The 70,559-nt window shown below is 47.9% G+C and overlaps 3 protein-coding genes across 5 annotated transcripts in view; 1 reads left to right on the top strand and 2 right to left on the bottom strand.

The window, feature by feature from the left end:
* Window positions 1-16,007: 16,007 nt before the first annotated feature.
* Window positions 16,008-32,682, bottom strand: LOC308122905 (uncharacterized protein). 2 transcript variants are annotated; one of them, XM_080485069.1, is made up of 5 exons: window positions 32,359-32,682; window positions 29,988-30,074; window positions 29,735-29,907; window positions 17,134-17,217; window positions 16,008-16,986 (listed from the first exon to the last, which is right to left on the bottom strand). In XM_080485069.1, exons 1-4 carry the CDS (start codon window positions 32,417-32,419, stop codon window positions 17,152-17,154), a joined length of 387 nt encoding a protein of 128 aa, XP_080341195.1. In that variant the 5' UTR covers window positions 32,420-32,682; the 3' UTR covers window positions 16,008-16,986; window positions 17,134-17,151. The 2 variants fall into 2 exon arrangements, with proteins under 2 accessions (XP_080341195.1, XP_080341196.1); XM_080485070.1 differs by lacking the exon at window positions 17,134-17,217 and having other exon boundaries at window positions 16,014-16,986; window positions 32,359-32,662.
* A 20,998-nt stretch (window positions 32,683-53,680) lies between these two features.
* On the bottom strand, window positions 53,681-61,443 carry pogza (pogo transposable element derived with ZNF domain a). Its single transcript, XM_080485056.1, has 23 exons — window positions 61,322-61,443; window positions 60,679-60,784; window positions 60,447-60,553; window positions 60,300-60,363; window positions 59,937-60,116; window positions 59,684-59,851; window positions 59,517-59,593; window positions 59,298-59,426; window positions 58,933-59,189; window positions 58,601-58,740; window positions 58,425-58,525; window positions 58,197-58,343; window positions 57,925-58,059; window positions 57,803-57,850; window positions 57,614-57,714; window positions 57,241-57,381; window positions 57,088-57,156; window positions 56,228-56,399; window positions 55,544-56,155; window positions 55,110-55,412; window positions 54,833-55,033; window positions 54,621-54,751; window positions 53,681-54,404 (listed from the first exon to the last, which is right to left on the bottom strand). The coding sequence occupies exons 1-23, from the start codon at window positions 61,424-61,426 to the stop codon at window positions 54,185-54,187; spliced, it is 3,714 nt and encodes a 1,237-aa protein (XP_080341182.1). The 5' UTR covers window positions 61,427-61,443; the 3' UTR covers window positions 53,681-54,184.
* A 3,067-nt stretch (window positions 61,444-64,510) lies between these two features.
* Window positions 64,511-70,559, top strand: part of vps45 (vacuolar protein sorting 45 homolog) — an 8,166-nt gene continuing 2,117 nt past the window's right edge. The window contains exons 1-9 of one of the 2 annotated variants that reach the window (XM_080485060.1): window positions 64,511-64,749; window positions 65,133-65,267; window positions 65,510-65,570; window positions 66,154-66,233; window positions 66,312-66,380; window positions 67,005-67,142; window positions 67,511-67,621; window positions 67,706-67,840; window positions 67,914-68,027. In XM_080485060.1, the coding sequence (XP_080341186.1) occupies window positions 64,657-64,749; window positions 65,133-65,267; window positions 65,510-65,570; window positions 66,154-66,233; window positions 66,312-66,380; window positions 67,005-67,142; window positions 67,511-67,621; window positions 67,706-67,840; window positions 67,914-68,027 (936 nt within the window). In that variant the 5' untranslated portion in view covers window positions 64,511-64,656. Of the gene's footprint in view, window positions 64,750-64,857; window positions 64,880-65,132; window positions 65,268-65,509; window positions 65,571-66,153; window positions 66,234-66,311; window positions 66,381-67,004; window positions 67,143-67,510; window positions 67,622-67,705; window positions 67,841-67,913; window positions 68,028-70,559 lie in introns of those variants that run through there. The other variant, XM_080485061.1, reaches the window with a different exon arrangement.

Raw genomic sequence — 70,559 nt, 5'->3', positions numbered from 1 at the left:
CCACTTTCCACGTGTCTCAGGTCAAACCGGTGAAGGAGAGTGACCTGTCCCCTCCGGCCCGCCCCCCTCCACCACCCAGGATGCTGGATGGTGGCCTTGTCTACACCGTGCGGCGATTGTTGAACGTTCGTCGCCGGGGGCGTGGTCTCCAGTACCTGGTGGACTGGGAGGGTTATGGTCCGGAGGAACGTTCCTGGGTGCCCCGAAGTCGCATTATGGATCGGGAACTCATCCGGGAGTTCCACCGCCTGAACCCGGGGCAACTCAATTGTACGCCAGGAGGCGCACGTAAGGGGGGGGGTACTGTCATGATCGGCTCTCCTGCAGCCCCTTAGGGGGAGGGGTTATTGGCTGCAGGTGTGTGCTTTTTTTCCCTGCAGTGTGTTTCAGGTGGGCGTGCCTGGAGGTGGTGTTTGGGATGGAAGAGCTGGCTGGGTTAATTACCAGGATTCAGTACAGCTGCGGGTAGCAGGTGGAGGCGTTTTGGAGGAGTGGCTCTGCTTTTTAAACGGGCTCCTCACTCCACTCGACGCGGGACCGTAAAAGCAACAAGAGTTAGTAGTTGTGGTGTTTGTCTGTTAACTCTACCTCTTGCTACCTGCTCATACACGCTCTCACTCCTCCTCATCATCAGAGTGACATCGTCAACACTCCACGCTCGGGCCCAGCCAGCACCAGCTCTTCCCACACCGCCTCGGCCGCCGCCCACTGGACCACAGGTTCAACCTGCTCTGCCCCAATCTGCTCTGTACTCGGCTCTGGTGCTGACATCCGGGAGTCCCCGTCCGGACAAGGACACGTCCCCTCGCTCCGTCAGCCTGACTCCGTCCACGCTAGCCTGACCCGTGTGCCACTCTCCCCAAAGACTTTATCTCTTCTGGAGGAGAACTCTAAAATTATTATTTCTTATGTTAAATAAAATCCTTGATTCCCTTCATCTCTGTTCTGGTGACTTTCTGCGCTTGAGCCTCTGTCTCCCCGCCGTAACAGCTTCTCATAAAAGACAAAGTAAAAATGACAATAAAAGAGTAAAAACAGTAATACAAACTGAGATTAACCACAATAAAAGCAGCCACGGAGTCTCAAACGTGGTTAGAAGCCAAGGAATAAGAATGGGACTGCAGATGAGTTTTAAAAGTGGACAGTGGGGGGGACAGTCTGACGGGCAGTGGAGCTCATCCCACAACAGGGGGGCTCTGTCCCCTCTGAGCTTTGGTTTGGACCTCGGTACCTCCAGAAGCAGCTGATCAGCTGACCGGAGGCACCGAGCAGGGGTGTAGGGGTGGAGCAGCTCAGAGAGGGAGGGCGGGGCCAGACCATTCAGAGATTTAAAAACAAATAAAAGAATCTTAAAATAAATTCTAAACTGAGCAGGCAGCCAGTGGAGAGACGCCAGAACCGGGTTCTGTCCTCCGTCTTACCTGCTCCAGGTAGAAGGTGTCCTGCAGCGTTCTGGATTAACTGGAGACGAGCTGGCTGAGTCCTTACAGTAATCCAGCCGGGATGTCATCAAAACATGGATTACTGTTTCAAAGTACTGCTGTGCCAGAGTTTATGTTTGTGTTTATTAAGCAATATACATATTAGTATTTACTAATTTAATATTTAATTTTCCCCTGGCTACCTCAGTAGGTAGAGCAGGAGACTCACAATCTCAGGGGTAGAGGGTTCGTGTCCCACGCCGGGCGTCACCTTCCTGTAGGCTCTCCACCTTCCTGTGGGCTCTCCACCTTCCTGTGGGCTCTCCACCTTCCTGTAGGCTCTCCACCTTCCTGTAGGCTCTCCACCTTCCTGTGGGCTCTCCACCTTCCTGTGGGCTCTCCACCTTCCTGTGGGCTCTCCACCTTCCTGTGGGCTCTCCACCTTCCTGTGAGCTCTCCACCTTCCTGTGGGCTCTCCACCTTCCTGTGGGCTCTCCACCTTCCTGTGGGCTCTCCACCTTCCTGTGGGCTCTCCACCTTCCTGTGGGCTCTCCACCTTCCTGTGAGCTCTCCACCTTCCTGTGGGCTCTCCACCTTGCTGTGGGCTCTCCACCTTGCTGTGGGCTCTCCACCTTCCTGTGGGCTCTCCACCTTGCTGTGGGCTCTCCACCTTCCTGTGGGCTCTCCACCTTGCTGTGGGCTCTCCACCTGCAGGAAGGTTCTTAATCGGTGCATTGTGATCTGGGTGATGGTGCTCAGACTGACACCACCGCCAGGAGGGAGAAAATGAATGAAAATGAATGAATATTAAATTTTTTATATTCTAATCTGTGAGAGCAGCACTATAAAGAGTTTCCCTCTGGGATTAATAAAGTGGTTCTATTCTATTGTAAATTTTGAAGGGAGAGCTCCCTCTTGTGGCGGCTAGAGGAAATGAAACACAGTTGATCAAATGTAAATCCAAAGTAAATAAAACATGAAAATCACGATTGAAATCACTTTAAATGTATTTGTGTGTGTGTGTGTGTGTGTGTGTGTGTGTGTGTGTGTGTGTGTGTGTGTGTGTGTGTGTGTGTGTGTGTGTGTGTGTGTGTGTGTGTGTGTGTGTGTGTGTGTGTGTGTCGTATTTCTGGTAGACAGTGGGTCCTACCCATGACAGTGGATTTGTTAGTGTTTCTGGTAGACAGTGGGTCCTACCCATGACAGTGGATTTGTTAGTGTTTCTGGTAGACAGTGGGTCCTACCCATGACAGTGGTCAGCGTTAACGCTCCCACACGGGAGGACGATAAATTCTTCTCAACCTTTTTTTCTTCTCTTCCTAAAGTTGACAATCACTATTTAATTATTGGCGGCGATTTCAATTTGACCCAAGATCCTCATCTAACCCTCAGGAACTATCTACGTCAGCTGAAGCTCTCTACGTCAGCTAAAGCTCTCTACGTCAGCTGAAGCTCTCTACGTCAGCTAAAGCTCTCTACGTCAGCTGAAGCTCTCTACGTCAGCTAAAGCTCCATACGTCAGCTGAAGCTCTCTACGTCAGCTGAAGCTCTCTACGTCAGCTAAAGCTCTCTACGTCAGCTGAAGCTCTCTACGTCAGCTGAAGCTCTCTACGTCAGCTGAAGCTCTCTACGTCAGCTAAAGCTCTCTACGTCAGCTGAAGCTCTCTACGTCAGCTAAAGCTCCATACGTCAGCTAAAGCTCTCTACGTCAGCTGAAGCTCTCTACGTCAGCTAAAGCTCCATACGTCAGCTGAAGCTCTCTACGTCAGCTGAAGCTCTCTACGTCAGCTAAAGCTCTCTACGTCAGCTGAAGCTCTCTACGTCAGCTAAAGCTCTCTACGTCAGCTGAAGCTCTCTACGTCAGCTGAAGCTCTCTACGTCAGCTAAAGCTCCATACGTCAGCTAAAGCTCTCTACGTCAGCTGAAGCTCTCTACGTCAGCTAAAGCTCCATACGTCAGCTGAAGCTCTCTACGTCAGCTGAAGCTCTCTACGTCAGCTGAAGCTCTCTACGTCAGCTGAAGCTCTCTACGTCAGCTAAAGCTCTCTACGTCAGCTGAAGCTCTCTACGTCACGTTCACCACTCAAACTCTCACATAGACTTTCTTTTCCTGTCAGATATAAATTCATGTGAATATCATAGTATTGTCATCTCAGAACAACCAGGGGGTTCCCTCAGACCCTGTGGGGATTCAGAAGTATCGGTATCGGATCGGTACCGCTGATACCTGAAGTCTACGGTGGAATGGAACATCCCTACTTCTCACTGGGAGCGTGTGCAGTTCACTGCCGCTGGGATTCCCCAGCCACCCGAGGTCTGGAGCGCCCCAGCAGGGTTCCACCTTAAACTAGGAATGAGGCAAAAGGTAATAGTATGGAAGAGAAAAGCCTGATTCTAGAGAGGAGGACCGCCTCAGCCTTCAATCCACATTATATTGGGTCAGTTAAAGAGACAGTCAGGACTTCAGCAATACATGAAGTGAAATAGAACAAGGACTTGATCTGAGTGCTTCACATAATAAGGTCTGAAAGAAATTCCACAAGTAAGGACACTTACAATCTGGATCCATGAATTAAAAAACACTCCGATGTTTTGGCTGCTCCCATTACTCATTGAATGACTCTCCCTGCAGAGTTCCCCCTCAAACAGGAAACAGGCCGCAGTTCCCCCAGTGTTTAGATCTGGAGACCCCCTGACATCGCTAACGGCAGGCCTAGGTATTCTACCTATAGTTTCTAAAACTGCAGGCTCTAGGTATTCTGCCTATAGTTTCTAAAACTGCAGGCTCTAGGTATTCTACCTATAGTTTCTAAAACTGCAGGCTCTAGGTATTCTGCCTATAGTTTCTAAAACGGCAGGCTCTAGGTATTCTACCTATAGTTTCTAAAACTGCAGGCTCTAGGTATTCTACCTATAGTTTCTAAAACTGCAGGCTCTAGGTATTCTGCCTATAGTTTCTAAAACTGCAGGCTCTAGGTATTCTACCTATAGTTTCTAAAACTGCAGGCTCTAGGTATTCTGCCTATAGTTTCTAAAACTGCAGGCTCTAGGTATTCTACCTATAGTTTCTAAAACTGCAGGCTCTAGGTATTCTACCTATAGTTTCTAAAACTGCAGACTCTAGGTATTCTACCTATAGTTTCTAAAACTGCAGGCTCTAGGTATTCTACCTATAGTTTCTAAAACTGCAGACTCTAGGTATTCTACCTATAGTTTCTAAAACTGCAGACTCTAGGTATTCTACCTATAGTTTCTAAAACTGCAGGCTCTAGGTATTCTGCCTATAGTTTCTAAAACTGCAGGCTCTAGGTATTCTACCTATAGTTTCTAAAACTGCAGACTCTAGGTATTCTGCCTATAGTTTCTAAAACTGCAGGCTCTAGGTATTCTGCCTATAGTTTCTAAAACTGCAGGCTCTAGGTATTCTACCTATAGTTTCTAAAACTGCAGGCTCTAGGTATTCTACCTATAGTTTCTAAAACTGCAGGCTCTAGGTATTCTACCTATAGTTTCTAAAACTGCAGGCTCTAGGTATTCTGCCTATAGTTTCTAAAACTGCAGAGAAAGTTGTATTCTGCCTATAGTTTCTAAAACTGCAGGCTCTAGGTATTCTACCTATAGTTTCTAAAACTGCAGGCTCTAGGTATTCTGCCTATAGTTTCTAAAACTGCAGGCTCTAGGTATTCTGCCTATAGTTTCTAAAACTGCAGGCTCTAGGTATTCTACCTATAGTTTCTAAAACTGCAGAGAAAGTTGTATCTGAACAAATGACTGGTGATTTAAATGCTCTTAGAGATTGGTGCCTTGCTCCCCGACAGTTTGGCTTCAGGGAAGCCGACGGCACTGAAACTGCCAACTTCCATCTAACTGAGCAGATTAGATCCATGCTGGATTAAGGAGGAGTGGTCGGTGCAGTCTTTCCAGATTGAAGGCCTTTCATTAACTAAACCTTAACATTTTCAGCTCTGGGGTAAAACAGGAGCTTGGCTGAGTCCTCCATGTCCAGCAGGACACCGTCAGACAGACGTCTGCTCCAGCTGTGTGGGATGCCCAATGGGCGTGCCCCAGGGGTCTGCGTTAGGCCCCTTACTCTTCAGCCTCGATACAAACCATCTAACACAACATGCTGATGATCCCATTCTCTATACTGATGCTAAGAACAGTCAGCTGGTAAACTAACAGGAGCTTTAGTGTCAATCAGTCTCGTCTGAGCTGGAACAGAAATAAACCTAGAGCCACGTTCTCCTCCTAAACCAGCTCTATGTCTCTAATGTCCTCCCACTTGTCCCACTGTCTGACCTGTAGGGGACAAGCTGAAGAAACTGCCTCAGACCCCCTGAGTCAGTGTAGAAACAAGCCTTAAATGTCTCTGATAAAACCCTTCATCTTCATCATCAGCACACTTAAAGGTCTCTGATAAAACCCTTCATCTTCATCATCAGCACACTTAAAGGTCTCTGATAAAACCCTTCATCTTCATCATCAGCACACTTAAAGGTCTCTGATAAAACCCTTCATCTTCATCATCACCACACTTAAAGGTCTCTGATAAAACCCTTCATCTTCATCATCAGCACACTTAAAGGTCTCTGATAAAACCCTTCATCAGGTCTGCTCCTCTTCATCATCAGCACACTTAAAGGTCTCTGATAAAACCCTTCCATGTACCTCCAGTGTAACATGGTGGCTAAAGACCACTTTCTAAGGTTCTATAATCTTAGAGTCTTCTCAAACGTATGCCTGGTTTTAAAGGTTCCCAATGGCTCCTGGCTGTTTACAAAACTTTGTCTCCCGGCGCTCTATGAACTCCATCAGATCAACCAGAGTCGCTTCTTTGCAGGACTGCCCTCTACCATTCCGCTGTTCCACTTTTGGACATTCAGCTTTAGCAGCTTGTTCCACGACACAGTGGAACCAGCTGCCCGACGCTATGAGGACATGTTCCACCATCAAGGGCTTTAAAAGTGAGATGAAGGAACATCTGGAAAGCAGCCAGTACTGCACTCACTGATCGATGCTGCTGGTCTTTGGTCCAGCACCGGCCTGATCTTACTAGTTTTAATCTTTTGTCTGGTTGATGTGGGGGTGGGCAGGGACAAGTCGGGGTCATTTTATTTTTTAGTGATATCTCATGTCTTGGTATGCGTCCTGTGTTAAACATTGTCCTGTGAATGTCTTTATGTATGGACCGTCTTTTACTTGCCACGGGACTGCAGATGTGAATTAGCCTCCCGCTAACTCTGCTACGATGCATCGAATGACAACATTTAGGTTTAAATTGTTCACGGTCCCTTTTAGAGGAATAAATTAAATATATTAAATGAAATAACAAGCCGTGCTCGGAGCCCAGTGACATCACTCTATCCCAGGCAGAGTGCCCCAGATGCCTCTGGTGACCGTGTGGCTCACCCATTGCCCACTCTGAGTCACTGGGCTGTCTGGTGCCCTCTGCTTGTCAAGTGGGTAATTGCAATCTCTCATCGTGTCGCCATCCGGTGGACGCGTCCAGCCATTGCAGTCTCTGCACACTGTTGCATACCCCAGTGGCCACATTGGGTAATTGCACGGGACCGCTGACGTCTACCTCCCTCTGGTGGACATTTGTTGTCATTACACTCATTCACACACACTCGCTCCACACACACACACACACACACAAACACACACACACACACACACACACAAACACAAACACACACACACACACACACAAACACACACACACACACACACACACCACTGCTCCCTTCACACAGACACACACACAGACACACACACACACACACACACACACACACACCACTGCTCCCTTCACACACACACACACACACACACACACACACACACACACACACACACACACACACAGACACACACACACACACACACACACACACTTTTGTTTTGTATTGTGTTGTTTCATGAGTTCTCCTTGATGTTTATTGATCAGATGTGATTGGTAGATTGATGATTTAGGAATAGACGTGAGTTAATAAAGACTTAATAGTTGAATTGAAGGATTCTTGGTGTTTTTCGGTGACGATTGCTGGTTGGAACCGTCGGTGCTCGGATTCCCAGCCTTCCTTCCCTGGTCAAGTTAAAGTCTGGTTATCGTTTCAACCAGGAAGAAGAACTTAACTCATTTAATAAGACTGATGTTTAGTTTAAGATCCTAACTTCACCTCGTGCCCGACTCTGGTTAAGTAACGGTAATATTAGTTGGTTAGTAGTCTGAACACTTCAGGATTGTTGGCTAATGAATGCAGGTTTATTGTTGGGATAACCAGGATTTCTTTTAAATCATTTTTGGTGGTTAATTACTCAGTTAATTTAATCACAACTTGAATTGCCTCTAAAGCTATTGGTCAGTGACTTCATTGCAGATAGATAATTCCTATTCTTTATCAATTAATTAATTCATCAATTTATTTAATTAATAATCAAGATTATTTTAATCATTTTCCAGTGGTTTTCTTTCATCTCAGCATCTAATTATCCAGAATTATTAATTAATAAATCACAAGTTAATCCTAACTGCGTTTAATTCATTTTCAATGGTTTAGTGCATTCAAGTAACTCATTGTATTAATTAGTAAACCACGACCGTACTTAATTAATTCCAACTCCTACTTGATTACTTGTGATTGTTACTAAACAAATAACCAAGTTTGTTTACTTAATAATCTATTGTGAATGACTTGTAGATCACCCTCGGTGATTCACTCTACTGAAGTAGTTTAAGCTCCCTTCACTTATTCATTTATTAATCCCAGGTTTGTTTCATTGATACTTTCCGTAATTTAGCATCACTGGTAATCAAGTACTGTTGATGGTTGATTGGTCAATAACCAGTTGTGACTCCGAGCAGTTTGAGTTCTTCTCTGGTTGCTTCAGCGAGTCGCCTCCTGTGGTCCACAGACGCTTCGGTAGTTCACACCACTGACCTGTGGTTCTTAACCAAGAGTGACCAGTCACTCCTACTGACCAGTCACTCCTGTTGACCAGTCACTCCTACTGACCAGTCACTCCTATTGACCAGTCAATCCTGTTGACCAGTCACTCCAACAGACCAGTCACACCTACAGACCAGTCACTCCAACAGACCAGTCACTCCTATTGACCAGTCACTCCTACTGACCAGTCACTCCTGTTGACCAGTTACTCCTGTTGACCAGTCACTCCAACAGACCAGTCACTCCTATTGACCAGTCACTCCTTCTGACCAGTCACTCCTATTGACCAGTCACTCCAACAGACCAGTCACTCCTATTGACCAGTCACTCCTACAGACCAGTCACTCCTTCTGACCAGTCACTCCAACAGACCAGTCACTCATACAGACCAGTCACTCCTGTTGACCAGTCACTCCTACAGACTAGTCACTCCTTCTGACCAGTCACTCCAACAGACCAGTCACTCCTACTGACCAGTCACTCCTGTTGACCAGTCACTCCTACTGACCAGTCACTCATACAGACCAGTCACTCCTATTCACCAGTCACTCCTGTTGACCAGTCACCCCAACAGACCAGTCACTCCTATTCACCAGTCACTCCAACAGACCAGTCACTCCTACTGACCAGTCACTCATACAGACCAGTCACTCCTATTCACCAGTCACTCCTACAGACCAGTCACTCCTATTGACCAGTCACTCCTACTGACCAGTCACTCCTACTGACCAGTCACTCCTGTTGACCAGTTACTCCTGTTGACCAGTCACTCCAACAGACCAGTCACTACTACTGACCAGTCACTCCTTCTGACCAGTCACTCCAACAGACCAGTCACTCCTATTGACCAGTCACTCCTTCTGACCAGTCACTCCTATTGACCAGTCACTCCAACAGACCAGTCACTCCAACAGACCAGTCACTCCTATTGACCAGTCACTCCTACAGACCAGTCACTCCTTCTGACCAGTCACTCCAACAGACCAGTCACTCATACAGACCAGTCACTCCTGTTGACCAGTCACTCCTACAGACCAGTCACTCCTTCTGACCAGTCACTCCTACAGACCAGTCACTCCTTCTGACCAGTCACTCCAACAGACCAGTCACTCCTACTGACCAGTCACTCCTGTTGACCAGTCACTCCTTCGTACCAGTCACTCCTACTGACCAGTCACTCCTACTGACCAGTCACTCCTGTTGACCAGTCACTCCTACTGACCAGTCACTCATACAGACCAGTCACTCCTATTCACCAGTCACTCCTGTTGACCAGTCACTCCTACAGACCAGTCACTCCTACTGACCAGTCACTCATACAGACCAGTCACTCCTATTCACCAGTCACTCCTACAGACCAGTCACTCCTATTGACCAGTCACTCCTACAGACCAGTCACTCCTTCTGACCAGTCACTCCTTCTGACCAGTCACTCCTATTCACCAGTCACTCCTACAGACCAGTCACTCCTTCTGACCAGTCAGACCAGTCAATCCTGTTGACCAGTCACTCCTTCTGACCAGTCACTCCTATTCACTAGTCACTGCTACTGACCAGTCACTCCTATTGACCAGTCACTCCTATTCACCAGTCACTCCTACTGACCAGTCACTCCTTCTGACCAGTCACTCCTACAGACCAGTCACTCCTATTCACCAGTCACTCCAACGGACCAGTCACTCCTACAGACCAGTCACACCTACTGACCAGTCACTCCTTCTGACCAGTCACTCCTATTGACCAGTCACACCTACAGACCAGTCACTCCTATTCACCAGTCACTCCTACAGACCAGTCACTCCTTCTGACCAGTCAGACCAGTCAATCCTGTTGACCAGTCACTCCTTCTGACCAGTCACTCCTATTCACTAGTCACTGCTACTGACCAGTCACTCCTATTGACCAGTCACTCCTATTCACCAGTCACTCCTACTGACCAGTCACTCCTTCTGACCAGTCACTCCTACAGACCAGTCACTCCTATTCACCAGTCACTCAAACGGACCAGTCACTCCTACAGACCAGTCACACCTACTGACCAGTCACTGCTACTGACCAGTCACTCCTATTGACCAGTCACTCCTATTCACCAGTCACTCCTATTCACCAGTCACTCCTGTTGACCAGTCCCTCCTACAGACCAGTCCACCTACTGACCAGTCACTCCTACTGACCAGTCACTCCTATTGACCAATCACACCTACAGACCAGTCACTCCTATTCACCAGTCACTCCTGTTGACCAGTCACTGCTACTGACCAGTCACTCCTATTCACCAGTCACTCCTGTTGACCAGTCACTCCTACAGACCAGTCACACCTACTGACCAGTCACTCCTACAGACCAGTCACTCCTTCTGACCAGTCACTCCTACAGACCAGTCACTCCTTCTGACCAGTCACTCCAACAGACCAGTCACTCCTACTGACCAGTCACTCCTGTTGACCAGTCACTCCTTCGTACCAGTCACTCCTACTGACCAGTCACTCCTACTGACCAGTCACTCCTGTTGACCTGTCACTCCTAACGACCAGTCACTCCAACTGACCAGTCACTCCTACTGACCAGTCACTCATACAGACCAGTCACTCCTATTCACCAGTCACTCCTGTTGACCAGTCACCCCAACAGACCAGTCACTCCTATTCACCAGTCACTCCAACAGACCAGTCACTCCTATTGACCAGTCACTCCTACAGACCAGTCACTCCTTCTGATCAGTCACTCCTACAGACCAGTCACTCCTATTCACCAGTCACTCCAACAGACCAGTCACTCCTATTGACCAGTCACTCCTACAGACCAGTCACTCCTTCTGATCAGTCACTCCTACTGACCAGTCACTCCTGTTGACCTGTCACTCCTAACGACCAGTCACTCCAACTGACCAGTCACTCCTACTGACCAGTCACTCATACAGACCAGTCACTCCTATTCACCAGTCACTCCTGTTGACCAGTCACCCCAACAGACCAGTCACTCCTATTCACCAGTCACTCCAACAGACCAGTCACTCCTATTCACCAGTCACTCCAACAGACCAGTCACTCCTTCTGATCAGTCACTCCTACAGACCAGTCACTCCTTCTGACCAGTCACTCCAACAGACCAGTCACTCCTACTGACCAGTCACTCATACAGACCAGTCACTCCTATTCACCAGTCACTCCTACAGACCAATCACTGCTGCTGACCAGTCACTCCTATTCACCAGTCACTCCTACAGACCAGTCACTCCTATTGACCAGTCACTCCTACAGACCAGTCACTCCTTCTGACCAGTCAGACCAGTCAATCCTGTTGACCAGTCAATCCTGTTGACCAGTCACTCCTATTCACCAGTCACTCCTACAGACCAGTCACTCCTTCTGACCAGTCAGACCAGTCAATCCTGTTGACCAGTCACTCCTTCTGACCAGTCACTCCTATTCACTAGTCACTGCTACTGACCAGTCACTCCTATTGACCAGTCACTCCTATTCACCAGTCACTCCTACTGACCAGTCACTCCTTCTGACCAGTCACTCCTACAGACCAGTCACTCCTATTCACCGGTCACTCCAACGGACCAGTCACTCCTACAGACCAGTCACACCTACTGACCAGTCACTCCTACTGACCAGTCACTCCTATTGACCAGTCACACCTACAGACCAGTCACTCCTTCTGACCAGTCAGACCAGTCAATCCTGTTGACCAGTCACTCCTTCTGACCAGTCACTCCTATTCACTAGTCACTGCTACTGACCAGTCACTCCTATTGACCAGTCACTCCTATTCACCAGTCACTCCTACTGACCAGTCACTCTTTCTGACCAGTCACTCCTACAGACCAGTCACTGCTACTGACCAGTCACTCCTATTGACCAGTCACTCCTATTCACCAGTCACTCCTGTTGACCAGTCCACCTACAGACCAGTCCACCTACCGACCAGTCACTCCTACTGACCAGTCACTCCTATTCACCAGTCACTCCTGTTGACCAGTCACTGCTACTGACCAGTCACTCCTATTCACCAGTCACTCCTGTTGACCAGTCACTCCTACAGACCAGTCACTCCTATTCACCAGTCACTCCTACAGACCAGTCACACCTACTGACCAGTCACTCCTACTGACCAGTCACTCCTATTCACCAGTCACTCCTATTCACCAGTCACTCCTACAGACCAGTCACACCTACTGACCAGTCACTCCTACTGACCATTCACTCCTATTCACCAGTCACTCCTATTCACCCGTCACTCCTGTTGACCAGTCACTCCTATTCACCAGTCACTCCTATTCACCCGTCACTCCTGTTGACCAGTCACTGCTACTGACCAGTCACTCCTACTGACCAGTCACTCCTACTGACCATTCACTCCTATTCACCAGTCACTCCTATTCACCGTCACTCCTGTTGACCAGTCACTCCTATTCACCAGTCACTCCTATTCACCCGTCACTCCTGTTGACCAGTCACTCCTATTCACCAGTCACTCCTATTCACCAGTCACTCCTACAGACCAGTCACACCTACTGACCAGTCACTCCTACCGACCAGTCACTCCTATTCACCAGTCACTCCTACAGACCAGTCACTCCTACTGACCAGTCACTCCTATTCACCAGTCACTCCTATTCACCAGTCACTCCTACAGACCAGTCACACCTACTGACCAGTCACTCCTACCGACCAGTCACTCCTATTCACCAGTCACTCCTACAGACCAGTCACTCCTACTGACCATTCACTCCTATTCACCAGTCACTCCTATTCACCCGTCACTCCTGTTGACCAGTCACTCCTATTCACCAGTCACTCCTATTCACCCGTCACTCCTGTTGACCAGTCACTCCTATTCACCAGTCACTCCTATTCACCAGTCACTCCTACAGACCAGTCACACCTACTGACCAGTCACTCCTACCGACCAGTCACTCCTATTCACCAGTCACTCCCACAGACCAGTCACTCCTACTGACCAGTCACTCCTATTCACCAGTCACTCCTATTCACCCGTCACTCCTGTTGACCAGTCACTGCTACTGACCAGTCACTCCTACTGACCAGTCACTGCGACTGACCAGTCACTCCTACTGACCAGTCACTCCTACTGACCAGTCACTCCTATTCACTAGTCACTCCTGTTGACCAGTCACTGCTACTGACCAGTGGTATCAGTGGTGGACCACCATAGTGATCTGACCCGTGGAGGTTCCTCCGGTCAGGTGACCCTTTATATCTCACTGCTGTCGGTCGACTACTGACTGTTTGTAGCCCCGCATAACTTACACTTGGTACATAGCCTTAGTAATCTATTACTCCAGTAATCCATTACTTTGGTGGTCTACCACTAGTGATCAGTAATTGTCAACAAGTAAATAACAATTTATCTCCGTTTGATCATTTGTTTATGTGCAAATGAGCTCCGGTGGTTCAGAAGCGTGCGGGAGCCGATCACTAGAGTGATTTACACCTTCTGATCAAACGCTGAGCCCCACCCTCTCTGAGCCCTGCTTGGTACCCCTCCAGCCCAGGACCTGGAGTGGACTGTCCTGGCCTTGGTGGCCCTCCAGCCCAGGACCTGGAGTGGACTGTCCTGGCCTTGGTGGCCCTCCAGCCCAGGACCTGGAGTGGACTGTCCTGGCCTTGGTGGCCCTGCTGGCCAGGACCTGGAGTGGACTGTCCTGGCCTTGGTGGCCCTCCAGCCCAGGGCCTGGAGTGGACTGTCCTGGCCTTGGTGGCCCTGCTGGCCAGGACCTGGAGTGGACTGTCCTGGCCTTGGTGGCCCTGCTGGCCAGGACCTGGAGTGGACTGTCCTGGCCTTGGTGGCCCTCCAGCCCAGGACCTGGAGTGGACTGTCCTGGCCTTGGTGGCCCTGCTGGCCAGGACCTGGAGTGGACTGTCCTGGCCTTGGTGGCCCTGCTGGCCAGGACCTGGAGTGGACTGTCCTGGCCTTGGTGGCCCTCCAGCCCAGGGCCTGGAGTGGACTGTCCTGGCCTTGGTGGCCCTGCTGGCCAGGCGACTCATTCTGTCTAACTGGAAACACCCTCACCCCCCAAACCCCCCCAGAGGGGGGTGGAAGAGCTTTTATTGTCAGTTAGACTGGAGAAACTAAGATTTTCTCTTAATGGATCACTAAAGTCATGTGAAAACACTTGGAGACTTCTACACTAGATTACTTTACTCTCTGACATCTCTGTATGTTTCTCATGACTGAGTGCCCCGCCCTTTTTGTTGTTGTTGTTTTTTGTGTATTATTTAAATGTACTTTGAATCATTGATATGTCGTTGGTATTATCATTGTGCACTGGTAACTGCTCTCCTGTGGGTGGCACACGAGGGAGGGAGGGAGGGAGGGAGGAAGAGGGAGGAAGGGAGGGAGGGAGGAAGGGGGAGGAAGGGAGGAAGGGAGGGAGGGAGGAAGAGGGAGGAAGGGAGGGAGGGAGGAAGGGGGAGGAAGGGAGGAAGGGAGGGAGGGAGGAAGAGGGAGGAAGGGAGGGAGGGAGGGAGGGAGGAAGGGAGGAAGAGGGAGGAATGGAGGGAGGGAGGGAGGGAGGGAGGAAGAGGGAGGAAGGAAGGGAGGGAGGGAGGGAGAGAGGGAGAGAGGGAGGGAGGGAGGGAGGGAGGAATGGAGGGAGGGAGGGAGGGAGTGAGGAAGGGAGGGAGGGAGGGAGGGAGAGAGGGAGAGAGGGAGAGAGGGAGGGAGGGAGGGAGAGAGGGAGGGAGGGAGAGAGGGAGGGAGGGAGGGAGGGAGGAAGAGGGAGGAAGGAAAGGAGGGAGGGAGGGAGAGAGGGAGAGAGGGAGGGAGGGAGGGAGGGAGGGAGGGAGGGAGTGAGGAAGGGAGGGAGGGAGGGAGGGAGAGAGGGAGAGAGGGAGGGAGGGAGGAAGGGGGAGGAAGGGAGGAAGGGAGGGAGGGAGGAAGGGAGGGAGGGAGGGAGGGAGGAAGGGAGGAAGAGGGAGGAATGGAGGGAGGGAGGGAGGGAGGGAGGGAGGAAGAGGGAGGAAGGAAAGGAGGGAGGGAGGGAGAGAGGGAGAGAGGGAGGGAGGGAGGGAGGGAGGGAGGAATGGAGGGAGGGAGGGAGGGAGGGAGGGAGTGAGGAAGGGAGGGAGAGAGGGAGGGAGGGAGGGAGAGAGGGAGAGAGGGAGAGAGGGAGAGAGGGAGGGAGGGAGGGAGGGAGAGAGGGAGAGAGGGAGAGAGGGAGGGAGGGAGGGAGAGAGGGAGAGAGGGAGAGAGGGAGGGAGGGAGGAAGAGGGAGGAAGGAAAGGAGGGAGGGAGGGAGAGAGGGAGAGAGGGAGGGAGGGAGGGAGGGAGGAATGGAGGGAGGGAGGGAGGGAGGGAGGGAGGGAGTGAGGAAGGGAGGGAGGGAGGGAGGGAGAGAGGGAGAGAGGGAGGGAGGGAGAGAGGGAGAGAGGGAGGGAGGGAGAGAGGGAGAGAGGGAGAGAGGGAGAGAGGGAGAGAGGGAGGGAGGGAGAGAGGAAGGAATGGAGGGAGGGAGGGAGGGAGGGAGGGAGGGAGAGAGGGAGAGAGGGAGGGAGGGAGAGAGGAAGGAATGGAGGGAGGGAGGGAGGGAGGGAGGGAGAGAGAGAGGAAGGAATGGAGGGAGGGAGGGATGGATTCTTGGTAGAGAAAACAGAAAAAGGAAGTGGGGTTTTCAGTATTTTCTTTATTGTTTGTAACCTGTGAAACGGCTTCCAATAAAAAAGAGTTATAAAAAGAAAACAAAGGTCCATGGTGGTTCTGCTCAGACTTCTCACCCTCCGTCCATGAAACCATCTGACACGTGTTTCAAAAAGATTCACAAGAGACAAGGAGGTAAACACATTGTGCCAGAGCTTAAATAAAGACCCAACCAGGAAGAACGATGTGAGGATCCTCTTGTTGGTGAAACGTCTTTGTCCAGCAGAAAACCCAGAAACCAGCTGCTTCAAGATAAAACACAAAACGTTTTGTGTGTCCGTTCACACGACAACGCTGCTCGGAGACACTGAAAACAACATTTTGGAAACACCCTGTCTCCGTGGAAATGGAGGAAATCTCTGCTCCTAGTCCTAGTCCTAGTCCTGGTCGGGGGAGTTGTGCACATGCTCAGACTATCAGAACAGGGTTTCCTCTGTCGTGTCACGACTCCCAGTTCATATTCTCCTGGGACTCCGGGGTTTTATTTTGACAGTCTCCGTAATAACAATCCAACTTGGTCTGTCCACTTGAATATGGGTGTTCTCCCGTTGTTAATGTTTAGAGCCCATTGTTCTCTGCTGCATGTGTGTGTGTGTGGCTTCATTACAAAAACTAACAACAGCGCCAACTAGTGGCCCAACATGAAAACTACATCATTTTCAATGCTTTTGCTGTTGCCGTAGAAACTGACATAGTTTTCAAATCATTGCCATGTCTCTGTGAACGACTCTGTGTACTTTGTGTGTTTAATGATCATGATAATAAATATGTGAAGTTGTACATAATCAGTGTGAGAGTGGATGAGAGAGAAACTTAGAGTTCCCACAGTCAGTTAAGGCCACGGGGAAGCAGGGTGGTCCACCTGGTCCACCTGGTCCACCTGGTCCACCTGGTCCACCTGGGTCTCCACCCACCTCTGGTCAGGTGATCAAACGTCCACAGCAGCTGGAAAACAAATGTCCATAGTGATCAGAGCTTATCCACCGGGTGTGTGTGTGTGTGTGTGTGTGTGTGTGTGTGTGTGTGTGTGTGTGTGTGTGTGTGTGTGTGTGTGTGTGTGTGTGTGTGTGTGTGTGTGTGTGTGTGTGTTACCTGCAGTGTGTGTGAGACTCAGAGTGTGTTTTGTAGCTGTGCTGCATTCAAGATCATCAGAGTCCAGAACAGAAGCCAGATTTCCTGCAGACAGTGAACACACCGATAACAGTTTGTTGATTCTTTGTTGATTTTTTTAAAGTTGATAGATCAGACTAACTGATTTAGTCAATTAAACCTGAGTTAAATCACAAAGAATAACCAACACCCAACACTCAACGAGGTAAAAGAGAAAGCTTCTGTTTGTTATGATCGGGGCTCAAAATCATTAGAAATATGAGCTCGGAAATTTGAAAAGAAAATGACTGAAAATACAGGAACAAAAATCAAAGACCCCAAAACCAAAAGATGAAGAATAAACTACGTGACATTCACAAGGCATTTGAAATATTCTATAAATCATTATATTCTAAAGTCTCAGGTGGAACCGTGGATAAAAATGACAGCTTACTAAATTCTTTGGATCTGACTGAAGAACAGAATCTCAGAAACGGAACTGAACATTAGTGGACTGAAATCTAACAAATCAGCAGCTTCAGATGGATTCATGGCTGAAAGGGAGCAGGAGTGACAGTCTGGGTTGATCCAGGCATTACCCCCCTCCCTGGTGAGGTTTTAATTCATTTTCTATTTAAATTTTTTTATTTCTTTTTTATTTTAATTTTTATATTTATTTTCCCTTCCCCTTGTCCTGTTCAGCAGCTTGACCAAACAATATGATGTGATCTAGAACCTTCTGGAGTCAGAACAGTTTTGTTCTTGAACAGGAAGAGACCTGGAGTCTCCTCCTGCTGCTGCTTTATTAGGAGTTGGTATGGGGGGGGGGGGGGGGGGGGGGGACGCTCAAAGAGAGAGAAGAGAAGAGAAGAGAAGAGAAGAGAAGAGAAGAGAAGAGAGGGGGGGTAACATACAATACCCTTATTAGTGCTACATATATTATTTGCAGTTGTCACACTGATCCAAATACTTTACAACTGTTATTAGATTAACCAGCCTGAGCAGCTCTATCTAGACAGTAACATGATTTTCTAGATTAAACCAGCCTGAGCAGCTCTATCTAGACAGTAACATGATTTTCTAGATTAAACCAGCCTGAGCAGCTCTATCTAGACAGTAACATGATTTTCTAGATTAACCAGCCTGAGCAGCTCTATCTAGACAGTAACATGATTTCTTAGATTAACCAGCCTGAGCTGCTCTATCTAGACAGTAAGATGATTTCTTAGATTAACCAGCCTGAGCAGCTCTATCTAGACAGTAACATGATTTCTTAGATTAACCAGCCTGAGCTGCTCTATCTAGACAGTAACATGATTTTCTAGATTAAACCAGCCTGAGCAGCTCTATCTAGACAGTAACATGATTTTCTAGATTAAACCAGCCTGAGCAGCTCTATCTAGACAGTGACATGATTTTTCTAGATTAACCAGCCTGAGCAGCTCTATCTAGACAGTAAGATGATTTCTTAGATTAACCAGCCTGAGCAGCTCTATCTAGACAGTAACATGATTTCTTAGATTAACCAGCCTGAGCAGCTCTATCTAGACAGTAAGATGATTTCTTAGATTAACCAGCCTGAGCTGCTCTATCTAGACAGTAACATGATTTTCTAGATTAAACCAGCCTGAGCAGCTCTATCTAGACAGTAACATGATTTTCTAGATTAAACCAGCCTGAGCAGCTCTATCTAGACAGTGACATGATTTTCTAGATTAACCAGCCTGAGCAGCTCTATCTAGACAGTAAGATGATTTCTTAGATTAACCAGCCTGAGCAGCTCTATCTAGACAGTGACATGATTTCTTAGATTAACCAGCCTGAGCAGCTCTATCTAGACAGTAACATGATTTCTTAGATTAACCAGCCTGAGCAGCTCTATCTAGACAGTAACATGATTTCTTAGATTAACCAGCCTGAGCAGCTCTATCTAGACAGCAACATGATTTCTTAGATTAACCAGCCAGAGCAGCTCTATCTAGACAGTAAGATGATTTTCTAGATTAACCAGCCTGAGCAGCTCTATCTAGACAGTAAGATGATTTTCTAGATTAACCAGCCTGCGCAGCTCTATCTAGACAGTAAGATGATTTTCTAGATTAACCAGCCTGAGCAGCTCTATCTAGACAGTAAGATGATTTTCTAGATTAACCAGCCTGAGCAGCTCTATCTAGACAGTAAGATGATTTTCTAGATTAACCAGCCTGAGCAGCTCTATCTAGACAGTAAGATGAAGCAGGAACATGAATGAACAAAGAAGCAACAACAAAAGAAGAACATGATTTTGAGAGTTTGAACAAATGATGACAGAGAACAAGCAACTTCAGTAACACTTGTCATGAGGAGTGGAAGTGTGTGTGTGTGGGGGGGGGGGGGATTGATCCCCCCCCGAGCCCGCAGAGCCGCCAACCACCCAAGCCACAACGCCCCAACCACTGACGGCCCCCAGAGCCCCCGGATGGAGCCACCACCCCTCCACAGGGCTACATGGTGTATTTAATTATTGGGGACCAGGTGGACTCAAATTGTGTCAAATGGTTTTTCCTACCAGCAGAAATTCTCTCCACTGTGATGTGGTCTAGAATTAAGTTTTTAAATAACTTTATACTCAGATTACTTTTGGATTTCCAGTTCATGAGCCTTTTTAGTGACGCTGATGGAAACCAGGAGCATCAGGACTCATTTCTTCTCTTTTAACTTCTGTGAGATCTCCTGACAAGCAAAGTGCAGGTGAGACTGGAATAGGGGGGCCCAGGTAGAACCATAAACCTTCACTGATCTTCAGACAGAATGTTTGGACTGGTGTACACAGCCATAGTGTGTGTAGGTAGTATCAGGGAGATCACAGTGTGTAGATAGTATCAGGAGATCAGTGTGTAGATAGTATCAGGGAGATCACAGTGTGTAGATAGTATCAGGAGATCAGTGTGTAGATAGTATCAGGAGATCACAGTGTGTAGATAGTATCAGGGGATCACAGTGTGTAGATAGTATCAGGAGATCACAGTGTGTAGATAGTATCAGGAGATCAGTGTGTAGATAGTATCAGGGAGATCACAGTGTGTAGATAGTATCAGGGAGATCAGTGTGTAGATAGTATCAGGGAGATCAGTATGTAGATAGTATCAGGAGATCAGTGTGTAGATAGTATCAGGGAGATCAGTGTGTAGATAGTATCAGGAGATCAGTGTGTAGATAGTATCAGGAGATCAGTGTGTAGGTAGTATCAGGAGATCAGTGTGTAGATAGTATCAGGAGATCAGTGTGTAGATAGTATCAGGAGATCACAGTGTGTAGGTAGTATCAGGAGATCAGTGTGTAGATAGTATCAGGAGATCACAGTGTGTAGATAGTATCAGGAGATCAGTGTGTAGGTAGTATCAGGAGATCACAGTGTGTAGATAGTATCAGGGAGATCAGTGTGTAGATAGTATCAGGGAGATCAGTATGTAGATAGTATCAGGAGATCAGTGTGTAGATAGTATCAGGGAGATCAGTGTGTAGATAGTATCAGGAGATCACAGTGTGTAGGTAGTATCAGGAGATCAGTATGTAGATAGTATCAGGAGATCAGTGTGTAGATAGTATCAGGGAGATCAGTGTGTAGATAGTATCAGGAGATCAGTGTGTAGATAGTATCAGGGAGATCAGTGTGTAGATAGTATCAGGAGATCAGTGTGTAGATAGTATCAGGAGATCAGTGTGTACATAGTATCAGGAGATCAGTGTGTAGATAGTATCAGGAGATCAGTGTGTAGATAGTATCAGGGAGATCAGTGTGTAGATAGTATCAGGGAGATCAGTGTGTAGATAGTATCAGGGAGATCAGTGTGTAGATAGTATCAGGAGATCAGTGTGTACATAGTATCAGGAGATCAGTGTGTAGATAGTATCAGGAGATCAGTGTGTAGATAGTATCAGGGAGATCAGTGTGTAGATAGTATCAGGAGATCAGTGTGTAGATAGTATCAGGAGATCAGTGTGTAGATAGTATCAGGGAGTCTATTGATTAGTGACCATAGTCACTCATGTACTGCTGGACTAGATCTATTGATTAGTGACCATAGTCACTCATGTACTGCTGGACTAGATCTATTGATTAGTGACCATAGTCACTCATGTACTGCTGGACTATATCAGTGGATTCCCAGTGTCGGTGTTTACTGCCTTACTACCTCTGTGTTCTTGTGGACTGAGGACCTTGTTGAGGACTCCTCCCACTATCAGTGTTTGGTCAGAGTGTGTTGAGAGGGTGAAGAAGTTGTGATAGAAGGAGGATCATCAACATTTGGGCCGTAGATGTTTGTGATCCACATCTCTATGTTCTGAAGAGAGATGATGATAATTATAAATCTTCCCTCTGGATCTGTGATTGTGTCTTTACAAGACAATTATATTTTATTGATGATTAATGTAGCTCCGCCTCTCTGCTGGGAGTTCTACCAAGCTGAGTGTGTGTGAGGGAACTGTGGTGAAATCAGTCTGTGATGTCCTGTGGTAGGTGTGTGTGTCTCTGGTAATAGGACAATGTCTCTTGTAATAAGACAATGTCTCTTGTAATAAGACAATGTCTCTTGTAATAAGACAATGTATCTGGTAATAAGACAATGTCTCTGGTAATAAGACAATGTCTCTTGTAATAAGACAGTGTCTCTTGTAATAAGACAATGTCTCTGGTAATAAGACAATGTCTCTTGTAACAAGACAATGTCTCTTGTAATAAGACAGTGTCTCTTGTAATAAGACAATGTCTCTGGTAATAAGACAGTGTCTCTGGTAATAAGACAATGTCTCTTGTAATAGGACAATGTCTCTTGTAATAAGACAATGTCTCTTGTAATAAGACAGTGTCTCTTGTAATAAGACAATGTCTCTGGTAATAACACAATGTCTCTTGTAATAAGACAGTGTCTCTTGTAATAAGACAATGCCTCTGGTAATAAGACAGTGCCTCTGGTAATAAGACAGTGTCTCTGGTAATAAGACAATGTCTCTTGTAATAAGACAATGTCTCTTGTAATAAGACAATGTCTCTTGTAATAAGACAATGTCTCTGGTAATAAGACAATGTCTCTGGTAATAAGACAGTGTCTCTTGTAATAAGACAGTGTCTCTGGTAATAAGACAGTGTCTCTGGTAATAAGACAATGTCTCTTGTAATAAGACAATGTCTCTTGTAATAAGACAATGTCTCTGGTAATAAGACAGTGTCTCTTGTAACAAGACAATGTCTCTTATAATAAGACAATGTCTCTGGTAATAAGACAATGTCTCTTGTAATAAGACAGTGTCTCTTGTAATAAGACAGTGTCTCTTGTAACAAGACAGTGTCTCTTGTAATAAGACAATGTCTCTTGTAACAAGACAATGACTCTTGTAATAAGACAATATCTCTTGTCTCAAGCATTGCTCCGACTCTGGAGATGGAGGATGGACTCCTTCATCTTCTTGTCCTCCTCCGTCAGCCCGGTCAGTCCTTTGCTCAGTGTCCTCACCTCGTCCCGAAGTCCCTGGTTCTCAGTTCCACGTCCTGCTGCTGGCTGAACTCCAGCGAGTCCCGGAGAGCCTGGAACTGGAGGTGGAGCAGCTGGACCAGAGCTACCGGGCCTCGAAGCTGGACAGCTTGGTGTTGATGCTGTCCAGGATGTCCTCAAACTGTTTGGAGGACGAGGAACTCATGGGTGGAGACGGCTCAGGACGGCTTCTTTTTGAAGATGTAGCCCGTGGCGTCTTCGGCATGACGAGACGGTCGTAGCACTCGTCCAAGTCGGCTTGAAGATCTTCGATGGTTTCTTCTTCCAGCGTCGTGGGCGAGCTTCATTTCCCTTTTGTCTTTGTTTTGTTTTGTTTTTTCTTGCCGTCGGACGGAAAAGTTTGTCTTACAAGCTGGGAGCCGCCATGTTGGATTACTCACTCACATGATCCTCGGCTGTCAGCTTCGACATCGGACACGTCCAAAACTCCCAAATATTATTTTTTTAAAAAGACCATTAAAAGATTATAGGAAGAGCTGTACCTTCATCAGCTTATATACTTATGGGATCCAATACAGACTTTGAGCCAGTAGGTCACATGACCTGGAAGCCATTGAGCAAAATTACTGTATTTTTCACAACAATTGTAATATTTTTCATAACAATATTACAACAATAACAATATTACAACAATAACAATATTACAATTGAGTTTTAGGGCCATTGAAGAAAAGAACAAATTCGGAGGCTAAAAAAATAAAATAAAAACCTTCGTCTGCTTCAGAGAAAGACGAAAATCAAAGTCGAGATTTGTTTTTTCACGGAGAGACGTCTGTCCGTCCCTCATCGTCTGTCCATCCCTCATCGTCTGTCCGTCCCTCATCGTCTGTCCATCCCTCATCATCTGTCCGTCCCTCATCGTCTGTCCATCCCTCATCATCTGTCTGTCCGTCCCTCATCGTCTGTCCGTCGATGTGAATTCACATTAAAGGGGACATATCATGCTAAATCCACTTTTTTAGCCCTTAAATGCATGTTGTTGTATATTTAGAGTGTTTAGAAGTACAGAAAAGTTCAAAGTAGTCTCTTCAGGTGCTCCGTTGATATCTTTATATTCTGTTTTGGTCATATTTTGCGATCGGTTTCGATTTTTCTATTCTCTATTACGTTTTTTGAACAATGACGTCACAGTATTCGCAGCGGAACTGCCAAATTAGGACATCGACACTTCGAGCAATCCGCCATTTTTGTTTCTCGCTGCGATTTTGTAGTCCAACCGAAGTTACGAGAGGATAAGTGGAAATGTTCGGTTGTTGGCTGTAGTAACCCACAAGCTTCGTTACACCGTCTCCCAGCATCAGAACCTTTTCCAAGTGCCTGGTTGAGTTTTATTTTTCACAGAAATGTACCCACATCTGTGGGTAAGGTCATTTTTGTGTGCGCGAATCACTTTAAGGACGACTACTTCAGCAACCTCCGCCAGTATAAAGAAGGATTTGCCGAAAGACTTGGTCTGATTGAGCGGTCAGTTCCTTCTATCTATGGAGACGACGAACAGAGCACTTCGGTAAGCTGTATATAACGCTAAAAAGTGTGATGATAAGACGTCCCTGTCATTGTTTTGTTAGCATTAGCAGTTGCACCGTCTTCATATGTTAGCGCTGTGTGCTCGTTTTAGATTAGAATGTAACTTCTGTGTTAAATAGTCGTTGTAATACAGGCAGTATTGTAGTAGTGGGCATGGATGGAGAAGTTAGTGTAAATATAGTAACACACCATTGCGTTACATCCATATGAAGACGTTGTTCTGCAGGTGCATCATGGTCATTTTCATCTGGCTCCGCCGGGTCCGACTCTGGCTCCAACATGTATGGCTGGATGGACAAATCTTCCCTTGTTGACATTTTGTAAATAATGTGTGAATATAAAGTTTCTGCGCCGCTAGATAATTGTATCTGTTCTATCAAACTACAAAGATGGCCGAACAGGGTGGAGTTGAACCGAGTGTCACCTCTGCAACCTGGAGAGGAGGCGGGGTATGAAGAGACCGCCCCAAAACGAGTTGCTCTCAGAAGCACATCAGAAAAGGGGTAGAAAAGGGGGCTGTGGAGCTCTAATAATGAGGAATTCAGACCCAAGCATTGCAGTTCCGCTTTATATAGACCACAACTGTATGATTTATATGTAAAAAGGAAGGATTTAAAAGCATGATATGTCTCCTTTAAATCACCTAATTGTGACTATATCGGGTTGCTGACTGCTGATGGACGTGATTTTACACTGGATTTCCTTGATTAATAAGAAGATTTAAATAAGCAGCCGGGATCCGTGTCTTTGTCCTTCGTACTGGACGAACTTCCAGGACAGAACCAGGCAGCAGCTGCTCTGTCTCTTCTGGTCCTGATACTGATGATAACTGACCGTGTTTATGAGAGACATTCTGTCCTGAAGCGTCTTTTCGTCCCTCCATTAAAGTGCCTGCGGGGCAGGAAGCAGTCTCACGCTGGCAGGGGGACTGACAGACAATCTCAACCTTGATTTTTGACTTTTTCTGATGCGCGTGAAGGTTTTTTTTTTCCAGCCTCTGAATTAGTTTTTTCTTCAGCGGCCCTAAAACCCTTCTGTAGAATTTCTACCAAACAAGCGATTCTAATTCTGGGTTCCTAAGGGTAGAACAACTTTAAGCAAGTAGATTAAGGATGGAAAATTGATCCGTTTTGATAAACTTAAACGTAAGTATTCTTTGGAAAAGCAGGATACCTACAAATACGTCACTATATAAACACAAAAATGAAATCAGACGTCAACACGGACTTGTTACAATTCTTTAGAAATTCATACGATGGGAAATCTAATAAGAAACTTATTTCGAGTTCCTCCAAATGTCTGACGAATCATCAGCCTCACCCAACGGAGTGTGAAGGTATGCTGGGAGAAGGAGGGAGCGTTAGTACCAGCAGAGGAGTGGTGTTCTGGAAACATCAATGGAAATGCACAAACTTCATCACTCCGCTGGATGGAAGACCGCCGCTCTGCTGGAGGGATGTGGAGAGCACTGTGCAAACCATTCTCCCACTATGGGGGGATGTCCACCTGCTGGACAGCTCTGGGTGGAGCTTCATGGAGACCTCCAGGACATTTCTAAGGGTGTGTCTTCTTTTGGAATAAAAAGTGTATATTTTGGATGCTTTCCACATGGATGGAGAAAGAAAGATAAATATTTATTGAGCATTTTGATTGTGGCAAGTAAGAAATGTCTAACTAAAAAACAGCTGGGGCTCCCAGCTTCCTGGGGACATGGGGCTCCCAGCTTCCTGGGACATGGGGCTCCCAGCTTCCTGGGGACATGGGGCTCCCAGCTTCCTGGGACATGGGGCTCCCAGCTTCCTGGGGACATGGGGCTCCCAGCTTCCTGGGACATGGGGCTCCCAGCTTCCTGGGACATGGGGCTCCCAGCTTCCTGGGACATGGGGCTCCCAGCTTCCTGGGGACATGGGGCTTCCTGGGGACATGGGGCTCCCAGCTTCCTGGGACATGGGGCTCCCAACTTCCTGGGGACATGGGGCTCCCAGCTTCCTGGGACATGGGGCTCCCAGCTTCCTGGGACATGGGGCTCCCAGCTTCCTGGGGACATGGGGCTCCCAGCTTCCTGGGGACATGAGGCTCCCAGCTTCCTGGGACATGGGGCTCCCAGCTTCCTGGGGACATGGGGCTTCCTGGGGACATGGGGCTCCCAGCTTCCTGGGACATGGGGCTCCCAGCTTCCTGGGGACATGGGGCTCCCAGCTTCCTGGGGACATGGGGCTCCCAGCTTCCTGGGACATGGGGCTCCCAGCTTCCTGGGACATGGGGCTCCCAGCTTCCTGGGGACATGAGGCTCCCAGCTTCCTGGGACATGGGGCTCCCGGCTTCCTGGGGACATGGGGCTTCCTGGGGACATGGGGCTCCCAGCTTCCTGGGACATGGGGCTCCCAGCTTCCTGGGGACATGGGACTTCCTGGGGACATGGGACTTCCTGGGGACATGGGGCTCCCAGCTTCCTGGGACATGGGGCTCCCAGCTTCCTGGGGACATGGGGCTCCCAGCTTCCTGGGACATGGGGCTCCCAGCTTCCTGGGGACATGAGGCTCCCAGCTTCCTGGGACATGGGGCTCCCAGCTTCCTGGGGACATGGGGCTCCCAGCTTCTTGGGGACATAGGGCTCTGAGCTTCCTGGGGACATGGGGCTTCCTGGGGACATGGGGCTCCCAGCTTCCTGGGACATGGGGCTCCCAGCTTCCTGGGGACATGGGGCTCCCAGCTTCTTGGGGACATAGGGCTCTGAGCTTCCTGGGGACATGGGGCTTCCTGGGGACATGGGGCTCCCAGCTTCCTGGGGACATGGGGCTCCCAGCTTCCTGGGGACATGGGGTTCCCAGCTTCTTGGGGACATGGGGCTCCCAGCTTCCTGGGGACATGGGGCTCCCAGCTTCCTGGGGACATTGGGCTTCCTGGGGACATTGGGCTCCCAGCTTCCTGGGACATGGGGCTCCCAGCTTCCTGGGGACATGGGGCTCCCAGCTTCCTGGGACATGGGGCTCCCAGCTTCCTGGGGACATGGGGCTTCCTGGGGACATGGGGCTCCCAGCTTCCTGGGACATGGGGCTCCCAACTTCCTGGGGACATGGGGCTCCCAGCTTCCTGGGACATGGGGCTCCCAGCTTCCTGGGACATGGGGCTCCCAGCTTCCTGGGGACATGGGGCTCCCAGCTTCCTGGGGACATGGGCTCCCAGCTTCCTGGGACATGGGGCTCCCAGCTTCCTGGGGACATGGGGCTTCCTGGGGACATGGGGCTCCCAGCTTCCTGGGACATGGGGCTCCCAGCTTCCTGGGGACATGGGGCTCCCAGCTTCCTGGGGACATGGGGCTCCCAGCTTCCTGGGGACATGAGGCTCCCAGCTTCCTGGGACATGGGGCTCCCAGCTTCCTGGGGACATGGGGCTCCCAGCTTCTTGGGGACATAGGGCTCTGAGCTTCCTGGGGACATGGGGCTTCCTGGGGACATGGGGCTCCCAGCTTCCTGGGGACATGGGGTTCCCAGCTTCTTGGGGACATGGGGCTCCCAGCTTCCTGGGGACATGGGGCTCCCAGCTTCCTGGGGACATTGGGCTTCCTGGGGACATGGGGCTCCCAGCTTCTTGGGGACATGGGGCTTCCTGGGGACATGGGGCTCCCAGCTTCCTGGGGACATGGGGCTCCCAGCTTCCTGGGGACATGGGGCTCCCAGCTTCCTGGGGACATGGGGTTCCCAGCTTCCTGGGGACATGGGGCTCCCAGCTTCCTGGGGACATGGGGCTCCCAGCTTCCTGGGGACATGGCTCTCCTATATTAAACCTAAGAAGCCCAGTTTGATTTTGAGTTGGAACACTTGGAGCCGATGTACGAGTCCCTCCCTGGAGTTTACCTTTTGGTTTTGTGGTATCTTGTTCATTATATTTTGTTTTTGTTTTTTGCGCGTGGGAGAACGAATCAGTATACTGTGTTCATGTTGACACAAGTGAATTGTATCCTTTATTTTTATTTTATTTTATTTTTTTAACTGTTAAACTGACAAGTAAAGAATAAAAAAATAAAAAACCACCAAACACTCAGTGGACCCGTGGAGCTGCCAGAGTGCCAAACTGTGTGTCTGCAGAGAAAAAGAAGTTTAACCATGAAGAACGTAAAGATCTCAGTTCTTCTGCTCAGACGTGTGATTGTTGGTGGTTTGTGGGTTTCTTCTCTCAGGGTTGAATTCCTGAAAGTTTTAGTTCCTCAAAGTGGAGCAGTAAGTCAGACACCACCACCACAGAAGAAGAAGAAGAGTCCGGGTCACGTGACCAGCAGCTGGTCTCATTTAAAAACCACAGACAGCTCAATTAAATTCCTGGAAAGGACACGACTCTTAAACTGTTTCACAACCGCAAACACCCACAGAACCACAACTAGGCCTAAAAAACACTGTGGCACTAGTCTGACTCACTAGTACCGGTCTGACTCACTAGTACCGGTCTGACTCACTAGTACCGGTCTGTCTCACTAGTACCGGTCTGACTCACTGGTACCGGTCTGACTCACTAGTACCGGTCTGTCTCACTAGTACCGGTCTGACTCACTGGTACCGGTCTGACTCACTGGTACCGGTCTGACTCACTGGTACCAGACTGACTCACTGGTACCAGTCTGACTCACTAGTACCGGTCTGACTCATTGGTATCAGACTGACTCACCGCGGTACTGATCTCACTCACTAGTACCGGTCTGACTCACTAGTACCAGACTGACTCACTGGTACCAGACTGACTCACTGGTACCAGACTGACTCACTGGTACCGGTCTGACTCAATGGTACCTGTCTGACTCACTGGTACCAGACTGACTCACTGGTACCGGTCTGACTCACTGGTACCTGTCTAACTCACTGGTACCGGTCTGACTCAATGGTACCTGTCTGACTCACTGGTACCGGTCTGACTCACTGGTACCGGTCTGACTCAATGGTACCTGTCTGACTCACTGGTACCGGTCTGACTCACTGGTACCGGTCTGACTCAATGGTACCTGTCTGACTCACTGGTACCGGTCTGACTCAATGGTAACGGTCTGACTCACTGGTACCGGTCTGACTCAATGGTAACGGTCTGACTCACTGGTACCGGTCTGACTCACTGGTACCAGTCTGACTCACTGGTACCGGTCTGACTCACTGGTACCGGTCTGACTCACTGGTACCGGTCTGACTTCATTCAAAAGATCAATCGGTCAATCAGTACATCAACTGATTCAACTAAGGTTTAACTCATGTTTAACTCAGGGTTGACTCAGGGTTGACTGAGGTTTAACTCGGGTTTAACTCAGGAGTATCTCAGGTTTAAATGGATTGACTGAGGTTTAACTCAGGTTTAACTCAGGTTTAACTCAGGGTTGACTGAGGTTTAACTCGGGTTTAACTCAGGAGTATCTCAGGTTTAAATGGATTGACTGAGGTTTAACTCTAGTCTCACTGGTGGTAAACTAAGTAGCAGACTAGTTTAATTTTGAGTTAAGTTAGAAAATAACGAGATGAAGTTGAGTTTAACTGAAACCTAGTTTGAGTCTGACTTGTTCTTACCTGACACACAGGATGTGATGCTGCATTATGAACGTCAGTCCCTCCCCTTCCTGTATTTCCTGTGTTGGTTGACATGGTAACCAACACTCTCTCCTCCTCCTCCTCCTCCTCCTCCTCCTCCTCTTCGTCCTCCTGCTCGATGAAACGGTCAAAGTCGTCGCTGCTCGTGTTACCTGAAAACAGGAAGTCTTTGTCTCTTCCACAGGAAACTAAAGCTCACAGGTATTTTCAAAATAAAGCGAAGCCGACTCACTGTAGAAGCTGTAGTCGAAGGTCGCGTTGTAGTCGGAGTCATAGTCGGGAGCAGGCGTGACGCCGTTGTAATACTGAGCGTCGCAGACTGACAACACAGAGAAACATCAGAGAAACGCTCCAGATTGATTCACCCTCTATAAAAACAAGAACAACATTCGGCACTCAAGAATCCTGCCCAACAAAATGATGTCATTTCCTTGACCAGCTCCCTCTGGCTGAAGAAATGTTCGGCTGAGCCAACTGTTTGGGCCGTAGTATCTTGTCCAAGTTCTGCAGTGTGGTCTGCATACTCTTGTGTGATTGGTCAGATTTTTCTAGTTTACTTCTGCATTCCGCCACAAGACCACGACAGGGCTGAGCGTGGCGTCTATTTACGCACCGCTATCTGCCGTGCACACACATTCCAGCTCGCTAATGACTGTATCAGTCATATTTTGATGAGGTTTAGCATGGTTAGCTTTGGCCTCGCTGCTGTGTGAGCCCCGAAGAGCGTTAGCACGTAGCATATCTCGGAGTTACGTGATGCCCCTGAACGCATCACTCAGCTCCAGCAGTTAAAACCAGACCAACATGGTGGCTTGGACACAAACTTTCTCTTTTATTACTAAAACAGTTCAGAAAAATGTATTTCTGAAAATATTGGAAGCGAGAAATAAGCTGTGCAGTTGAGAAGTTAAAACGCCGCTTCACAGATGTGTCTGCTGTGAGGGGGCGTGGCCTAAGAGTTCGCCTAAGAGTATGAACTGTCCTGCCGAACAAGAATTTTTTTTGTTCTTCTTTTTATGGGAGTATGTAGGGGCCTTGACGGGCTTTATGCTAAGCTAATGCTAACCTTCACCCTCCAGCCAACATGGTAACAGAGAGGCGAACAGCTTGGTTCTTGAGGAGGTACTTTTGGTTCTTGAGGAGGTAGTATTAATTCTTGAGGAGGTACTTTTGGTTCTTGTGTATGTGTTGGGGTGTGGGGTGGGAACTGAGGGGGCGATGTTAATTGTTACCAAACAGGAAGAGTGTCATCACAAACGGCCTGTCAATCACAGCAGAGGAAATGAAAAACAGCTGACACACACACACACACACACACACACACACACACACACACACACACACACAGTGTCAATCACAGTGTGTGGGCGGGACTTGGATGCAGGAATAAAGAAGAGAGGAAATAAAGGAAAAATAGGAACAAGTGTGAGGAGAGAACAAAGAATGAAAGGAGACTTTACACAAACCAGCTGTCTGACCACACAAAGGGAAACACACGAAGAATCTCACACACACACACACACACACACACACACACACACACACACACACACACACACACACTGTATTGCCAAAAGTATTTGCTCGCCGGCCTTCACACCACATGACCTTGAGTGACCTCCTGTTAAAGCAGAGAGTTTAATCTGATGTGGCTCCACCGTCTGAAGCTTGAAGAGCTTCAGGAGTGTTTATTGGTAATGTGGGAGAAGAAGACCTGGCTCACGGTCTCTGTTCTGTCAGGTGGAGGTCAGGGCTCTGCAGGGCAGTCAGACAGGACCATTCAGTTCTTTATGGACCTGCTTGTGTTCTGGGGCCGCCATGTTGGAACAGGAAGTGACCGTCTCCAAATGAAATAGTCCAAAATGTCTCCGGCTGCTGAAGCTTTGAGAGTTTCTTTCACTGGAAGTAAAGAGGCCGAGTGACTCCACAAGAACAATTCCCCCAGTTTGTCTCCACTGTTCTAAAAAGTCCATTGTCGGTGAGCACTACACTACCATGGCTTTGCATTGTGGCTGGTGGTGTGAAGTATGAATGCAGCTGATCGGCCACGGAAACCCTCCATGAGGCTCTACACACTGTTCTGGAGCTAATCTGAAGATCTCATGAAGTTTGTTAATCTGAAGACGATTGACTCTGCAGAAAGTTGAGTTGCTGTTGTTCTCAATCGCTTCCACTTTGTACTTATTGATCAGGTGTTCGATCACGGCACCATGCTGGACCTCACTGAGCTCCTGAGAGACTCGGTATTTCACCGATGTTTGTAGAAACAGTCTATGGTCGGAACTCATGAATTCAATGATTTGTAGAGCTGAGCAAATACTTTAGTTGATGAACAACTGACAAACAAGTTTACACACACAGACATACACAAATGCACACACCACATGGTTACAGCTTCCACAGCAGAAACACATCATTTCTCTCAAAAACTTCCCTTGATTCTTCAGGCTTTACACAGGATTTTCAAAGCGTGGGAAGACATGAAGTGATTCTGCATGTGTTCATCTACACTGAGAGGAAGCCCTCCAGCTGGGGGTGGGGGGGTGGGGGCTGAACACAGTGGGTTCCAGTCACAGAGGAGAAACAGCTGGTTTCAGACTCACCGAGTGTCAGCGGCAGAAGCAGCAGCAACGAGCCTCCGAGCAGCAACCTGAACCTGGACATGATCCACGGGGGGGAGAGGGGGAGGCAAAGAGAGGGGGAGAGAGGGGGGGAGAGAGAGAGACAGAGGGAGAGACAGAGGGAGAGACAGAGAGAGAGACAGAGGGAGAGACAGAGAGAGAGACAGAGAGAGAGACAGAGGGAGAGACAGAGAGAGACAGAGACAGAGAGAGAGAGAGACAGAGAGAAAGACAGAGAGAGGGACAGGGTGGCTGGCAGAAGGACAGAGAGATGAGCAGAGGTGTGATGTTCTGAAAGACTGAGCTCTGAATGAGGGGAAACTGAGAGAAAAGGGGAGGAGAGGAGGGGGCCTAGTTTTCCTGCCAACTCCGTCCTCTGTTTTCCAAACATGTAAGAAGACAGTGTGTGTGTGTGTGTGTGTGTGTGTGTGTGTGTGTGTGTGTGTGTGTGTGTGTGTGTGTGTGTGTGTGTGTGTGTGTGTGTGTGTGTGTGTAACATGAGTTTAGAGCAGTTTGGAATAAAGGAGCAGTGCTGTTGCTCTGCCCACTTTTATTCATTTATTACCCACACACGCCTACGATACCCAGGAGCCTCTGCTGCTGCTGTAACTGATTACTTTCAAGTAATGAGTAACTCTCATTTGAGTCTCAGGCCTCGTTTAAACGACGTTTCAGGTGAAAACAAATCGTTTTCTGTCAGATTCTAATGGTCAGAGTAGCGACATGACAGTGAGACCCAAATTGAGCTCTCATGATGCCACCATGAAAGCTCACTCTCTCACTGCTATCAGATTACCTCAAAGCTGGGTCAGGGGTCATTTGTAAAAACTCTTAGAATAAAACCGCTACAGCAGAAGTTTTATGTACATTTCACTGTATTTTGCACCAGAAGGTTTCATTAAAATTGACTTTAGGTTGAGATCGGAGCCATTTTCTGCAGTAGTTGTTTGGTTTTCTGACATTTTCATCTCTTTCACTTTGGACCACAACAAAGAAAACTTTAAAAATGAAAATTTATAGGTGATTATTGCACTTTTTCACTGGTCCGGAATGCTCAAGATGAATTTGAGATGATGTGGCCCCTGAACTACAATGTGTTTGACCCCCCTGCTTTAGATGCTGGCGCCATGTGAGAATGAAGAGCCAGTCGAGGCTCTCTGGAGTTTCTCACTCCAGTTGAACAAAGCAGGAGTCTGTGTGTGACACACACATTTTAACATGTTGACTTTTCTTGTTCACATCGAGTGAAGGTGTGAACGTCTGCAGTTTGTTGATGGAAGTCTGTTGACGCAGCGGCTCAGCCGTCGCCTCCTCGCTCCCCTCAGCACCTCCAGGTGTGTTTGTTTGCCGCCGTCCGGTCACTCGGGACCACAACACGTCGTCCTCCTCAGGAAAACGCCACAGCTGCAGCCCCAACACACCGCCAGCCCTTTAAGACTTCAAGACTTTAAGCCGCAGCCGTGACCTCATCAGTGATGTCAGCACGCCTAAATATGGAAGCAGCTTTTAAGCTTCAGGTCGTACCATGCTGTGACCAGCAGGGGGCGCCACCGGGTCCACATCAAGACCCGTGTTCATGGTTTCACGTAAATATGAAGCCATTGCACTCTCAGGCACTGGTTACAAGTGGATCCTAATGATTACCGTGGTAATTACCGAGCATTGTAGCCAGCTCCCAAAGCTAACCAAACCACTGTTTTCATTGTTACCGTGGTTACCACTTCACTAATGGAGCCGGTCAGCGACGGTTAAAACATTCACTCGGAGATTAGTTGAGAGTCAAAACGTTGGTTTGATGAGACAACAGCAGATGTTACTAAGTGAACTCAACTAGTTCTGAGGCAGCAGAGGCTGGTAACAACTGGTTAATAATCATTTAGACTAGCTACCAGTAAACACTGATTTGGGGTTGGCACAGATTGATCATGAAGACTAGTTAGTGGTTAACAGTGTGGTAGTTCTGGTGCATCAACAACTCGTCCATGTGGCTCTGGACATCTTGTCCACGACTCATTTATTCAGCATTATTGATTTGAAGGATTGGATTTCAAGGTATATTTGACACATTTGGAAGGATTATTAAGTATATTTGATTCAAGAAATCCAGCACCCTTGAGGCTATATCGACTCTCTCTGTTCGAATAACTTCTGGATATGAGGTGGAAGACTATAATTATGCGCCTCATACATTACAGCTAGTGTATTAAGGTCGATAATATCGTGTATTTTTAGCATCTTTGATATGGAAAATAGAGGATTTATTGAAGCAAAACAATCAGCTTGATTTATGAGTCGTACTTCTTCTGAAGTAAAAAATACATAAATAATAGAATCGATGTTTGTTTTATAATTATTTCTCCATGTTTCCACACCATAACTCAGATATGGAAGAATGAGGGAGTTATATAAGGAGTTGTGTGAATTTTGATCTAATGCTGATCGGATTTTACCCATTATACCAATATGTTGGGCTAATTTTGACTATAGGCTATAAACTGAGTTTTTCCTAAAAAATTATTTACAGTCATGGACGAAAGTATTGGCACCCCTGGAATTTTCCCAGAAATACACAATTTCTCCCAGAAATTGTTGCAATTACAAATGTTTTTAGTAAACATGTGTTTACTAAAACGACATGCATCATAAAGACACAAACAGCAGAAGAAAAAGACAAAATTGACACAATTTTACACAAAACTCAAAGAATTGTTAGAACCATTTTAATACTGTGGGTAAATCATCGTATTTCAAGCATGTGATGCTCATTTTAACTCACCAAGTAACAGGGTGTGGAAATATAGAACTCCCACCTGAAGCCAGATAGAATGTGTAAAGTTGGACTCCAGCTGGGTGTGGTCGGTCTGTGGGCCACACCCAGCACGGAGAAGAGAAAGAAGAGCCCAGAGCTCTTCTTTCTCTTCTCCGTGCTGGGTGTGGTCGGTCTGTGGGTCACACCCAGCATGGAGAAGAGAAAGAAGAGCCCAGAGCTCTTCTTTCTCTTCTCCGTGCTGGGTGTGGTCGGTCTGTGGGTCACACCCAGCATGGAGAAGAGAAAGAAGAGCCCAGAGCTCTTCTTTCTCTTCTCCGTGCTGGGTGTGGTCGGTCTGTGGGCCACACCCAGCATGGAGAAGAGAAAGAAGAGCCCAGAGCTCTTCTTTCTCTTCTCCGTGCTGGGTGTGGTCGGTCTGTGGGCCACACCCAGCACGGAGAAGAGAAAGAAGAGCCCAGAGCTCTTCTTTCTCTTCTCCGTGCTGGGTGTGGTCGGTCTGTGGGCCACACCCAGCACGGAGAAGAGAAAGAAGAGCCCAGAGCTCTTCTTTCTCTTCTCCGTGCTGGGTGTGGTCGGTCTGTGGGCCACACCCAGCACGGAGAAGAGAAAGAAGAGCCCAGAGCTCTTCTTTCTCTTCTCCGTGCTGGGTGTGGTCGGTCTGTGGGCCACACCCAGCACGGAGAAGAGAAAGAAGAGCCCAGAGCTCTTCTTTCTCTTCTCCATGCTGGGTGTGGTCGGTCTGTGGGCCACACCCAGCATGGAGAAGAGAAAGAAGAGCCCAGAGCTCTTCTTTCTCTTCTCCATGCTGGGTGTGGTCGGTCTGTGGGCCACACCCAGCACGGAGAAGAGAAAGAAGAGCCCAGACGTGTCTGAGGACTTAGGAAACAAAGATGTGGAAAAATATGAACAATCTCAAGGTTGCAAGACCGTCTCCAGAGATCTTCAAGTTCCTTTGTCCACTGTGCGTAATATTATCAAGAAGTTTCTAACCTATGGAACTGATGTCCCTGGACGGGGACGGAGGAGAAACAATTGAAGAAAGAATGCAACGCGGGATAGTTGGAACGCTGGATAAACATCCTCAGTCAACTCCCACACAGCTTCAGGCTGTCCTGCAGACGTGTGAGCTGGGACCGCACGTCGTCTGAACGAGAAGAAGACCCAGGAAAACCCCACCGCCGGCAAAGAGACAGAAAAAAGCCAGTTTGGAGTTTGTAAAAAAGTATCTGAGAAAGGCTCGATCCTTCTGGGATAACAGTTAGTGTCCAGATGAGACAAAGCACGTCTGTTTACAGCAAACAAAGAACAGAACACCGTCCCCACAGTCAAACACAGGCTGGAGATGTTTTAAGGTTGTATTGCTGCCTCTGGCACTGGGTGTCTTCACAGCGAGCAAGGAATCATGACATCTGAAGACGATCAAAATATCTTGGGCCTCAATGTAGGGCTGAGTGTCAGACAGTCGGCTCTGCTCCAGAGGTCAGGGTGTTCCAGCAGGACAGCCCTGACCTCTGGAGCAGACCTCAAGTAGCAGCAAGAAGGTTGGAGACGAAGCACTGGAGAGTTCTGAAGTGGCCGGCAGTGAGTCCGGATCTAAATCCCATCGAACACCCATGGAGAGAGCTCAGCATTGCTGTTGCAAGAAGGCAAACCTGAAAGACTTGGAGCAAAAGACGAGTGGTCCAAAGTCCCACTCGGGACGTGTGAGAAGCTTAACGGTTAAAGGAAGCGATTGATTTGTTCTTTCTTTCAAAGGGTGTGCCACCAAATATGGAGTTGAGGGTGCCAACAGTTCTGTCCGGCCCATTTTATGAGTTCTGTGTAATATTATGTCAATTTTTGCCTTTTTTCTTCTGTTTTTTTGTGTTTTTCCAACGCAAAAATAAAGAGGTGTATACCAAAACATCTGGAATTACAACAATTTTGGGAAGAAATGATGTATTTTCTGGAACAATTCCAGGGGTGCCAATCATTTCATCCATGACTGTACATACACTTGTTCTCTTTGTTTACCATTAAGAGCATGGTAAACAAAGAGAAACAAAGCCATATGATACTATTCTAAATGTATATGGAAATATACTAGATAGGGATGTCCCCATCACATCGGTAGATCTCGGATCGGGGTCAATATTAGTGATTTGTAAGTGATCAGGAATCGGCAGATCCAGCCGATCACCCCACCCATCTAAAAAAACTAACAAAAAAAACTGTTCACTTGGGAGCACCAGAGCTTCACCACAGTCCTGAGAGGTGGAGCACCAGAGCTTCACCACAGTCCCGAGAGGTGGAGCACCAGAGCTTCACCACAGTCCTGAGAGGTGGAGCACCAGAGCTTCACCACAGTCCTGAGAGGTGGAGCACCATAGCTTCACCACAGTCCCGAGAGGTGGAGCACCATAGCTTCACCACAGTCCTGAGAGGTGGAGCACCAGAGCTTCACCACAGTCCTGAGAGGTGGAGCACCAGAGCTTCACCACAGTCCCGAGAGGTGGAGCACCAGAGCTTCACCACAGTCCCGAGAGGTGGAGCACCATAGCTTCACCACAGTCCTGAGAGGTGGAGCACCATAGCTTCACCACAGTCCCGAGAGGTGGAGCACCATAGCTTCACCACAGTCCTGAGAGGTGGAGCACCAGAGCTTCACCACAGTCCTGAGAGGTGGAGCACCATAGCTTCACCACAGTCCCGAGAGGTGGAGCACCAGAGCTTCACCACAGTCCCGAGAGGTGGAGCACCAGAGCTTCACCACAGTCCCGAGAGGTGGAGCACCATAGCTTCACCACAGTCCTGAGAGGTGGAGCACCATAGCTTCACCACAGTCCCGAGAGGTGGAGCACCAGAGCTTCACCACAGTCCCGAGAGGTGGAGCACCATAGCTTCACCACAGTCCCGAGAGGTGGAGCACCAGAGCTTCACCACAGTCCCGAGAGGTGGAGCACCATAGCTTCACCACAGTCCCGAGAGGTGGAGCACCAGAGCTTCACCACAGTCCCGAGAGGTGGAGCACCAGAGCTTCACCACAGTCCCGAGAGGTGGAGCACCATAGCTTCACCACAGTCCCGAGAGGTGGAGCACCATAGCTTCACCACAGTCCCGAGAGGTGGAGCACCAGAGCTTCACCACAGTCCCGAGAGGTGGAGCACCAGAGCTTCACCACAGTCCCGAGAGGTGGAGCACCAGAGCTTCACCACAGTCCCGAGAGGTGGAGCACCAGAGCTTCACCATAGTCCTGAGAGGTGGAGCACCAGAGCTTCGTTTAACACAACTAATCTGATAAGACATCTAAAAAGTAAACATGCGGTGGAGTACGCCCAGCATAGACCATCATCTGTGGTCAATAGATGACGTAATGGCCCCCCTCCTCCCCCCACCGCTCCGCTACGTCACCTAATAACCAGAACAATCAGGGACTAGAAGCTCGGGTGGAGCTGCAGAAGCTAGAAGCAGGCGGAGCGGGGCCATAGACCTATAAAACTAGAGTTATATATAGTGGTTTATGTGTTTATGTGTAGAAGTCTACTTCTATATTTCTATGTGGTCTGTCTTCTTCTGCGTTCTTGTTGTGTTTGGTGAGTCACAGCGCCCCTAAAGGCCTGGCATGTGTACTACATGCCCTGAAGCCTCGTGTTGAGCCGTGTTCATAGTGAGGGGTGACGGAGGTTTTGGAGAAGGACATGGAGGACAAAGATTGTATTGTGAAAACGTTTTTGAGAGTACTATGTTCAGAATACTTTAGTCAAACAGGTTTTACCACTTTGAAGTAGAATGAAGTATTTATACTTCACATTGAACTGTAAATGTTTGTGACATTCAGGTCAAACCTCTCATACTGCTTTAAGGTAAACTGGAATTTAATACACAAAGAAGTTACATTGGAGCCTGAGAGTATTTATGTTTAAGATTTATTTATTTATTTTTATTATTGTATTTGCACTTTTTTAAGACTTATTTTCACCCCAACCAGCCAAAGACACTTTGAAGTGGAATTGGTTTTACTGAATACTGTTTTACTGTTTATGTTGTAGTTTTTTATACTTTATATGTTAGTCAAACTGATTCACTGGGTTTCATTTTTATTTTTTTTAATTTGCCACAAAATGCAGGTGAAGTAGTTTAAGTTAAGGTAAATAAGAGAAACAAGACTGCAGAGTGTACTAACTGGGTTTTTGTTCTTCTGACTGAATAAAGTTTAAATAAGTTCTTAAGAGAGGAATTCTGATTCAATAAGTGAGTTTTACAATAATTTCTAGGTAAACAAAGCTTCTGCCAATAGTGCTTTTAGCTCCAGACGTCTTAGTCGCTCCAAAAATGAGTATATTTGCAATAGTAATGTGAGTATCGGATCGGGGAAGTATCGGTATCGGCCGATACTCAATTCTGAAAGATCGGATCGGTATCGGGGGCCAGAAAGTGTGATCGGGACGTCCCTACTACTAGATATAAGAAAATAGATAAGATACCAATTAGAAATAACAATAAGTAAAAGTACATTGTAGAGGGTTCATTTTCTCAAAAGAATTCTGAAATTTCATCCGTGGACGAGTTGTCCTACAATCATGTTGACCAGGTCAATCGAGCTCATTAGTCCCTAGTCAAGTTGTACTAGTAGTAACCTACCATGTGTTAAAGTGTTTCACCAGAAATTCACGCATTTTGATGACGTAGGAGGTGGAGCCACTCTGGGGGCTGCGGTTGCCAGATCGGCTGTTTTCCTCCTCCATGTTAAGGCCCGTTTACAGTGAGCCTTACTGGGTTTTCACTGGAAGACTCAGGAATCTGGCAACTCTCTAAAACAATGGTGAACTGTGAGAGCCGCTCACTAACACCGGAGTGAGAGCCGCTCACTAACATCGGAGTGAGAGCCGCTCACTAACACCGGAGTGAGAGCCGCTCACTAACACCGGAGTGAGAGCCGCTCACTAACACCGGAGTGAGAGCCGCTCACTAACATCGGAGTGAGAGCCGCTCACTAACACCGGAATGAGAGCCGCTCACTAACACCGGAGTGAGAGCCGCTCACTAACACCGGAGTGAGAGCCGCTCACTAACACCAGAGTGAGCGCCGCTCACTAACACCAGAGTGAGAGCCGCTCACTAACACCAGAGTGAGCGCTGCTCACAGTGACGTCTTTAGTAAAGGAAACATTCTCCAGCCTGGAAAACTGATCGAGCTCATTTTTAATTATCATGGAATTAATTGATTTATTGATTATCACGACAGGACTAACTGTCCGTTTATGTTCCCTCTATCCTGACTAGTCCCCCCGCAGCATGATGCTGCCTCCACCATGCTTCCGTGTGGCAATGGGACTGGTCTGGTGATGAGAATTGTATTTCTGTAGGTCTGTCACTGCTGCCAGGTAACTAGTTCTAATTCCTGGGAGAGAGAGAGGTTGTTTTGATTCTTTATTTTGGATATTTACAATCTCTTTTTTCATAATACAATTCCAATTTTATAAAGAAATAAAAGTTTATTTAACTTTAAAAGGTTATACTTGCATTAGTATACCATTATTAATATATTAGTGGAAAAATGGTATAAAAACGGCAATATTATCATTTATCGCAATAATTTCTCTGACAATTTCTCATCCAGTAAAATTTGTGATCGTGACAGGCCTCCGTACAGAGACTGATGAAAACTGCTCCAGAGCACTGGACCTCAGAATGGAGACACACACAGCTGAGACGTGACAGGAGGCTTCAGCAGACGAGTGAAGATCCCCGAGTGGCCCGACCACAGTCCAGGGTTCGATCCAGTGAACATTTGGAAGATCTGAGAACGTCTGAGCAGCAAGGAACAGACCAAACTGTCCAAAGAATGGAGGGAGAAGCTTCGAGCTTCATCTTCATCCTCACTCATTCGCTCGCTTGATCGCACAAGATCCTCTTTAGTTTTTTTTGCACGTCCCTTCAGGGCAGCTGTCTGAGAGGTAAACCCAGTGAGTGTGTGTATTTTGTCACTGGGATCGTAACTTTAATACATGGAGCATGAAGTAAAACTATCCACGACACTGTGTTGAACTCCTTCCTTCATTCTGAGGCCAAGTTTACAAAAATGAGTATTTCCCTCGTCTACGTTTACAAAACAAATCTTCATTTACACAGACCTGCAGATATACCTGGTTTGGAGCTACTATGAACAGCCAAACCTGTAGGGGGCAGTGTAACGAGGATAATTTGAATCCTGGACAATACACATTGTGACAAATTATGACATAAATGTCCATCTCCCTCTCTTAAGATGCAGACGGTTTTTCTAAATCTTCACTGTGGTCGGAGTTTTCAGAAACCATTGTTTGTGGAGACCCGTATGTTTATGTGTAAATACAAGAAATGCAGAGAAATATGTTCTTTAATTACCCGGGTACATGTTAACGTCAGAGGTTTTAGTCCACAGGGACATGAGAAGATCTCACAGCTGCTGCAGACTGAATGTGAATCTACTCTTCTTCTCAGAGGAACTCTGCCAGACAGTGGAGGTCACTGGACTCCAGAGAACTCACCAGTTTGATCTCGGCAATCTTGGAAGTTTCCATGAAGAGATGGTCCACTGAGGCCATGAACAGATGACATCCTCAGGTAGACTGTGGAGCTTCAACCACAATCAAAGAAAACCTCCTCCAGACCTTCACAGCTGCTGAAGCGTTGATACCAGGCAGGACAGATCCAAGCTTTCATGGTGTCACCAAATTCTGAACGTGGCAGCAGGAAGCTCTTGTTCTAACTGTTAGCTCCTACGCTAACCGTTAGCTCTGATGGTAGCTGTTAGCTCCGATGGTAACTGTTAGCTCCTATGCTACCTGTTAGCTCCGATGGTAACTGTTAGCTCCTACGCTAACCGTTAGCTCCGATGCTAACGGTTAGCTCCGATGGTAACTGTTTGCTGCTATGGTAGCTGTTAGCTCCGATGGTAGCTGTTAGCTCCGATGGTAACTGTTTGCTGCTATGGTAGCTGTTAGCTCTGATGGTAGTTGTTAGCTCCGATGGTAACTGTTAGTTCCGATGGTAGCTGTTAGCTCTGATGGTAGCTGTTAGCTCTGATGGTAGCTGTTAGCTCCGATGGTAACTGTTAGCTCCTATGCTACCTGTTAGCTCCGATGGTAACTGTTAGCTCCTACGCTAACCGTTAGCTCCGATGCTAACGGTTAGCTCCGATGGTAACTGTTTGCTGCTATGGTAGCTGTTAGCTCCGATGGTAGCTGTTAGCTCCGATGGTAACTGTTTGCTGCTATGGTAGCTGTTAGCTCTGATGGTAGTTGTTAGCTCCGATGGTAACTGTTAGTTCCGATGGTAGCTGTTAGCTCTGATGGTAGCTGTTAGCTCTGATGGTAGCTGTTAGTTCTGATGGTAGCTGTTAGTTCCGATGGTAGCTGTTAGCTCCGATGGTAACTGTTTGCTCCGATGGTAACTGTTAGTTCCGATGGTAGCTGTTTGCTCCGATGGTAACTGTTAGTTCCGATGGTAACTGTTAGTTCCGATGGTAGCTGTTAGCTCTGATGGTAGCTGTTAGCTCTGATGGTAGCTGTTAGTTCTGATGGTAACTGTTTGCTCCGATGGTAACTGTTAGTTCCGATGGTAGCTGTTAGCTCCGATGGTAGCTGTTAGTTCTGATGGTAGCTGTTAGTTCCGATGGTAGCTGTTAGTTCCGATGGTAGCTGTTAGCTCCGATGGTAGCTGTTAGCTCCGATGGTAACTGTTAGCTCCGATGGTAGCTGTTAGTTCCGATGGTAGCTGTTAGTTCCGATGGTAGCTGTTAGCTCCGATGGTAGCTGTTAGCTCCGATGGTAGTTGTTAGTTCCGATGGTAGCTGTTAGCTCCGATGGTAGCTGTTAGCTCCGATGGTAGCTGTTAGTTCCGATGGTAGCTGTTAGCTCTGATGGTAGCTGTTAGCTCTGATGGTAGCTGTTAGCTCCGATGGTAACTGTTAGTTCCGATGGTAGCTGTTTGCTGCTATGGTAGCTGTTAGCTCTGATGGTAGCTGTTAGCTCTGATGGTAGCTGTTAGCTCCGATGGTAACTGTTAGTTCTGATGGTAGCTGTTAGCTCTGATGGTAGCTGTTTGCTGCTATGGTAGCTGTTAGCTCTGATGGTAGCTGTTAGCTCTGATGGTAGCTGTTAGCTCCGATGGTAACTGTTAGTTCCGATGGTAGCTGTTAGCTCTGATGGTAGCTGTTTGCTGCTATGGTAGCTGTTAGCTCTGATGGTAGTTGTTAGCTCCGATGGTAACTGTCTGCTGCTATGGTAGCTTTTAGCTCCGATGGTAACTGTTAGTTTTGATGGTAGCTGTTAGCTCCGATGGTAGCTGTTAGCTCTGATGGTAGCTGTTTGCTGCTATGGTAGCTGTTAGCTCTGATGGTAGCTGTTAGCTCTGATGGTAGCTGTTAGCTCCGATGGTAACTGTTAGTTCCGATGGTAGCTGTTTGCTGCTATGGTAGCTGTTAGCTCTGATGGTAGCTGTTAGCTCTGATGGTAGCTGTTAGCTCCGATGGTAACTGTTAGTTCTGATGGTAGCTGTTAGCTCTGATGGTAGCTGTTTGCTGCTATGGTAGCTGTTAGCTCTGATGGTAGCTGTTAGCTCTGATGGTAGCTGTTAGCTCCGATGGTAACTGTTAGTTCCGATGGTAGCTGTTAGCTCCGATGGTAGCTGTTAGCTCTGATGGTAGCTGTTTGCTGCTATGGTAGCTGTTAGCTCTGATGGTAGCTGTTTGCTGCTATGGTAGCTGTTAGCTCTGATGGTAGCTGTTAGTTCTGATGGTAGCTGTTTGCTGCTATGGTAGCTGTTAGCTCTGATGGTAGCTGTTTGCTGCTATGGTAGCTGTTAGCTCTGATGGTAGCTGTTTGCTGCTATGGTAGCTGTTAGCTCTGATGGTAGCTGTTAGTTCTGATGGTAGCTGTTAGCTCTGATGGTAGCTGTTAGCTCTGATGGTAGCTGTTTGCTGCTATGGTAGCTGTTAGCTCCGATGGTAACTGTTAGTTCTGGTTGAGCCGTCTGGTATTTAACATTAGTTAGCACTGAGACGATCAGAGTGTAACCTGGTCAGGGAGCATTCAAGCTAACATTTGTCTCTGGTGGGTCTGTTACGAACATAGTGTCAGTTAGCACTGAAGCTAACCGAGTAGCCCATGTTAGCGGTTAGATCCCAGCAGGCACTGATTCCCAGGATCGATCACAATCAGAAACTATATTTAAGCGAGGTCATCAGAGGTCAGGTGGTCCTCGCAGCTTTCCCATGATGCAAATCCCAGCTGGTGGATCCGGTCCTCGGGGCGTGCTCCAGGGCATGCTGGGAAAATGCTGCTGTTCTCATGGTTTCTAAATTTAATAGTGACAGCGGGACGCCGCTCACCGCAGCTGCAGGGGGTAAGGGTGCTAGCCTCACAAGAAATCAACATCTATTTGGAAGGATAGCTTCAAAACTTATAAGAAAGCTCTGAGTAGAAGTAGAACTAATTACTACTCATCCTTAATAGAGGAAAACAAAAACAACCCTCGCTTTCTTTTCAGTACTGTAGCCAAACTGACCAAGAACCAAAATAGTGTTGAGCCCACCATTCCTATCAATATATGTAGTGAGGACTTCATGAAGTTCTTTCAAAATAAAATGACAAGGCTTAGGGATAACATCCATCAAACCCTACCGTCCGTTAGCCCCATAACAGAGGAACTGGTTAAACCTAACAGTCATCTGGAATGCTTTCAGCAAATACAACTAGTCCAACTAAACTCCCTTATTTCTTCTGCTAAACCAACTACTAGCCTGTTGGACCCAATTCCTACTAGAATTCTGAAAGAGGCACTGCCACTAATCAATAATTCTATACTGGCAATTATTAACCAGTCTCTATCAATAGGCTATGTGCCCCAATCCTTTAAACTAGCAGTTATTAAACCTCTCATTAAGAAGCCAAACTTAGACACAAGCCTTCTCTCAAACTACAGGCCCATCTCCAACCTTCCTTTCCTGTCAAAGGTTCTGGAGCAAGTAGTGGCTAAACAACTCCAGGATTATCTGCAGGAGAATAATCTGTTAGAGGACCTTCAGTCCAGCTTCAGAATGAACCACAGTACAGAGACTGCTCTGCTAAAAGTTACTAATGACCTTCTAATGGCCTCAGATAGAGCTCTTCTATCTGCTTTACTTCTTCTGGACCTTAGTGCCGCATTTGATACTGTCCATCATAATATACTCTTAAGGAGATTAGAAGATGCCGTCGGCATTAAAAACTTAGCCTTAAACTGGTTTAAATCATATTTATCTGACCGCTTTCAATTTGTTCATGTAAATAACAAATCTTCAATACATGAACGGGTCCGGTGTGGAGTACCACAAGGCTCCGTCCTCGGACCCATATTGTTTAATCTCTAGATGTTACCACTCGGAAATATAATTAGGAAACACAACATTAACTTTCATTGTTATGCAGATGATCCTCAGCTCTATTTATCAGTTAAAGCCAATCAGGCCGACCAACTTGTTAAACTAGAGTCCTGCCTCAGGGACGTTAAGTCCTGGATGTCTATCAACTTCTTAATGCTCAACACATCCAAGACTGAGGTTCTAATCCTAGGTCCTAAAAAGCTCAGGGATTACTTTTCAGATAGTCTGATTACCTTAGATAATATTACCTTAACCTCTAACAGTGATATTAGGAACCTGGGTGTTATTTCTGATCAGGATCTGTCCTTTATGTCCCATGTTAAACATGTCTCCAGGACAGCCTTCTTCCATCTAAGGAATATTGCAAAAATGAGAAACTTCTTGTCCTTCAAAGATGCAGAACAAATGCTTCCTGCCTTTGTGACTTGAAGATGAGATGATTGTAACTCCCTAATGTCAGGATGTCCAAACTCCTCTGTTAGGATCTTCCAGCTAGAGCAGAACGCTGCTGCAGGTTTACTAACCAGAACTGGAAGAAGAGAGCACATCTCCCCAGTCTTAGCATCCTTACACTGGCTTCACATCAAATCTAGAATAGAATTCAACATCCTTCTGATCACATCTAAAACTCTTCATCACCAGGCTCCGTCCGATATGGAGAAACTTCTAGAAGGGTCTCACCCTCCACGAGCCCTTGGCTCTGAGGATGCAGGACTGTTGGTAATCCCTAAAGTCCTTCAAAGTAAAAGAGGAGGCAGGAGTTTCAGCCATATGGCTCCTTTACTCTGGAATCAACTAGCAGCCTCGGTCCGAAGGGCCCACACCATTAGTTTATTTAAGAGGAGACTAAAAAGCTTCCTCTTTGATAGAGCTTCTCATTAGGAATAAAATAGGAGCACTAAGTTGAGCTGCTCTAGGCCTGGACTGCTGAGGGGATTTCCTCTCTCCCGTTAAAGGGAGGAACTCTACATTTGGAGCTTCTGTTTCTTGTCTTTCTTTCTTTCTCTCTGTGTAACAACATTACTGGAGCCACCAGATCCTGACAGGAGGGGAGCAGGATCCAGGGGATCAGACCCAAGACTCCCAGAGTGGAGTTACCACGGTCCTACTACCCGACCCCCCCACAGCACCGGGACCCCCCCACAGCACCGGGACCCCCCCACAGCACCGGGACCCCCCCACAGCACCGAGACCCCCCCACAGCACCGGGACCCCACCGCAGCACCGGGACCCCCCCACAGCACCGGGACCCCCCCACAGCACCAGGACCCCCCCACAACGGCACGGCCCTTAAACTCCAGACTGAGATTGGTTCATCATCAGACCAACGCTCATCATAGACTTTTCTTAGTATTTGTACTTCTCTGGCCTGTCTGCCACTCTCTCTCTCTCTCTCTCTCTCTCTCTCTCTCTCCCTCTTCTTTTCCTCTCTCTCTCCCTCTTCTATTCCTCTCTCTCTCCCTCTTCTATTCCTCTCTCTCTCCCTCTTCTTTTCCTCTCTCTCTCCCTCTTCTATTCCTCTCTCTCTCTCTTCTATTCCTCTCTCTCTCCCTCTTCTTTTCCTCTCTCTCTCTCTCTTCTATTCCTCTCTCTCTCCCTCTTCTATTCCTCTCTCTCTCCCTCTTCTATTCCTCTCTCTCTCCCTCTTCTATTCCTCTCTCTCTCTCTTCTATTCCTCTCTCTCTCCCTCTTCTTTTCCTCTCTCTCTCTCTCTTCTATTCCTCTCTCTCTCCCTCTTCTATTCCTCTCTCTCTCCCTCTTCTATTCCTCTCTCTCTCCCTCTTCTATTCCTCTCTCTCCCTGTCCTATCCCATGTACTTCTCCCCCCAACCGGTCAAGGTGGATGCCCCCCCCCCCCCCCCCCCCTTCCAGAGTCTAGGCTCCGCCCCCTTTCTTCCTGAAGAGGGACTTCTTATGAACTGTTCTTCCTGAGAGGGAGTTCTTCCTGGTTTCCTCTGTTGCTTGTTCCATCTGCTGCTCTGGAAGGTTTAGTTGGGTTCTGTTGTTCTCTATCATTGTAAGAGGTTCTGGAAGGTTTAGTTGGGTTCTGTTGTTCTCTATCATTGTAAGAGGTTCTGGAAGGTTTAGTTGGGTTCTGTTGTTCTCTATCATTGTAAGAGGTTCTGGAAGGTTTAGTTGGGTTCTGTTGTTCTCTATCATTGTAAGAGGTTCTGGAAGGTTTAGTTGGGTTCTGTTGTTCTCTATCATTGTAAGAGGTTCTGGAAGGTTTAGTTGGGTTCTGTTGTTCTCTATCATTGTAAGAGGTTCTGGAAGGTTTAGTTGGGTTCTGTTGTTCTCTATCATTGTAGGTTCTGGAAGGTTTAGTTGGGTTCTGTTGTTCTCTATCATTGTAAGAGGTTCTGGAAGGTTTAGTTGGGTTCTGTTGTTCTCTATCATTGTAAGAGGTTCTGGAAGGTTTAGTTGGGTTCTGTTGTTCTCTATCATTGTAAGAGGTTCTGAGAGGTTTGTTGATGTGATTTAGAGCTTTACAAATAAAACTGAATTGAAATGAAATGAAATTGTTATTCCCGCTTGACTTATGTTTGCTCTCCGTCCGTGGTTTTATGGCAGCTGCCACATTGGCCAGATGCGTCAACGACACACGCCATCACTAGTCGACATAGTCACATTGGTGCGTCACACCAACTGTAAAAACATTTATTTGTCTGATATATTGGTTGTCTGAATCTTTTATTTTGTAATATTGGCATCAGCCACAAAAATCCATAGTGGCTGGACCCTAGCCTGAAGAGTGACCAGATTTTGAAAATTGAAAACCTCCAGATGAGTTCTGGGTTTATCATCAATAAATAATAATTAGAGCTTAAAATGTTCAAACAATTATAGGAGGAAATAAAATGTTGGTTTTCTACAAACTAAGGATAGGAAAAAACAAGAAGAAACATTTTCCACTAAATATTTAATTCAATTCAGTTTTATTTGTAAAGCTCTAAATCACATCAACAAACATCTCAGAACCTCTTACAATGATAGAGAACAACAGAACCCAACTAAACCTTCCAGAACCTCTTACAATGATAGAGAACAACAGAACCCAACTAAACCTTCCAGAACCTCTTACAATGATAGAGAACAACAGAACCCAACTAAACCTCTCAGAACCTCTTACAATGATAGAGAACAACAGAACCCAACTAAACCTCTCAGAACCTCTTACAATGATAGAGAACAACAGAACCCAACTAAACCTTCCAGAACCTCTTACAATGATAGAGAACAACAGAACCCAACTAAACCTTCCAGAACCTCTTACAATGATAGAGAACAACAGAACCCAACTAAACCTTCCAGAACCTCTTACAATGATAGAGAACAACAGAACCCAACTAAACCTTCCAGAACCTCTTACAATGACAGAGAACAACAGAACCCAACTAAACCTTCCAGAACCTCTTACAATGATAGAGAACAACAGAACCCAACTAAACCTTCCAGAACCTCTTACAATGACAGAGAACAACAGAACCCAACTAAACCTTCCAGAACCTCTTACAATGATAGAGAACAACAGAACCCAACTAAACCTTCCAGAACCTCTTACAATGATAGAGAACAACAGAACCCAACTAAACCTTCCAGAACCTCTTACAATGATAGAGAACAACAGAACCCAACTAAACCTTCCAGAACCTCTTACAATGATAGAGAACAACAGAACCCAACTAAACCTCTCAGAACCTCTTACAATGATAGAGAACAACAGAACCCAACTAAACCTTCCAGAACCTCTTACAATGATAGAGAACAACAGAACCCAACTAAACCTTCCAGAGCAGCAGATGGAACAAGCAACAGAGGAAACCAGGAAGAACTCCCTCTCAGGAAGAACAGTTCATAAGAAGTCCCTCTTCAGGAAGAAAGGGGGCGGAGCCTAGACTCTGGAAGGGGGGGGGGGGGGCATCCGCCTTGACTGGTTGGGGGGAGATGTACATGGGATAGGACAGGGAGAGAGAGGAATAGAAGAGGGAGAGAGAGGAATAGAAGAGGGAGAGAGAGAGGAATAGAAGAGAGAGAGAGAGGAATAGAAGAGGGAGAGAGAGAGGAATAGAAGAGGGAGAGAGAGGAATAGAAGAGAGAGAGAGAGGAATAGAAGAGGGAGAGAGAGAGGAATAGAAGATGGAGAGAGAGAGGAATAGAAGATGGAGAGAGAGAGGAATAGAAGAAGGAGAGAGAGGAATAGAAGAGGGAGAGAGAGAGGAATAGAAGAGGGAGAGAGAGAGAGAGAGGAATAGAAGAGGGAGAGAGAGAGGAATAGAAGAGGGAGAGAGAGAGAGAGAGGAATAGAAGAGGGAGAGAGAGAGGAATAGAAGAGAGAGAGAGAGGAATAGAAGAGGGAGAGAGAGAGGAATAGAAGAGAGAGAGAGAGGAATAGAAGAGGGAGAGAGAGGAATAGAAGAGGGGGAGAGAGAGAGGAATAGAAGAGGGAGAGAGAGAGGAAAAGAAGAGGGAGAGAGAGAGGAATAGAAGAGAGAGGAATAGAAGAGGGAGAGAGAGAGGAATAGAAGAGAGAGAGGAATAGAAGAGGGGGAGAGAGGAATAGAAGAGGGAGAGAGAGGAATAGAAGAGGGGGAGAGAGGAATAGAAGAGGGAGAGAGAGAGGAATAGAAGAGAGAGGAATAGAAGAGGGAGAGAGAGAGGAATAGAAGAGAGAGAGAGAGAGGAATAGAAGAGGGAGAGAGAGAGGAATAGAAGATGGAGCGAGAGAGGAATAGAAGAGGGAGAGAGAGGAATAGAAGAGGGAGAGAGAGAGGAATAGAAGAGGGAGAGAGAGAGAGAGAGGAATAGAAGAGGGAGAGAGAGGAATAGAAGAGGGAGAGAGAGAGGAATAGAAGAGGGAGAGAGAGAGAGAGAGGAATAGAAGAGGGAGAGAGAGAGGAATAGAAGAGAGAGAGAGAGGAATAGAAGAGGGAGAGAGAGAGAGGAATAGAAGAGGGAGAGAGAGAGGAATAGAAGATGGAGAGAGAGAGGAATAGAAGAGGGAGAGAGAGGAATAGAAGAGGGAGAGAGAGAGGAATAGAAGAGGGAGAGAGAGAGAGAGGGGAATAGAAGAGGGAGAGAGAGAGGAATAGAAGAGGGAGAGAGAGAGGAATAGAAGAGGGAGAGAGAGAGAGAGAGGAATAGAAGAGGGAGAGAGAGAGGAATAGAAGAGAGAGAGAGAGGAATAGAAGAGGGAGAGAGAGAGAGGAATAGAAGAGAGAGAGAGAGGAATAGAAGAGGGAGAGAGAGGAATAGAAGAGGGGGAGAGAGGAATAGAAGAGGGGGAGAGAGGAATAGAAGAGGGGGAGAGAGGAATAGAAGAGGGAGAGAGAGGAATAGAAGAGGGGGAGAGAGAGAGGAATAGAAGAGGGAGAGAGAGGAATAGAAGAGGGGGAGAGAGGAATAGAAGAGGGAGAGAGAGAGAGAGAGGAATAGAAGAGGGAGAGAGAGAGGAATAGAAGAGGGAGAGAGAGGAATAGAAGAGGGAGAGAGAGAGGAATAGAAGAGGGAGAGAGAGAGAGAGAGGAATAGAAGAGGGAGAGAGAGAGGAATAGAAGAGAGAGAGAGAGGAATAGAAGAGGGAGAGAGAGAGAGGAATAGAAGAGGGAGAGAGAGAGGAATAGAAGATGGAGAGAGAGAGGAATAGAAGAGGGAGAGAGAGGAATAGAAGAGGGAGAGAGAGAGGAATAGAAGAGGGAGAGAGAGAGAGAGGGGAATAGAAGAGGGAGAGAGAGAGGAATAGAAGAGGGAGAGAGAGAGGAATAGAAGAGGGAGAGAGAGAGAGAGAGGAATAGAAGAGGGAGAGAGAGAGGAATAGAAGAGAGAGAGAGAGGAATAGAAGAGGGAGAGAGAGAGAGGAATAGAAGAGAGAGAGAGAGGAATAGAAGAGGGAGAGAGAGGAATAGAAGAGGGGGAGAGAGAGAGGAATAGAAGAGGGAGAGAGAGGAATAGAAGAGAGAGAGGAATAGAAGAGGGGGAGAGAGGAATAGAAGAGGGGGAGAGAGGAATAGAAGAGGGGGAGAGAGGAATAGAAGAGGGAGAGAGAGGAATAGAAGAGGGGGAGAGAGAGAGGAATAGAAGAGGGAGAGAGAGGAATAGAAGAGGGGGAGAGAGGAATAGAAGAGGGAGAGAGAGAGAGAGAGAGGAATAGAAGAGGGAGAGAGAGAGGAATAGAAGAGAGAGAGAGAGGAATAGAAGAGAGAGAGAGAGGAATAGAAGAGAGAGAGAGAGAGGAATAGAAGAGAGAGAGAGAGAGGAATAGAAGAGAGAGAGAGAGAGGAATAGAAGAGAGAGAGAGAGGAATAGAAGAGGGAGAGAGAGGAATAGAAGAGAGAGAGAGAGGAATAGAAGAGAGAGAGAGAGAGGAATAGAAGAGGGAGAGAGAGGAATAGAAGAGAGAGAGAGAGGAATAGAAGAGAGAGAGAGAGAGGAATAGAAGAGAGAGAGAGAGGAATAGAAGAGAGAGAGAGAGGAATAGAAGAGAGAGAGAGAGAGAGAGAGGAATAGAAGAGGGAGAGAGAGAGAGAGAGGAATAGAAGAGGGAGAGAGAGAGAGAGAGGAATAGAAGAGGGAGAGAGAGAGAGAGAGGAATAGAAGAGAGAGAGAGAGGAATAGAAGAGAGAGAGAGAGAGGAATAGAAGAGAGAGAGAGAGAGGAATAGAAGAGAGAGAGAGAGAGAGAGAGGAATAGAAGAGGGAGAGAGAGAGGAATAGAAGAGGGAGAGAGAGGAATAGAAGAGGGAGAGAGAGAGAGAGAGGAATAGAAGAGGGAGAGAGAGAGAGAGAGGAATAGAAGAGGGAGAGAGAGAGAGAGAGGAATAGAAGAGGGAGAGAGAGAGAGAGAGGAATAGAAGAGGGAGAGAGAGAGAGAGAGGAATAGAAGAGGGAGAGAGAGGAATAGAAGAGAGGGAGAGTGGCAGACAGACCAGAGAAGTACAAATACTAAGAAAAGTCTATGATGAGCGTTGGTCTGATGATGAACTAATCTCAGTCTGGAGTTTAAGGGCCGTGCCGTTGCGGTGGGGTCCCGGTGCTGTGGGGGGGTCCCGGTGCTGTGGGGGGGTCCCAGTGCTGTGGGGGGGTCCCGGTGCTGTAGGGGGGTTCCGGTGCTGTGGGGGGGTCCCGGTGCTGTGGGGGGGTCCCGGTGCTGTGGGGGGGTCCCGGTGCTGTGGGGGGGTCCTGGTGCTGTGGGGGGGTCGGGTAGTAGGACCGTGGTAACTCCACTCTGGGAGTCTTGGGTCTGATCCCAACAAGACGCATCATAATGGGAAACTTATTGAGTTTGATCACAAACTAGTGAACTTACCACTGAGGGAAACCTGCTGTCATTACAGCTGTTCACTCTTCAGTAGGGCAACTTGAGCACGACGTGAAAGGAGTAGGAGCGCCCCCTACTGGATACGCAACACAAGGACGTCAGGAAAACGCCACATCATCCAACTTTTGTCCGATTACAGATTATTCTCTACCAGCTCTGATTGGCCAATTAACCGGTCGCACCCTACTTCTGTCGGCCAGTTTTCTAACCTCAATGTGAAGCTGTTCATCAGATTGTCTCCAGTACGCTCAGGCGCCATCTACAGGACGTTTTCAATGCCTAGTGTGCGTTTTCATGACAACGGTGCTCGGAGCCTCTGGAAACATGAAAACACAACTTCTTGAAAAGTCTCCGTCTCTGAGGAAATGTGGGAAAATACAACTTTTCTCAAATGCTGCTCCTGGTCTCCGCCTTGGAAGTAACGAGTACCATAGTTTCCAGCTGGTACTTTTTTCACATGCGTTGAACTCTGCGGCTTTAACAATGATGTGGCTAATTTATGGAGTTATTGAGCTTCATGCATTTGTCCTCGTCAAACAGGACACAGTGGACCATTGGTCCGGTTGAATTGCCGGTGAATGAAATGCATTCACACAAAATTCTTCCGATCAGTCGTTCTGCGCATTGTGTGTCACTGTCGCATGCCCTGGGTGATGCGTTCAGGTGTATCACGTAACTCTGAGCTGCTGCACTCTATGGCTGACCGCTCAGAGAGATAAAACCCAAAGGGATTTTTGCTGTACCCCCCCCCCCCCCCTTTTTTTTTTTTAAATAAAACCAGAAACAAAAACACAATCCCTGCGTTCCCAAAGTGAAATTCACACCATTACAACATGGACACCTGCGGCTTATAGACAAGAGCAGCAGCCTTTGATGTACAAATGTTTTATTCTTTTTAATTTTGGTGGGTGCGGCTTCTACAACGCCCAGTCCTGGACCAACATGCCAACATCGTTTTCAGTTTCTGCTGTTTTCATGGAAACTTTTTTTTCTTTGCATGTTGGTGTGACTGCAAAACTCACAAAACTGTTTTCACTTGAGACATTTTGGTATAAACCCCCAGCCCCCACCCAGGAAGTGACCTCTTGTCGACCAATCAGAGAGCAGCTACAACATCACACTGTGGCTCATTTTAAACGTTTTATTGTGGAGGCTGAGTAGAAAAATTGAAGGTAAGAAAAGGATGTCTGCCTGTGAAACTGTTCATCGTCCCTACCCTTCATCAAGCAGAAACATTCAAGCTTTGACAAAGACATTTTTATAAATTCCAGTTTGACCTGCAGGAGGCGCCGTCAGTCAGTCAATCAGGAAACCATGAAACAAATCTGTCGCCGTCTCCTTTAAAGACGTGATGAAAAGCTGACAAGACTGTCCACCAACAGCTCCTCCTTCTCAGCCTTCACCTCCTTCAGCACCTCCCCTCCTGGTTCTGGTTCTGCTACCCCTCCTGGTCCTCTGGTCTCCAGGGGCTGGAACACAGCTTGGGTCAGGTCTGCAATCATCTTCTCCACCTGGGTCAAATCCTTTGTCTGCTGCAGCTCCAACACCGAGCTGAAGGACCTGAGGTGTTACCACGGCAACAGACACATCTGTTAGCACCACCACAGAAGGAGGAACACCAGCACATCTGGAACTGAGGAACGCTTTCCCGCTTCTCTAGAACTTGTCTCTGAATCTGGTGTTAAACTGGTTTTCATCTACAGAAGCTTTTCATGGACACCAAGCGAACCTTTCAAGTCCGTTACCATGGTTACAGACAAATCCAGGTTCTCCTACCTGGACAGGAAGTGTGTCTCTGAGGTCAGAGTCGATGAGACTTCACTAAACCAACAGGCCAGAGTCAGAGCCAGGTGGTCCAGATTCAGACCATCCAGACCACCATCAGAGACCAGCTGGGTCCAGCGGGCCTGTATGGGCGACAGTGTGGGGAGGGGGTGAGCAGGGGGGATGGGGGCGGGGCCAGGTGGAAGTGGGGCAGGTGAGTGTACCTGTAGGAAGTCTCGGAGGACGGGCGTGACGCAGACGTCGAGCGGCTGCAGGCTGAAGCAGCACCCTACAGGAATGTAGTGGACCGCGGTTAACAAGCTGGACATTCTGGACCTGAACTTCATGTTCTGGGGCCCCCGGTACGGATCCACGATGAGGAGGGAAGGGCCTCGGAACCGCGAGGTCACATGGGGCCGCCACACCTGCAGAGACACAGAGTTCAGGTGAGACCGGATCCCCGGCGGGACAGTGAACCAGTGGTTGGTGGGTCAGTCGAACCTTTTTGATCCAGATGTTCATACGCTCCTGGTGGGTGAATCCCTGGGGGCGGGACTCCAGCAACACATTGTTGGGGAAACTGTTGGGAACCGGTGCGAGGAACCCGGTGAAGCAGAGCAAGGGGGTCAGGAAGGTTCCATCCGACAGCGCCGACAGGACCACCTCCAATAGGGGGCGCTCGTTCCGGGCCTTGGAGAACTGCAAGGCACGCTGGTCCTGTTTCTGATAGAGGTTCAAGTCCATGAAGAGCAGGAACTCATCTATACAGCCCACAGACTGAGGGGGGAGCCGCCGAGTCCGGATCTGAAGGAGTTGCAACACAGAACCGGCAAACAGTGACTAACCGCAACTAACAACTGACGATTAGTTAACCAGCAGACTGGAGACAAACACCACCAGGTAACTAACCAGAGGACAGTAACCAGGTAACTAACCTCTGAACACAATGAGTGGATGAAGATGTTGCGGTGGTTCTGGAGGTTCCGGGTCAGGGTTCTGTGGTTGTTGTTCTGTCCCAGTTCTTGTCTCAGCATTAAGTCCACCGTCAAGTTGTAGCAGGTCAGGAACTGTTCCTTGTCCCACAGAATCGTCTTTGTCTGTCCATCCTGTCCCCGAATCAACATCTCCACGGTCTGTCTGTTTTGTTCTTGAATCGTCATCGTCTGTCCATCCTGTCCCTGAATTGTTTTGGTCTGTGCCCCACTCGTCTTCGTCTGTTCGTCCTGTCTCTCACTCATCTTCATCTGTCTGTCCTGTCCCCAACTCGTCTTCGTCTGTCCTTCCAGTTCCATGGTGGTCTTTGTCATCAGCAGCAGGACGTCTTCGTCCAGCCTCAGATGCTTCTCACGGTGGCTTAGGACCCACTCGGTCATCGTCTCCGTCCTTGAGAGACACTTCCTGCGTGGGAGGCTGCGCCGCTGCAGCGCCGTCCATGACTGGATGATTTCCGGAGACATCTGGAACCGCAGGGCCGCCTCAGAAATGCCGTGACACAGCGAGGACAGCACCACAGCCAGCTGGGACTGGGAGAGAGGACGCAGCTCCGGCTGAAGAGGAAGATCACAACATCATCATCATCATCATCATCATCATCGTAGTCATCATGGTGCAGCTCTCACCTGTTCTGGTCTCCACCTGCGCGGTCCCAGGAACATAATGGTCATGGCGGGTTGGGAGGAGGGGGGTGGGGGGACGCTGAGCAGTTTCACTGACAGCTGGGAGAAGCTCTGGTGGGCGGAGTCAAGCTGGATGGGAATAAACGCTCCGGTCCGAGCAGGAAGTGATGTCACGCTGAGGAGATGATTGGGGGGGGGGGGGGGGGGGGGCATCTGGTGAGTGATTCCATCAAGCGAAAAGAAACACGAATCATTAATGTTCATGTCGCCATGTGTACCTGTCAGTGTACCTGTCAGTGTACCTGTCAGTGATGTCTATTGTGTCTTGGTCGTCTTCTTCTGAAGTAGAAGGTGTGTGTGTGTGCGTTTGTGTTGTGTCGATGTCCTCATCCAAACAAACAGACTGTCCTGCACAACACCACATTAAAAACACACACACACACAGAGTAAAACTCCTCCAAACCTGCAGGTCAGACTGTGTGTGTGTGTGTGTGTTACCTGAGGGTGTGCCTGTGTGTGTTAATCTAATGCAGGAGTGTTGTGGCTGCTCCATGAGGTGAGTGGCCATCAGATCTCCTCTGTGAGTGAAAACTGTGCACGACACACACTTCAGAGGCTCTGGCAAACTGAAAACACACACACACACACACACACACACACACACACACACACACACACACACACACACACACACACACACACACACACACACACACACACACACACACACACACACACACACACACACACACACACACACACACACACACACACACACACACACACACACACACACACACACACACACACACACGATGGTCCTTGTCGTTGCTGGCAATGCTAAGATGGTGAAGGTGTGTTACCTGGGCTGAGGTGTGAGGAGGTTGAGCTGGTTGTTGGGACTCTGCTGCACCCTGTAGGCCGTGTGGTGACTGTGAACACATTATGTCACTTATCTTCTACCGCTCACTGTTCATGTCACAAACTTTTTGAGCGAAAAGAGTCGACTTTTAAACCTGAGCATGTGGTTGGCATAGGAGGCGGAGCAGCAGGTGGAAAACCTGCAGAGGGAGCAGGTGACCACAGAAGGGAAGTGGACATTGAGATCCAAGATGGAGGAGAGACACTCAATGCAGCGTAGAGAACACCCAGGCTCTCTGAAACAGATTACCAACAACATGGAACCTCCAACACCAAGGTGCTGTGCGTCATACTGCATCAACTTCAATTCACTGTATTTCAAATCAATTCAAAAGAAACTTTGTTTATACAGCATCAAATACAACAGTCACAGTCATGATCCTCATTCAGGGGTGCTGAAGCCCGGAGAGAGCTAAAAAATGCTGGCCCAGATTGGAAGACCCCTGTGGTATGGTGTCATTACATCACCTGTCCAGGCTGACGCTCCACAGCAGCTGTCTCAGACTCTCCACCCTCCTCCTCTTCGGAGGCGGCGGAGGTGGAAGAGGAGGTGAGGGGACGTCTACCACCTGAAAACCAGCAGCAGAGTCAGTATGAAGACTACAGGGTGGGTTTGAATCTGAGGACCAGCCAGGGAGTTGCCAACATCCAACTGACCTTGCAGGGGGCAATTCCTGCGACCACGGAGTAAGTCCTCACCGTCACCTGGAAACACATCAGCAGGTGAGCTACACGAGTACGGGTGAGGGGTACAGGTGAGGGGTACAGGTGAGGGGTACCTTGGTTCCAGGTTTGAGTCCACTGAGCTGAGGAGGTTTGACGTGAGTTGTGTGTTTTGAAGTTTTGTGTTCCAGATGTTCTCGAATGTAGAGGAAGTGAAGACGACATTTTTCACAGCTGAAGGCCTGTTTATGCTACACACACACACACACACACACACACACACACACACACACACACACGTTTCCCATCTGGGTTTCATAACAAACACTACAAAAAAATCTTCACTTCATTAGCATTAGCATCAGCAGCGTAGCATAGCGTAGCGTACCTGGTGCTGAGCGAGGTGCTGCTGGTAGCAGGAGGTCTTCCGGAGAACTCTCAGACAGAAGTGACACAGCAGGTTTTGAGTGTTTGCATGAACGCTCCGAAAATGAGTCCAAACGTCTGAGTAGAAAGACGACCGGAAGTCACACACCTGCAGACAGAGAGGGCGGAGTCAGAGGAGAGCAGGAGATGCAGGAGGAGGAGGAGGAGCATGAAGAGCAGGGTGTGTGACCTGGCAAGCATATGGCATCTCTCCTGGTTTGTGGATCGTCCTCATGTGCCACAGGAAGTCCAGTTCGCTGTTAAAGGCCAACTCACAGATCCTGCAAGTCACTGCAGAGGGAGACAATACACACTGTAGCGCACACCTTCACACCATAACGCACACGCACGCACGCACACACACACCTGCAGACTTGCAGTCGTGTGCCTGCTCCACGTGTTTTTGCAGCCTGGACGGAGACAGGAAGTGACGTAGGCAATGAGGACACAAGGACGCCGACTGCTGGAACGCGGTGGAATGGTGCAGCTGCATGTGACTCATAAAACTGTAAACACACACACACACACACACACACACACACACACACACACACACACACACACACACACACACACACACACACACACACACACACACACACACACACACACACACACACACACACACACACACACACACACACATCACTTTGACGTCCTGAATGCTGAGAACCCCACACATAGCGTCAGAGTCCCACCTGATGTTGTTGCGGAGCGTCTCTGGACACTGGGTGCAGTGGTACGGTCTGCTAACCTCCTGAGGGGGTGGGGTGGGCGTGTTTCCATGTGCGAACCCGTAATAAAAGTCCTCCACAAGAATGACCAGTTTACCCTGAGGGGGCAGGTCCGAGGAAAGAGCTACAATCTGATCTACCTCCATTGGGCTGAGGGAGTGGGCGGGGCTTGTGAGAAGGTGGAGTGCTCGGGGACTCCTCAGAGGAGAAACGACTTTAGACTGAAAGACACGACAGACAGGTGGAGGTCAGACAGGAGGGGCATGTACAGGTGGGGGGGGGGGCATGTAGAACAGGTAGAGGTGGGGCATGAAGAGGTAGATGCTCACAGGTGGATCATCAACAGACACTCGACTCTTTTTGCTGGTCTTATTCTCCTCTTTGCTCCTCCTGACAGGTTTAGTCCTCCTCCTCTTCTTCAACTCTTTCAGACCGTGAGTGACAGCAGGACTGCACATCTGGAGGACAGGGAGGCGGAGCTTGTTATGGGGGGGAGGCCATGTGTTCTGATGTCACAGGTACAGGTGTGATGGGCGTGTCTGACTTACACACAGGAAACCTCGAAGCTCTGAGATCAGTTTGTACGAAGATCGGCACACCAAACACTCAGGAGGAGCCTGCTCACCTGAACACACAATACACACCTGAACACACACACACACACACACACACACCTGAACACACACACAACAGGTGAAAGTGCTGTGGGTCAAACCTTTGCGGAGCAGCTTGTGTCGGAGGGCTGGTTTCTTTTTGGGGCGAGGTTTGGACTTGGGGGAGGCGGAGTCAGGGACTCGACCGGAGGTGTTGGCTGGTGGACTGGATTTGAAGAGGTCCCGGTTTCCACTGAGGACTCTGTGAGCTGCTTCACCTGAGACCACACCTGGACCACAAACACAGACCAGGTCAGTCCAGAGGTGCCTGGGAGACCCTCACCTGAAGACCTGCAGTTGGGTGCTTGTGTGTACCAGTGATGATAGGAGTGTGGCCTCCTCCGGGGGCGGGGCCTCCCAAGGGGGTGGGGCTGCTACTGACTGGGAGGGGCCCTGAAGGACCCGGGGGTTTCGGGGAGACAGGTGCCTGGACCGAGGTGAAGCCGCAGGCTGATCCCCAGGGAAGACCACGTAAGGTCAGTAAGGTGTTGCCCCCTGGAGGTGGACAGAGAAAGACCCAACACACTCAAGAACACCATAGCCCAGAGGGACCACTTCTGAGACAGACTAGTCTGAGACCTCAAAGTCACAAAACCTACTGAACCACTTCAAACAACAAGACCACCCCGAGGACCCCTGTGGATCGTACTGGACCATAATAGACTGTAGTGGACTGACCTCCAGGCTGTAGAGGGACCAAGCGTCCGTTGATGGAGAAGCTCAAGGCAGCACAATCTGCAGACTGGACAACATGAGGACTTAAAGACTCAATCTTTCCAACAGCCAATCAGAGTACAGCTGGATGACATCATGGTGGTGCCTTACCTTCAGCAGACTGTCGGCTGCAGAACCGCAGCTCTGGACCGGATTGAGAGGGACGGACATGGTCCTGATCGGTGGGGGGTCAGTCCTCATGTCAGTAGCTGGCAAATCTGCAGTCGTGAAGAACATGTGACGACCAAGAGAACACGTGAACAACATGAGAACACATGAAGACAAGAAGAGAAAGGTGTGAAACCAACACAAGTCTTCTGGTTTGACACTGAAAGCTTCTGACCTTCATCCCGACTCTCTTTCTCCGATGATGAAGGTTCTTCTTGCTCACATTCCATCAGATCTCTTCCTCTGTCCACAGTCTCCACCTCCATCTTCATCATCGTCACCTGCTGGAACAAACTTCCTTTATTTGTATCAGTTTTATGTTCCTGTCCAGGTTCATTTCAAACTTCATTAACATCATCTACACCTCAGCAGTTTATCATGTTTCAGTATTGTCATCAATCACGTGTCTGTGGGTACTTTTTCCATATTCAGTAATATCTCCTGTTTCAACCATTGTGTGTTGGCTCATACTTATTACTTTTTTTCTTTTTTTTTTTAAAGTGACCGTTAATATTTCAATTTTTTTAAATGTTCTCTTTGCTTTTCTTGCAGTTCACAGAGCTAATAAACACCTAGCAACAATTAGCATACTAATGCTAACAGCAGCTGGGCTACATGTTGAAAAATAACCACTGTAAAAATATCCTGGTAAAGAAAACAAACAACTGGAGGTTCGGGTGTGAAAAACAAACCCACCCTACTGGTTAGCCAGCGTGCAGCTAACAGTGCTAATGAAGCAAACAGCAGAGCAGCTAACTCACAGATCTTACAAATTCCGCGAGATAAATGCGTTAAAAGTGTGTTTCGTGCGTGCTTACCGTGTCCGGGTCTTTATTAAGTAAAATTAAAGTTCGAGCAGTAAAATCTGCGCTTTGAGAAAGAGCTTTTAGCAGGAATGAGACATAATGTGGAGCTGTTAGCATCCAGCACACACATAAATGAACGGAGGTGGACGGAGCTTATGTATCCCTCCGCCGCTTTCCGCTCCTCAAACGGACTACTTTCAGTCAGAGCGGAGCGATACTGCCCGCAACACGGTGGCCGGCGGACCCACGACGTGAGAGATGACCGCAGGATGTGTGGGATTCCTCTGCACCCTGGAACTGACACACTACACCAACAAGACAACAACAAAACTAATAAACAACCTGAAAACAAGAGAACACCAAGAATAACATGACAACAACGTGACAAGAACAAGACAAGAAAAGACAAGAAGGTAACATGACAACAACAAGATGAAAACAACAAGACAACAAAAACAGAGACAAGATAATAAGAGAACAAGAACAAAAACGGACAATACCAAGACAACAACGCCAGGACTTTGACTCAACTAAATCTCAGAAAGACTATATATGATATTTTATCCACTAAGTTTCTTTCTTAATGATTTAACGCAGGACTCAATGTCATACAACATAACAATATGACAGTAAGTGAAGGAAGTCATGATGCACTGAACAGGAGGAATATTTAAAAATACGTCTCACAACTTGTCAACACAAATTAGGATTCATACACAAGTGTGAATGTTGAGACACTGATGCATCCAAATAATTATTAATGTATGGATTTTTAAAAAGCAATTAAATACCTGTAAGTATTTCACTACAGATGAGACATTGTGAAGCAACAACAAGAACGTGAGTGGCTCACGTTTAGTTATAAACTGAAAATAAATTGCACATAAAATGTAAATTTGTAAATGTACTGTAGATAATATTGTATATAGATTGGTAAATACGCTCGTAAATGAATCTGTTAAATTGTAAACAAAGTCGTAAATAAACTTTAAATACAATCAAAAATAAGTTTGTAATTAAATTGTTAGTAAACTGTTCATACGTACGATTGAATAATTCTCTTACGCAATTGGTGGAGCTGCTCGGGAAGATGGGCGTTTAAAATGTTTGCTGAAAAAAGCAAATACATGATATTTGGAAAGAAACGTAGAGTCGGGCCTGAGGGGTTAAACGTGTATAACAAATCTTTGGAAAAGGTTACGAATTTTACGTTTTTAGGTGTGCACTTTGAGGAGGGGATGACTTGGAAGACCCATATACAGAAAACTGAATAAATGTGATAACGTTCTAGATGTTCTGCGGCGCCTTGCAGGGAGGAGCTGGGGGGCAGATAAAAGCCCTCTGCTCATGATTTATCGAGCTGTTGTTCTCTCTTCTCTCCACTAGGGGTGCTTGGCATATGGGAGTGCAGCAAAGACAAGCCTTGTCAGACTGGATGTGGTGCAGGCTAAAGCCTTGAGGCTCTGTTGTAGAGCAGTCAGGAGCACCTCTATCCCGGCTCTTCTAGTGCAGTGTGGAGACATGCCCCTGTGGCCTCCAGTATGCTGGAAGAATCCAGAGTCAGGACGAGTGTCACCCGGTGAAATGTCTGCTGCAGGAGGGTGAGGAGACAGCTCAGGGTGGGCAGGGGAGAGGAGCATTTGTTAAAAGAGTATGGGGGGGAAACCCTGAGTTCTGGGTCTTGGACATGGCTCCGAGGGTGGTGTGGCCCTCTGTCCCCCCATGGGTGCTTCCAGAGGCTGAAACAGACTGGACTGCTCAGACATTCTCAGGAAAAGGGCAAAGGAAACTCTGCTGATGTGGTCAGCACTGGGATGGACACGTCCAGACTCATACAGAGGGTCTGTGGATCCTCCAACCAGCCCAGCTGCGTTTGCTGTGCACATTCCTGAGGCTGACGTTAGTCAGGGTTACCGGCTTCCTAATAATGTGTCTGTGTTTACCACAGAAGTTAGAGCATTGTTATGTGCATTAGAATGGCTGGGCAAAACTGGGGCTCAGCGGGCGTTAATATGCTCAGACCCAGCAGCCGGTCCAATGGTCCTGCAGACAGGAAGTGTTGAGACCCAGCAGCTGGTCCAATGGTCCTGCAAACAGGAAGTGTTGAGACCCAGCAGCTGGTCCCATGGCCCTGCAGACAGGAAGTGTTGAGACCCAGCAGCTGGTCCCATGGCCCTGCAGACAGGAAGTGTTGAGACCCAGCAGCTGGTCCCATGGCCCTGCAGACAGGAAGTGTTGAGACCCAGCAGCTGGTCCCATGGACCTGCAGACAGGAAGTGTTGAGACCCAGCAGCTGGTCCCATGGACCTGCAGACAGGAAGTGTTGAGACCCAGCAGCTGGTCCCATGGCCCTGCAGACAGGAAGTGTTGAGACCCAGCAGCTGGTCCCATGGACCTGCAGACAGGAAGTGTTGAGACCCAGCAGCTGGTCCCATGGCCCTGCAGACAGGAAGTGTTGAGACCCAGCAGCTGGTCCCATGGCCCTGCAGACAGGAAGTGTTGAGACCCAGCAGCTGGTCCCATGGCCCTGCAGACAGGAAGGCCACGTGTGCCATCTGACCTAATATTCGAGATTCTGTCTGCACTTAGAGCTGAGTCTATCGGCCTATCTGTGGTGTTTATGTGGGTCCCTGCTAATGTGGGAGTCACAGGCAATGAGGTGGCAGATGCAACTGCTAAAAAGGTGCTGAGTCATGAATCAGTCAATATAATCACATCTATCGGGTCCTCAGAGTACTATAGCATCGTGGGAAAGAAGATATCCCAAATCTGTCAGAGAGTGGGACAGAGAGACGAGGGGAAGACATTATTACTCAATTCAACAAGGTGTTAAAGGTGGGGACTCTGTTGGGGAAAGGGCAGGTATCAACAGACCCTATTCTCCAGATTAAGATGAGGACACTCTGGTCTGGCCCCGGCTCTGGTTGTAATTGGAAAAAGAACAAATGGTCAGTGTCGGTGTGGGAGTGATGAGACTGTTCAGCACGCTCTGATGAGCTGCGGTATGTACAAGCATGAAAGGATCCGTCTCTTCAAAAGACTTGAGAAAATTGGCTTAACAACCTTTTCAATCAAGTCGATACTGGGTCCAGAACTACAGAGGAATGAAGTAGCGGCGGCGCTGTGGGAAGTTATTTGCAGTACCAACCCCCACCAACAAGGGGAGGGGCAGCAATGCGCTAGATGGCGCCCAGCCTGCCCAGAACGCAGGAGAAGAAGAAGGCGAGCTGCTGTTCGCTTAACGTGCTGACGTCACAAACCCAGAACCCAGACAGAGCGGTGTTGTTGGACCATTCAGAGGAAAACCCTAAAGATTCGTTTGTTGGTTTGTTCTCTGCGGTGCCGCCATGAACGTGACGCTCGCGGTGAAACAATACATCTCCAAGATGATCGAGAGCAGCGGACCCGGAATGAAGGTTCTGCTGATGGACAAGGAGACGGTACACACACACACACACACACACACACACACACACACACACACACACACACACACACACACACACACACACACACACACACACACACACACACACACACACGAAGGTTCTGCTGATGGACAAGGAGACGGTACACACACACACACACGAAGGTTCGGCCGATGGGCTAGGAAACATGTACACACGCCTACACACCTGTACACTCCAGTTTCTGCCCTGCACCTCTAAAGCCACTTGCTATATATATATATATATATATATATACCCCCTCCTTTTACATGGTTCTGTCAAAGTGATATCTGTGTGTGTGTGTGTGTGTGTGTGTGTGTGTGTGTGTGTGTGTGTGTGTGTGTGTGTGTGTGTGTGTGTGTGTGTGTGTGTAGACCAGTATAGTGAGTGTTGTGTACACTCAGTCTGAGATCCTACAGAAAGAAGTTTACCTGTTTGAGCGAATTGACTCTCAGAACCGAGACAGCATGAAGCACCTGAAGGCCATCTGCTTCCTCCGACCCACAAAGGTAACACACACACACACACACACACACACACACACACACACACACACACACACACACACACACACACACACACACACACACACACACCCCTGTAACAAACCTGTGAAACACTGCTGTAACACACAGATCTAGAACAAGTATTGGTTTAAGTCTACTTCCATAGATCCAGAATGAGAACGTAAGGGGCCCACCGCTGCTCCTTGAAGAACCCCAGGGTTCACTTTGTTTCTGTGTGTGTGCAGGAGAATGTGGAACACCTGATCCAGGAGCTCAGGAGGCCAAAGTACAGCATCTACTTTATCTGTGAGTCACTGTAGGAGCCAGATATGGTATTATTGAAAGTTGGATATTTGTTTTGACCTGTGGGTACACAATGTGTGGCACTGTGGCATATGCATATATGCTGGGGCAATCAATGAGCAAACAGGTGTTGACCCCGGAAGGGTGCACAGGTTTCTGACCACTTTAGTGGAGTTTGTAAGGCTGTGTTTTGTTTTCTGACTTTGATGGAAAATGATTTCTGCACTGAAATAAAGAAAAACTTTTGTATCGTACCAGAACAATGGACTGAGTTGATGGACATGAAGCAAAAGGTAAACAATAGCTGCCTGGCGCGTCACGCAGACCTACCGGGGCCACATCTCACCAGCCCAGTACCAGGCTGGCTGGGACAGTCGCCGTGGCAACACTAGGACACCAGTGTTTGGGTTCAGTGGGATGATCAGGGAATAAACCAGCTGTGTGTGTGTGTGTGTGTGTGTGTGTGTGTGTGTGTGTGTGTGTGTGTGTGTGTGTGTGTGTGTGTGTGTGTGTGTGTGTGTGTGTGTGTGTGTGTGTGTGTGTGTGTGTGTGTGTGTGTGTGTGTGTGTGTGTGTGTGTGTTTCAGACTTCAGTAACGTCATCAGTAAGAGTGAGATCAAAGCGCTGGCTGAGGCTGATGAACAGGAAGTGGTGGCTGAAGTCCAGGTGAGTCGGGGAGTCTAGTAACCATAGCAACCGGCTGACCCTGCTCAGCCGCTAAGCAAACGTGTTCCATTCCTGCAGGAGTTCTATGGAGACTTCATTGCTGTGAATCCTCACCTGTTCTCCCTCAACCTGCAGGGAGTCACACGGGTGAGAGACCACACACACATACGTTTGTGTATATAGTTTAATAGTGTACATGCTTGTGTCCACTGTGTGGAGATGTGAATGTGTAATGGCTGTAGATCTGCATGTGTGTATATGTGTGTAGTTGTGTTTGCGTTAAGTGTGTGTAATGTGAGTTGATTTGTATTTGTGCAAAGTATGTTGATTGTGTTATGTCTGTGTGTATAATGTGTGTGTGCATGTAATAACTGTAGATGTGTTAGTATGTGTGTATAACGTGTGTCGTGTGTATACTGTGTGTTGTGTGTGTATAATGTGTTTGTTGTGTGTACTGTGTGTATATTATGTGTGTATAATGTGTTTGTTGTGTGTACTGTGTGTATATTGTGTGTGTATAATGTGTTTGTTGTGTGTACTGTGTGTATATTGTGTGTGTATAATGTATATTGTGTGTGTATAATGTGTTTGTTGTGTGTACTGCGTGTATGATGTGTGTACTGTGTATATAATGTGTGTACTGTGTGTATAATGTGTGTACTGTGTGTATAATGTGTGTACTGCGTGTATAATGTGTGTACTGTGTGTATAATGTGTGTACTGCGTGTATAATGTGTGTACTGTGTGTATAATGTGTGTTGTGTGTTCCAGGGGCGGAGCTGGGAACCCTCTCTGTTGTCTCGCTGTACTCAGGGTTTGACCTCCGTCCTTCTGGCGCTGAAGAAATGTCCCATCATTCGCTACCAGCTGTCCTCCGACACGTCCAAACGCCTCGCCGAGAGCGTCAAGGTTTTCCAGGAAACACCTCACTCCTGACCAATAAAGCAGGAAACACCTCACTCCTGACCAATAAAGCAGGAAACACATCATCCAATCAACTCCCAGAAACCCAAACCCCTCCCCTGACATCACTGAATAAAACAGATAGAAGTCATTCATCCAAACAGTACTGTATCCTGAGCACTCTCATGGAAGAATACTTTTACTTTGTGTGTGTGTGTGTGTGTGTGTGTGTGTGTGTGTGTGTGTGTGTGTGTGTGTGTGTGTGTGTGTGTGTGTGTGTGTGTGTGTGTGTGTGTGTGTGTGTGTGTGTGTGTGTGTGTGTGTGTGTGTGTGTGTGTGTGTGTGTGTGTGTGTGTGTGTGTGTGTGTGTGCAGCAAATCATCACTAAGGAGTACGAGCTGTTTGACTTCAGGAAGACTGAAGTCCCTCCTCTTCTTCTGATCCTCGACCGCAGCGACGACGCCATCACACCGCTGCTCAACCAGGTGACCAATCACAGCGCTGCGTCCCTGTGACGTCATCAACGCAAACTGTGACTGATTGATCGAGCTGTGTTGGCCGTGTTTCAGTGGACGTACCAGGCGATGGTCCACGAGCTGCTCGGACTCAACAACAATCGGATCGACCTGTCCAGAGTCCCCGGCATCAGTAAGGACCTGAAGGAGGTGGTGCTGTCCGCGGAGAACGATGAGTTCTACGCCAACGTGAGTCTGACGGACAGACTGAGGACAGACTGATGGAGAACAGACGTAATCGTGTCTCTGTGTTTCTCCTCAGAACTTGTACCTGAACTTTGGTGAAATCGGTACCAACATCAAGAACCTGATGGAGGACTTCCAGAAGAAGAAACCGAAAGAACAACAGAAGCTGGAGTCCATCTCAGACATGAAGGTCAGGTTCCTGAGCCTCAAAACATGTAACAAGGTGACGGAGCTGTAACAAACCGTTACCGAGGTGACGGAGCTGTAACAAACCGTTACCGAGGTGACGGAGCTGTAACAAACCGTTACCGAGGTGACGGAGCTGTAACAAACCGTTACCGAGGTGACGGAGCTGTAACAAACCGTTACCGAGGTGACGGAGCTGTAACGAACCGTTACCGAGGTGACGGAGCTGTAACGAACCGTTACCGAGGTGACGGAGCTGTAACGAACCGTTACCGAGGTGACGGAGCTGTAACAAACCGTTACCGAGGTGACGGAGCTGTAACAAACCGGAGTAATCTCTACCGACAAGGCGGAAGAGACGTTGAACCGGCTTTCTGAAATCTACAGCGAACACGAAGCCCCGGAGTGGTTCTAGAGAACAAAATTAAAATAATGCGAAGATAAGATGCTAAGATAATAAGTCACTGCCTGAAGTTAACAATACGAGGGAATGAGATTATTTAATCCACGATCGCCGAGCTGTGGCTCTCGTGAGTCCTGCAGAGCTCTGTCGCTGCACTGTCAGCTGCGTGAGATATAGAACTCAGGAGCAGTTTATTTGCTCGCGGAGCCGGGAGAACTCGAGATGCTGCAGAGCTCCGAGTAAAGGCCTCTTCATCCTCCCTTAAGGCCTCTTCATCCTCCCTTAAGGCCTCTTCACCCTCCCTTAAGGCCTCTCCATCCTCCCTTAAGGCCTCTCCATCCTCCCTTAAGGCCTCTCCATCCTCCCTTAAGGCCTCTTCATCCTCCCTTAAGGCCTCTCCATCCTCCCTTAAGGCCTCTTCATCCTCCCTTAAGGCCTCTCCATCCTCCCTTAAGGCCTCTTCATCCTCCCTTAAGGCCTCTCCATCCTCCCTTAAGGCCTCTTCATCCTCCATAAGAAGAAGAAGAAAGTTGGGCAGTGCAGGTCCTGCCCAACAAAATGAGGTCATTTCCTTCATCCAGCTTCTTCTGGCAGAAGGAATTTATTTGGGCTGTTCCAGCCGTCCTGGCCGAACTATGTAGGAGCTGCTCTGCTGAACCTGCTGCTCTGCCGTGTGCTGCTCATGTGTTCCAGCTCGCTCATGACTATCAGTCATATTTTAATCATATTTAGCCTGTAACATCACTACTGTACGAGTGCCGCAGCTCGTTAAAATGTCGGAGTGCAGGCTTTTACGTGATGCACCTGAACGCATCATTCAGCTCCTGCAGTTAAAACCAGACCAACATGGCGGCTCAGACACAATCACTCTCTTATTACTGAAACAGTTCAGAGGAATGGATTTCTGAAAACACTGGAGCCGACAAATGAGCTGTGCAATTGAAAAGTTTAAATGCTGCTTCACAGACGGGCTGCTGGGAGGGGGCGTGGCCTGTCGGGAGGGGCGTGGCCTGTGAGTTCGGCAGCTTCTCCTCGGAGTATCAACAGTCCTGGAGAAAAAGCTTTTTTTTGGCAGCTGGCTGACGTCACTGCAGAACTTCTTCTTCTTCTGGTTTTAAAAGGGAGGATGCAGGGGCAGTGAGCTTAACTAGTGAGGAGTCGTGAGGAGGTGTAACAAGTCATGAAGGGGGTGTAACAAGTCGTGAGGAGGTGTAACAAGTCGTGAAGGGGGTGTAACAAGTCGTGAGGAGGTGTAACAAGTCGTGAGGAGGTGTAACAAGTCGTGAGGAGGTGTAACAAGTCATGAGGAGGTGTAACAAGTCCTGAGGAGGTGTAACAAGTCGTGAAGGGGGTGTAACAAGTCGTGAGGAGGTGTAACAAGTCATGAAGGGGGTGTAACAAGTCGTGAAGGGGGTGTAACAAGTCGTGAGGAGGTGTAATAAGTCATGAAGGGGGTGTAACAAGTCGTGAGGAGGTGTAACAAGTCGTGAGGAGGTGTTACAAGTCGTGAGGAGGTGTAACAAGTCGTGAGGAGGTGTAACAAGTCATGAAGGGGGTGTAACAAGTCGTGAGGAGGTGTAACGAGTCGTGAGGAGGTGTAACAAGTCATGAGGAGGTGTAACAAGTCCTGAGGAGGTGTAACACGTCGTGAGGAGGTGTATCAAGTCGTGACGCGGTGTAACAAGTCGTGAGGAGGTGTATCAAGTCGTGAACCGGTGTAACAAGTCGTGAGGAGGTGTAACAAGTCGTGAGGAGGTGTAAGAAGTCATGAGGAGGTGTAACAAGTTGTGAAGCGGTGTAACAAGTTGTGAGGAGGTGTAACAAGTCGTGAGGAGGTGTAACAAGTCGTGAAGCAGTGTAACAAGTCGTGAAGCGGTGTAACAAGTTGTGAGGAGGTGTAACAAGTCGTGAGGAGGTGTAACAAGTCGTGAGGAGGTGTAACAAGTCGTGAAGGGGGTGTAACAAGTCGTGAGGAGGTGTAACAAGTCGTGAGGAGGTGTAACAAGTCGTGAGGAGCTGTAACAAGTCGTGAAGCAGTGTAACAAGTCGTGAGGAGGTGTAACAATTCGTGAAGCGGGTGTAACAAGTCGTGAAGGGGGTGTAACAAGTCGTGAGGAGGTGTAACAAGTCTTG

This window comes from Lipophrys pholis, assembly GCF_963383615.2.
Source record: "Lipophrys pholis genome assembly, chromosome: 17".
NCBI classification, from domain to species: domain Eukaryota; kingdom Metazoa; phylum Chordata; class Actinopteri; order Blenniiformes; family Blenniidae; genus Lipophrys; species Lipophrys pholis.
This window is presented reverse-complemented; position numbering and strand designations above follow the sequence as displayed.

Excerpts from the sequence above, each read along its gene's own strand:
- pogza (XM_080485056.1), bottom strand. The coding sequence starts at position 61,426 with ATGCTAACAGCTCCACATTATGTCTCATTCCTGCTAAAAGCTCTTTCT. Across the intron at positions 57,851-57,924 it reads GACTCAAACCTGGAACCAAG|GTGACGGTGAGGACTTACTC; the intron begins GTACCCCTCACC and ends ATGTGTTTCCAG. Across the intron at positions 57,157-57,240 it reads TATGCCAACCACATGCTCAG|TCACCACACGGCCTACAGGG; the intron begins GTTTAAAAGTCG and ends ATGTGTTCACAG.
- LOC308122905 (XM_080485070.1), bottom strand. The coding sequence starts at position 32,419 with ATGTCCAGGTTCAGGTTGCTGCTCGGAGGCTCGTTGCTGCTGCTTCTG. Across the intron at positions 29,908-29,987 it reads CTTCGACTACAGCTTCTACA|GTAACACGAGCAGCGACGAC; the intron begins GTGAGTCGGCTT and ends TCCTGTTTTCAG. Across the intron at positions 16,987-29,734 it reads CATCACATCCTGTGTGTCAG|CTGCTGTGGACGTTTGATCA; the intron begins GTAAGAACAAGT and ends TTTGTTTTCCAG.